Source organism: Myxine glutinosa, unplaced genomic scaffold, assembly GCF_964187855.1.
Source record: "Myxine glutinosa unplaced genomic scaffold, kmMyxGlut1.1 SCAFFOLD_1445, whole genome shotgun sequence".
Lineage (NCBI taxonomy): Eukaryota > Metazoa > Chordata > Myxini > Myxiniformes > Myxinidae > Myxine > Myxine glutinosa.
The window spans coordinates 43045-110981 of record NW_027617540.1 but is presented as its reverse complement, the minus strand read 5'-3'; the positions used below and the strand labels follow the sequence as shown (position 1 = coordinate 110981).

At 46.5% G+C, this 67937-nt stretch overlaps 1 protein-coding gene across 2 annotated transcripts; it reads right to left on the bottom strand.

Moving 5' to 3' along the window:
• Positions 1-19595: 19595 nt before the first annotated feature.
• Positions 19596-61434, bottom strand: LOC144889179 (uncharacterized). 2 transcript variants are annotated; one of them, XR_013621634.1, is made up of 4 exons: positions 61418-61434; positions 59308-59407; positions 22497-22640; positions 19596-20463 (listed from the first exon to the last, which is right to left on the bottom strand). XR_013621634.1 is itself a non-coding variant. In XM_078769150.1 (4 exons), exons 1-4 carry the CDS (start codon positions 59820-59822, stop codon positions 20438-20440), a joined length of 303 nt encoding a protein of 100 aa, XP_078625276.1. In that variant the 5' UTR covers positions 59823-59849; the 3' UTR covers positions 19596-20437. The 2 variants fall into 2 exon arrangements, 1 of the variants encoding a protein (XP_078625276.1); XM_078769150.1 differs by lacking the exon at positions 61418-61434 and adding an exon at positions 59790-59849.
• Between the last annotated feature and the right edge of the window lie 6503 nt (positions 61435-67937).

Genomic DNA, 67937 nt, shown 5'->3' with positions numbered 1-67937 from the left:
GGGTAGTTTAGGAGGGAGGGGCAAGGGGGGAGATTTGAAAGGGATGGGTGATGGGGAAGATTTGGAGGGGAGGGGTTATGGGGAAGATTTGGAGGAGAGGGGTGAGATTTGATTTTAGAAAGTGTACGATTAATGGGAAACGAACATTTATTGCAAAATGAGTTTCTTGGTTGCACACCCTCGCTTGGACTTTCTACCTCTGCCATCGAAGGTGGATGGAGGTCTGTATCTGTTTGTGAACAGGATATCTCAAAAGTTTGTGGCCAGATTCGGACAAAAAATTGTGGACAGGTTGAGTGTGTGATGAAGTCGAATCGATTCGATTTTGGTGAAGATACGAATCCGGATACGAGAATTTTTGAAAATTTTAAGTGATTCTTCACCATTGAGTGATTGGACCAAAAGATATGCAGCATCATATTTCAAAAAGGTGTGGATGATTTATGACAAAACTTGGTGGATGAGTTTGGTAAGTGACAAGAACAAGCCGATTAGCTTTGAGTTCAGGTCCAGGTCTAGATCCGACCTGTCAGTGGATACAAAACGTAAACTGTTCAGCCTGGCAGGGGTATGCGCTCTACCGAGTGCCGGTCTAGTTTTACATGCGACCTGCTGCCATGTTCGAATCTGGGTGAACATTTCCAAACAGCAAACTGACCAAAGCCCTCACCATGCATGCCCAGAGATAATAAAAGGTGTTGTAGCTGAGAGAAGGCAAGGGCAGGCAACAATCATATCACCTGAGAAATAAAACTTGATCAAAATCCAGATATGACTTTACAATACCAGCGACAGTCCAACTACCTACATCTCCAAACACCAAAAACTGTCCAACTACCTACATCTCCAAACACCAAATCACAAAAACTGTCCAACTACCTGCACTCCAAGCAGCATCCCACAGAGACTGTGCAACTACACACACCTCCAAGCAGCATCCCACAAAAACTGTCCAACTACCTACATCTCCAAACACCAAATCACAAAAACTGTCCAACTACCTGCACTCCAAGCAGCATCCCACAGAGACTGTGCAACTACACACACCTCCAAGCAGCATCCCACAAAAACTGTCCAACTACCTACACCTCCAAGCAGCATCCCACAGAGACTGTGCAACTACCTACACCTCCAAGCAGCATCCCACAGAGACTGTGCAACTACCTACACCTCCAAGCAGCATCCCACAGAGACTGTGCAACTACACACACCTCCAAGCAGCGTACCACAGACACTGTGAAACTACCTACACATACAAGCAGCATACCACAGCGACTGTACAACTACCTACACATACAAGCAGCATAACACAGAGACTGTACAACTACACACACCTCCAAGCAGCATCCCACAGACACTGTGAAACTACCTACACATACAAGCAGCATACCACAGCGACTGAGCAACTACCTACACATACAAGCAGCATACCAAAGCGAATGTGCAACTACCTACACCAACAAGCAGCATATCACAGCGACTGTCCAACTACATACACCTACAAGCAGCATCCCACAGGGACTGCAACTACCTACACCTACAAGCAGCATACCAGAGACTGTGCAACTACCTACACCTACAAGCAGTATACCACAGACACTGTGCAACTACCTACACCTACAAGCAGCATACCACAGGGACTGTGCAACTATGTACACCTACAAGCAGCATACCACAGCGACTGTGCAACTACCTACACCTACAAGCAGCATACCACAGCGACTGTGCAACTATGTACACCTCCAAGCAGAATACCACAGAGACTGTGCAACTACCTTCACCTACAAGCAGCATACCACAGAGACTGTGCAACTACCTACACCAACAAGCAGCATACCACAGCGACACTGCAACTACCTACACATACAAGCAGCATACCACAGCGAATGTGCAACTACCTACACATACAAGCAGCATACCACAGCGCCTGTGCAACTACCTTCACATACAAGCAGCATACCACAGCGAATGTGCAACTACCTACACCAACAAGCAGCATGCCACAGCGACTGTCCAACTACATACACATACAAGCAGCATCCCACAGAGACTGTGCAACTACGTACACCTACAAGCAGTATACCACAGCGACTGTGCAACTATGTACACCTACAAGCAGCATACCACAGAGACTGTGCAGTGTGCAACTACCTACACCTTCCAGCAGCATACCACAGAGACTGTGCAACTACCTACACCTACAAGCAGCATCCCACAGAGACTGTGCAACTACGTACACCTACAAGCAGCATACCACAGCGACTGTGCAACAACCTACACATACAAGGAGCATACCACAGCGACTGTGCAACTACCTACACCAACAAGCAGCATACCACAGCGACACTACAACTACCTACACATACAAGCAGCATACCACAGCGAATGTGCAACTACCTACACATACAAGCAGCATACCACAGCGACTGTGCAACTACCTACACATACAAGCAGAATACCACAGCGAATGTGCAACTACCTACACCAACAAGCAGCATGCCACAGCGACTGTCCAACTACATACACATACAAGCAGCATACCACAGCGACTGTGCAACTACGTACACCAACAAGCAGCATACCACAGCGACTGTGCAACTACCTACACCTACAAGCAGCATCCCACAGACTGTGCAACTACCTACACCTACAAGCAGCATACCACAGCGACTGTGCAACTACCTACACCTACAAGCAGCATACCACAGCGACTGTGCAACTATGTACACTGACAAGCAGCATACCACAGAGACTGTCCAACTACCTCCACCTCCAAGCAGCATACCACAGAGACTGTCCAACTAGATACAAGAACAAGCAGCGTACCACAGAGACTGTGCAACTGCCGAAACCAACAAGCAGCGCACCACAGAGACTGTGCAACTACCTGCACCTACAAGCAGCGTACCACAGAGACTGTGCAACTACCTGCACCTACAAGCAGTGTACCACAGAGACTGTGCAACTGCCGAAACCAACAAGCAGCGCACCACAGAGACTGTGCAACTACCTGCACCTACAAGCAGCATACCACAGAGACTGTGCAACTACCTGCACCTACAAGCAGCATACCACAGCGACTGTGCAGCTACCTACACCTACAAGCAGCATACCACAGCGACTGTGCAACTATGTACACCGACAAGCAGCATACCACAGAGACTGTCCAACTACCTCCACCTCCAAGCAGCATACCACAGAGACTGTCCAACTAGATACAACAACAAGCAGCGTACGACAGAGACTGTGCAACTGCCGAAACCAACAAGCAGCGTACCACAGAGACTGTCCAACTACCTGCACCTACAAGCAGCATACCACAGAGACTGTGCAACTGCCGAAACCAACAAGCAGCGCACCACAGAGACTGTGCAACTACCTGCACCTACAAGCAGCGTACCACAGAGACTGTGCAACTACCTGCACCTACAAGCAGTGTACCACAGAGACTGTGCAACTGCCGAAACCAACAAGCAGCGCACCACAGAGACTGTGCAACTACCTGCACCTACAAGCAGCATACCACAGCGACTGTGCAACTACCTACACCTACAAGCAGCATACCACAGCGACTGTGCAACTATGTACACCGACAAGCAGCATACCACAGAGACTGTCCAACTACCTCCACCTCCAAGCAGCATACCACAGAGACTGTCCAACTAGATACAACAACAAGCAGCGTACGACAGAGACTGTGCAACTGCCGAAACCAACAAGCAGCGCACCACAGAGACTGTGCAACTACCTACACCAACAAGCAACGTACCACAGAGACTGTGCAACTGCCGACACCAACAAGCAGCGTACCACAGAGACTGTCCAACTACCTGCACCTACAAGCAGCGTACCACAGAGAATGTGCAACTGCCGAAACCAACAAGCAGCGCACCACAGAGACTGTGCAACCACATGCACCTACAAGCAGCGTACCACAGAGACTGTGCAACTACCTGCACCTACAAGCAGCGCACCACAGAGACTGTGCAACTACCTGCACCTACAAGCAGAATACCACAGCGACTGTGCAACTACCTACACCTACAACCAGCATACCACAGCGACTGTGCAGCTATGTACACCGACAAGCAGCATACCACAGACACTGTCCAACTACCTCCACCTTCAAGCAGCATACTACAGAGACTGTCCAACTAGATACAACAACAAGCAGCGTACGACAGAGACTGTGCAACTGCCGAAACCAACAAGCAGCGCACCACAGAGACTGTGCAACTACCTACACCAACAAGCAACGTACCACAGAGACTGTGCAACTGCCGAAACCAACAAGCAGCGTACCACAGAGACTGTCCAACTACCTGCACCTACAAGCAGCGTACCACAGAGACTGTGCAACTGCCGAAACCAACAAGCAGCGCACCACAGAGACTGTGCAACTACCTGCACCTACAAGCAGCGTACCACAGAGACTGTGCAACTACCTGCACCTACAAGCAGCGCACCACAGAGACTGTCCAACTACCTGCACCTACAAGCAGCGTACCACAGAGACTGTGCAACTGCCGAAACCAACAAGCAGCGCACCACAGAGACTGTGCAACTACCTGCACCTACAAGCAGCGTACCACAGAGACTGTGCAACTACCTGCACCTACAAGCAGCATCCCACAGAGACTATGCAACTACCTACACCTACAAGCAGTATACCACAGAGACTGTGCAACTACCTACACCTACAAGCAGCATACCACAGCGACTGTGCAACTATGTACACCTACAAGCAGCATACCACAGGACTGTGCAACTACCTTCACCTACAAGCAGCATACCACAGAGACTGTGCAACGACCTACACCTACAAGCAGCACACCACTGCGACTGTGCAACTATGTTCACCAACAAGCAGCGTACCACAGAGACTGTGCAACTACCTACACCTACAAGCAGTATACCACAGCGACTGTGCAACTATGTACACCTACAAGCAGCATACCACAGACTGTGCAGTGTGCAACTACCTACACCTTCCAGCAGCATACCACAGAGACTGTGCAACTACCTACACCTACAAGCAGCATCCCACAGAGACTGTGCAACTACGTACACCGACAAGCAGCATACCACAGCGACTGTGCAACAACCTACACATACAAGGAGCATACCACAGCGACTGTGAAACTACCTACACCAACAAGCAGCATACCACAGCGACACTACAACTACCTACACATACAAGCAGCATACCACAGCGAATGTGCAACTACCTACACATACAAGCAGCATACCACAGCGACTGTGCAACTACCTACACATACAAGCAGAATACCACAGCGAATGTGCAACTACCTACACCAACAAGCAGCATGCCACAGCGACTGTCCAACTACATACACATACAAGCAGCATACCACAGCGACTGTGCAACTACGTACACCAACAAGCAGCATACCACAGCGACTGTGCAACTACCTACACCTACAAGCAGCATCCCACAGACTGTGCAACTACCTACACCTACAAGCAGCATACCACAGAGACTGTGCAACTACCTACACCTACAAGCAGCATACCACAGCGACTGTGCAACTACCTACACCTACAAGCAGCATACCACAGCGACTGTGCAACTATGTACACTGACAAGCAGCATACCACAGAGACTGTCCAACTACCTCCACCTCCAAGCAGCATACCACAGAGACTGTCCAACTAGATACAACAACAAGCAGCGTACCACAGAGACTGTGCAACTGCCGAAACCAACAAGCAGCGCACCACAGAGACTGTGCAACTACCTGCACCTACAAGCAGTGTACCACAGCGACTGTGCAACTACCTACACCTACAAGCAGCATACCACAGCGACTGTGCAACTATGTACACCGACAAGCAGCATACCACAGAGACTGTCCAACTACCTCCACCTCCAAGCAGCATACCACAGAGACTGTCCAACGAGATACAACAACAAGCAGCGTACCACAGAGACTGTCCAACTACCTGCACCTACAAGCAGCGTACCACAGAGACTGTGCAACTGCCGAAACCAACAAGCAGCGCACCACAGAGCCTGTGCAACTACCTGCACCTACAAGCAGCGTACCACAGAGACTGTGCAACTACCTGCACCTACAAGCAGTGTACCACAGAGACTGTGCAACTGCCGAAACCAACAAGCAGCGCACCACAGAGACTGTGCAACTACCTGCACCTACAAGCAGCATACCACAGCGACTGTGCAACTACCTACACCTACAAGCAGCATACCACAGCGACTGTGCAACTATGTACACCGACAAGCAGCATACCACAGAGACTGTCCAACTACCTCCACCTCCAAGCAGCATACCACAGAGACTGTCCAACTAGATACAACAACAAGCAGCGTACGACAGAGACTGTGCAACTGCCGAAACCAACAAGCAGCGCACCACAGAGACTGTGCAACTACCTACACCAACAAGCAACGTACCACAGAGACTGTGCAACTGCCGACACCAACAAGCAGCGTACCACAGAGACTGTCCAACTACCTGCACCTACAAGCAGCGTACCACAGAGACTGTGCAACTGCCGAAACCAACAAGCAGCGCACCACAGAGACTGTGCAACTACCTGCACCTACAAGCAGCGTACCACAGAGACTGTGCAACTACCTGCACCTACAAGCAGCGCACCACAGAGACTGTGCAACTACCTGCACCTACAAGCAGCATACCACAGCGACTGTGCAGCTATGTACACCGACAAGCAGCATACCACAGACACTGTCCAACTACCTCCACCTTCAAGCAGCATACCACAGAGACTGTCCAACTAGATACAACAACAAGCAGCGTACGACAGAGACTGTGCAACTGCCGAAACCAACAAGCAGCGCACCACAGAGACTGTGCAACTACCTACACCAACAAGCAACGTACCACAGAGACTGTGCAACTGCCGAAACCAACAAGCAGCGTACCACAGAGACTGTCCAACTACCTGCACCTACAAGCAGCGTACCACAGAGACTGTGCAACTGCCGAAACCAACAAGCAGCGCACCACAGAGACTGTGCAACTACCTGCACCTACAAGCAGCGTACCACAGAGACTGTGCAACTACCTGCACCTACAAGCAGCGCACCACAGAGACTGTCCAACTACCTGCACCTACAAGCAGCGTACCACAGAGACTGTGCAACTACCTTCACCTACAAGCAGCATACCACAGAGACTGTGCAACTGCCGAAACCAACAAGCAGCGCACCACAGAGACTGTGCAACTACCTACACCTACAAGCAGCGTACCACAGAGACTGTGCAACTACCTGCACCTACAAGCAGCATCCCACAGAGACTATGCAACTACCTACACCTACAAGCAGTATACCACAGAGACTGTGCAACTACCTCCACCTACAAGCAGCATACCACACAGACTGTGCAACTACCTACACCTACAAGCAGCATACCACAGCGACTGTGCAACTATGTACACCTACAAGCAGCATACCACAGGACTGTGCAACTACCTTCACCTACAAGCAGCATACCACAGAGACTGTGCAACGACCTACACCTACAAGCAGCACACCACAGCGACTGTGCAACTATGTTCACCGACAAGCAGCATCCAACAGAGACTGTGCAACTACCTACACCTACAAGCAGCATACCACAGAGACTGTGCAACTACCTACACCTACAAGCAGTATACCACAGCGACTGTGCAACTATGTACACCTACAAGCAGCATACGACAAAGACTGTCCCACTACCTCCACCTACAAGCAGCACACCACAGCGACTGTGCAACTATGTTCACCGACAAGCAGCATCCAACAGAGACTGTGCAACTACCTACACCTTCAAGCAGCATACCACAGAGACTGTGCAACTACCTACACCTACAAGCAGCATACCACAGAGACTGTGCAACTACCTACACCTACAAGCAGCATACGACAAAGACTGTCCCACTACCTCCACCTACAAGCAGCATAACGCAGAGACTGTGCAACGACCAACACCGACAAGCAGCATCCCACAGAGACTGTGCAACTACCGAAACCAACAAACAGCATACCACAGCGACTGTGCAACTACCTACACCTACAAGCAGAATACCACAGAGACTGTGCAACGACCTACACCTACAAGCAGCACAACACAGCGACTGTGCAACTACCTACACCTACAAGCAGCATACCACAGAGACTGTGCAACTACCTACACATACAAGCAGCATACCACAAAGAATGTCCAACTACCTACACCAACAAGCAGCATACCACAGAGACTGTGCAACTACCTACACATACAAGCAGCATACCACAGAGACTGTGCAACTACCTACACCTACAAGCAGCGTACCACAGAGACTGTGCAACTGCCGAAACCAACAAGCAGCGCACCACAGAGACTGTGCAACTACCTACACCAACAAGCAGCGTACCACAGCGACTGTGCAACTGCCGAAACCAACAAGCAGCGTACCACAGAGACTGTCCAACTACCTGCACCTACAAGCAGCGTACCACAGAGACTGTGCAACTACCTGCACCTTCAACTTACAGTTGCAGTGTGCCCGAGGACGACGAGTGACGAGTGACGAGTGACGAGCCGGAGGGTGGTTGTTCTTCTTCTTCTTCCTCTGGGGGTCAACTTCCTGGATCTGGAACGGGAAGTGATATTTTTTTCTTTTATTCTTTCCTTTACCCTGTGGATGGTCCATCGATTTTATATATAATTATAAACCGAAGGGTTTTATATATATATATATATAAGTCCTTAAGGGTCAACGAGATTATTTAAATATCTTTCAAAAAAACAACAACATTTCATTTTACGGTCGGTTGAATGTGACGTCACGACAAGGAACGGTGGACGATTTCAAATGCATTAATTAGCTTTTCAGTGATTAATTATTGATTAATTGGTTTAGATTCAAAAGGGTGGAGGCCCGGGTGCCCGGGGCGTCCGTCCGGACGTCTTTGGCTTGAAGGCTCATTTTCCGCGGCGCAACACCTGCGGGGGCCCAGGATCGAGGGTTCGAACCTTTAGCAGTTTGCTTGCAGCTCTCGATCTCATCGTTGATACGTCATCGTGGCCCGCCTTAGCCCGGTGCACCACGACGCCTCCACCGATTGGAGCTCACTTGGAACATGCATTTAACCCCCATGTGATTGATCTAGTTACGTCACCGGCTGGAGCAAGGTTACGTCACCGGCTGGAGCAAGGCGATTCTGCTGCTGGTCTCGCTTGGGGGACCAATGGGTCGCTACAATATTAATATTAATATCGAGCAACACATTTATGCCAATAAATCATCAGCTATTGGAGTTGGACTAAAATCGTAAATACATAAATTGCTGGACAATAATATTAATAATATTCCTTGAACAACAACAACATGTTGTCTGTTCTGATGGTATATTGTCATTACAATATTACATCCTTGTAGTTGCGTACATGTTACTGTTAGATATATGAGAGGTGCGCCGAGTCACAAGTAGAACACATTTGTATTGACTATTGAGTATTGTCTAAACACTCGGTATTATATTACTAATTATTATTATTCTTATTACATGGAAGCGTAAGATTTATTATGCAGGCAGGCATGCATAAACTTTTACAAATAACACTGCATGTGATGAAATGAAAGTGAGCCTCCTTGTTGAAATATATACATAATTGGTTTTTGTCCAATAAAAAGGTGAAAAACACTGTACGGTATATTTATTTCTTGCCTCCGATCCTAAATGCATTGTACAGTCACGTGAAAGAGTAAGTAGGGGAAGGCGGGGCAAGTTGAGCATCGGGGTAAGTTGAAGTGAGGCACCACCTCCCAGCCATTTATGAATGAGTCAGACTTTGTGGTGGCGCCATCTATAGTATAGATGCCCCATTGCATAAGTCCACGTTGTGCCATATTGTTTTCTAAATTGAAATTGAAACGGAAACCAGTGTTGCAGAGGGAAAAATCCAATTTTCAGCCATAAAAGTAAAAAGGTGTAAAACAGGTAAGTTCACGTTTCTTCCATATGCAGCATGGAGATAATATGGATATCAGATGACAATTATTGTTAGTCCAGGTATGTGTCTCCATTCTTGTCGTAGACTTTAATACGATGGATGCATAGAAGATGTGTGTATGTGGAGACATCTCAGAAAGTTCAGACTGGGGTAAGTTGAGCCAGACCCTACGGGGCAAATCGAGCCATGGCTCAACTTGCCAACTCATGTTGGTGGAGATAATAATAATTAGCATTTATAATGCGCTTTTCCCCAAAGGCTCAAAGCGCTTACAGAATACCATATTATTACCGTACCCCGGTCATTGGATACATTGCGAGCCTGCACCACACTGGGTGTACCATCTCCACACCCCAGTATGCCAGGAGCTTGCAGCCCTATCTGAAAATCGCAAACGGAAGCCATCAGCCAAGAAATCAAAGAGATGCTTGTTCAAAGCTAATGGGAAAAAGACATGTCCCCCAAGATCAAACACCCCTAGTTCCAGTGAGACAGATGGTGATTCAGAAGTTGAGTATGATGACGAATCAGATGTGGACAGTGAATAGGATATCATTGAAGGTGACTTTGTAGTTGTCAAATGTGCTGGCAAATCAAGATTTGTGCATTACATTGCTCGGGTTGATGTACTGAATGGAGAGGAATTTCAGTTTGAAGGTGTCTTCCTGCAGAAAGTTGCTGGAAAAGTTGGATCTGACAACCCAGTGTTTGTTCCAAACCCAAAGGATGAAGCAGGATTTGAACTGCAAGACATCGTGCGTAAGCTGCCACAGCCTAAGTGCGTTGGCAGTTCTGCCCGTTGTTCTGGACAGCTTGTGTTCAATTATTGTGACTTGTCAGTTTGGCAGCTTAATTGACTTGATTTCTGACATGTTTTACTTTTAGTTGCAGATCCAAATGATGAAGCTGGCATTGATGAGCAAGATATTGTGCCTTAATTGCCACAGTCTGACTGTTGGCCTTTCTGGGTGTATTTGGGACACTTTTCTTTTATTGTGACTTGAAACTGTGACAGGTGGATCGAGTTGACTTTTCTTACCACAGTTGACAATCTTGTTTTTCTATGAGAGTGACTCAATTTGTTCGTAACTGATTACTATAACCATGAACACAAGGTAATCATTTCGTTCAGTGTTGTAGAATTTTACAACATTAAATATTTTTTTCTGGCAAAACAATGCTTTTCTACTTTAGTTATCTTTATTTGGGGCAATGATCAACTTACCCCTATGTGGTACAACTTACCCCAGAGGTTGGATCAACTTACCCCTCAGGCGGGCAAGTTGAGCCATTTTGCCTCCGTTTTTTCAAAATGTCACAGTGACTTTCAGTGTGGGGATAGAAAGTAAGAACCAGCTACAAAATGTTTCCCAAGGATTAAATTAGAAGGCAAGATACTCATTTGTGCAAGATCATCAGTAAGTTCAGTCCTAACATTCCAAGAACAAAAACTGGCTCAACTTGCCCCGCCTTCCCCTACACCCCATGTGAAGTTTTGACTTTTTCAACGTATTTCAACGTAATAATAATAATAATAATAATAACTAGCCGAAACCCGTGGAACATCCACGGAAGGGAGGATGTGGTGTATGGATAGAGTGTACCATTATGGATGGCATAGGGGATTTGCTTGTCCGAGTAAGAGTTAGGAAGAAAGATGAGAATGAAGAGTGCGTATATGAACAACGTATTTATTGCAAGCTAATTAAATGACAACGCTACGATATACTTTTGAAAATATCACGTACCGTCTCGAAGTCAATGGCATCCTTTTATCTCTTCGTATACAACTCTGATTTCTACCTTATCGTGAACAGGGTAAAGCCTACTTTGATAATCATGAACGGTGGCAGATGCAGGAGTTGGTGAAACGAAAGGGAGGGGGAGGGGGGGGGGCTGATCATGACCGACCCTACGCCAATATGACTCAGCCAGCTGATTCAGAGACAACGCAGGAATTGCAAAGTTACCATCATATTGAGTCAACTTACACACTGGTCTTTGAGGAACAATAAACTGCTCTATTCAAGGTGCTTAAGTTAATCCTTCAAATCATTTAAAAACAACCCAACGTTGACGAAGCATGGCATACGAGGCCCGTTCAAAAAGTTCACGGAACGACGTACTCTCAAAGGTCTGAGGCCAAAATGTTTGTTTTTTCCCCCCCTTACACAACGGAAACAACAACTGGATAGGTAGGGCCGAGGCCTACGCCTACGTTTCGTCACTCGGCGAAGTACACTTTGTTTTAAGCTTTCAGAAGCTGAAGCCTTGGTATTTATTGCTTTATATGATACTGATGGGCTGCTGATCAGTTTCACTTCGTTGTAATCACAGTATATGGAAGACATTATGGTAAACCCACCTGATGAGGTTAGCGTACAGCGCGATCGACGACACCGGCACAAATGGCGGAATGCATGATCAGGATTGTCCAATCAGCGGACGGCTTGTTGCGCCTTCACCCAGCAGACGCCAATACGATGGAGTCGTAAGATGGCGTCGTATCGGCCGTTAATCGGATGCTTTTGGGCCCCAACGTCGGCTAATTCAGATTTTTCGAGTATGGCTGTAGGTGATAAACAAAGAGCGCGGTTCGTAGATCGTAAATCCATTAGTGCCGGGGCATTGGGTCACTGGGTGCGGCGTAAAAGGGATAACAAAGTCGAGTCCTTACGGTATTATTATATAGATAATAATAATAATAATAATAATAATAATAATAATAATGCATTTATTTTATATAGCGCTTTTCAGGAAGCCCAAAGACGCTTTGACAGAGTGTAAAACATAAAAACAATTGCAAAAAAGACAAGAATCAACAGGGAAATATTCAAAGCAAAAAGGAGGGAGAAGGACAACAGATAGTCAGGGGTTAAATGCTGTGGGTTAAATGTTGAATGCAGTGTTGAACAGGTGGGTCTTGAGTGATGTTTTGAATGTGGTGAGTGAGGAGGAGGAGGACGAGTCTCTGATGGTGTGAGGTAGTGAGTTCCAGAGGGTGGGAGCAGCGATGGAGAAGGCCCTGTCCCCCCAGGATCTGAATTTGGTCCGGATGGGGGTGGGAGTGTGTCTGGAGAGGAGGTCAGCCAGGTAGGATGGGGATGGGGCCAGGTCATGGAGGGCTTTGTAGGTCAAGAGGAGGATTTTGTACTGGATTCTCTGGGAGATGGGGAGCCATCGGGGGGGGTGATGTGGTCACGGGTCCGGGAATGGGTGAGTAGACGGGCAGCGGAGTTCTGAATGTATTGGAGTTTATTGGTGATTGTTGAGGGTGAACCATAGAGGAGGCTATTGCAGTAGTCCAGACGGGAGGTGATGAAGGCGTGGATGAGGGTTTCTGCAGCCGTGGAGGAGAGGGATGGACGGAGACGGGCGATGTTTTTCAGGTGAAAGAAGGCTGTCTTTGTGATCTGTTTAGTGTATTTGTCGAAGGAGAGGGATTGGTCAAAGATTATGCCAAGATTCCGGATGTGAGGGGACGTGGATACTGGGATACCGTCGATGTTGAGGGCAAAGTTATGGGTGGATTTTATGAGCGTTTTTGGGCCAATGATGATTATTTCAGATTTATCATAGTTAAGTTTGAGGAAGTTGATTTGAAGCCAGGATTTTATTTCAGTGATGCAATTTGTCAGGATAGAGTGGGTGGCGGTGCAGATGGACTTGGTGGAGATGAAAAGCTGGATGTCATCGGCGTAGCAGTGGAATTGGAGACCATGACGGCGGATTAAGTGACCGAGGGGGGACAGGTAAAGGATGAAGAGGAGGGGGCCAAGGACTGAACCTTGGGGGACACCTTGGGGGAGGGGAGCAGTGGGGGATTTGCAGTTATTGATGGAGATGAACTGGCGTCTGTCAGAGAGGTATGATTTAATCCAAGAGAGGGCAGTGCCGGTAACGTTAAAGGTGGTTTCAAGTCGGGTGAGGAGGATGGTGTGATCGATAGTGTCAAAGGCGGCGCGGCGCTCAGGTCGAGGAGGATGAGAATGTTGAGGTTGCCAGCGTCAGAGGAGAGGAGAAGGTCGTTGGTGATTTTGAGGAGAGCAGTTTCCAGTACTGTGGTTGGAGCGGAATCCGGATTGGAATGTTTCATACAGGTCATTGGCAGAGAGGTGATGTTTGAGTTGAGTGGCTACAGCGTGTTCCAAAACTTTCGACACAAAGGGTAGGTTGGAGATGGGTCTGAAGTTGTTTAGGGTGTCAGGGTTTAGTCCAGGTTTTTTCAGAATGGGGGTAACAGCAGCAATTTTGAGGGATGGTGGGACGATGCCTGTAGACAGGGAGGAGTTTATTGTTGCAATGATAAGTGGAGAGAGAGAGAGCACAAAGGGAGGCCTTGACAAAGCTGGAGGGGATGGGGTCAAGAGTGCAGGTGGCAGTTTTCATTCCTATGAGGAGTTCAGAGAGGTCAGTAGGGGAGACTGGGGAGAATTGAGACAGGGGATGGCAGGATAAGGGGGGGCAGGTGCGGCGGTGGTCAAGCTGTTGTAGATGTTTTCAATTTTGCGTTGGAAGAATGAAAGGAAGGAGATGCAGTTGTCTACTGTGAATGACTGGGTGGCGGTGTTCAGGGGGCTGAGGAGTTTATTTATTGTAGAGAAGAGTGCTTTTGGCTTTCCGGAGCCAGAGTGGATAAGTTGAGAGTAGTAGGCGGAGCGGGCGCGGGAGAGGGCATCTTTATAGTGTTGTAGGTGGTCCTTGTAGGCTTGGGAGTGAACTGTGAGACCTGTTTTATTGCTGAGTCTTTCAAGTTGGTGAGCACGAGTTTTCATCAGGCGGAGTTCAGGGGTAAACCAGGGAACAGAATGGGTGAAATAAACGGTTTTGGTTTTTATAGGCGCAAGTTGGTCAAGGCAGGAGAGAGTGCGGTTGTAGTAGTCAGTGAGGTCAGAAGGGGTGTCAACGAAGGAGGTCAACGAAGGGAGAAGTGGACATTTTTTCAGAGAGGGTGGATGACAATGAGGTAGGTGAAAGAGCGTTTAGCTTACGGAAGTTGATCGTGCGATAATGCCTTGGTGCTGGGGTGGGAACGTTGACGGTCATAGTGATGGCTAAGTGGTCAGAGAGGGTGAGGTCGGAGCCAGAGAGATGGTGCAAAATCAATCCAGTAGAGCAGACAAGGTCCGAAATGTGACCACGGTTATGGGTAGGAAAGTTGACATGTTGAGTGAGGTTAAAGCAGGTGAGTAAATCAGTGAAGTCAGTGGAGTCCATGTGGATATTGAAATCACCAAGGACGACGACGATTGAGGGGGAGAGGGAACATAGCTGGGTCAGAAAGTAGGAGAAGTCAGACAGGAATGATGGGTGTGGTTTGGGAGGGCGGTAGACAACAGCCATGACTGACTGTGCGTGACCAGAGAGTTTAGATACAGCTATTTGATCTTCATTTCAACAATATTGATATTTAAAGATGATATAATAAAACAAATATCATGAAATATTTACATTTTGTAGTCCATTGTATATTTTAAATAAACATAAATGCAAATTTCGCATGTGGAAAAAGTAAGTACACCCCTACATTTATTACTACTTCAAATACCTAAAATTAGAATCAGGTGCACCAGCTGAGGTGCAAATGATTAGAACATCGTATCTTGGAGGAACCTGTCTTATTTAAATCTGACATTTCGTTTGGTTTGCTCTTTGTTGTTGAAGTGTGCGGCGTCACCATGCCAAGATCAAAAGAGCTGTCTGCGGCCTTCAGAAAGAAGGTTATAGATGCCTACGAGTCTGGGAAGGGATTTAAAAAGATCTCCAAACAATTTGAAACGAATCATTCGACTGTCCGGAAGATCATCTACAGGTGGAGAAGATTCCAAACAACTGCCAACTTGTTCGGGCCATGCCGCCCCGGCAAGTTCAGCCCGAGAGCAGACCGCAAGATGCTGAAATAAGCTTCCGAGCACCCCAGAATGTCATCACGGGACCTACAGGTAGCTCTCGTCACCGTCGATGTCAAAGTGCACGAGTCCACCACTAGAAAGAGTCAGTCATTAGAGTTAGACTGTCCGCCCCATCCTTCCCTTTCTCCAAGCTATTCTGAAATCTCTGACACACCTTCAACGGCTCTCCCTACCTCTTGCACATCTTACCCGACCCCTCGTCCCCCCTGTTCTGTATCCGATGGTCCCCCTTCCTCTTCATTAACGAACGGTATGGACCTCAAACATCTGGGGCCTTCGTTCAAACTTGACCGATCTCTCCATACAGGTTGCTTCTGACAAAGCAGACGTGATCTGCTTAACAGAAACTTTCCTCCTTCATGATGTCTCTGATTCCTTGGTATCTCTCCCAGGTTACTCCCTCCTCCGGTATGATAGACCTGAGCCTCGTCCTGGAGGCGGGGTTGCTGTCTTTATCAAAAACTCTCTTCCTCAGTCGCCCTGCACTGCAATGCACTGCACTGCACTCTCTCCACCTCACCCCCTGGAATACCTGTGGCTACGGCTTCCCCTTCGCTCCCACCTCTTGTTCATATGTGTGTTGTACCGTCCACCAAACGGTGATGACTCCATCTACATGTCGCTGTCTGATAATATGGACCCACTTCTATGCACTCATCCCAAGTCTCTCTTCCTCATATGTGGTGATTTAAATTGTCACCATGCCAGTTGGCTGGGTGTGGGTACCTCTCTCACCAGCCATGGCTCCTCAGCAAAGGACTTCTGCGACTCACTGGGACTGACACAATCTGTCAATTTCCCCACCCGGATCTCAGTCAACGGAGCATCTTCTCTTCTGGACTTGGTTATGACTAACTTACCTGAAAATGTCTGCTGCTCTTCTTCTGCTCCAATCGGCTCTTCTGATCATGTGCTTGTTAAAGTGGACATCTCTCTGACCATTCTCAGGGAGCTCTGCTCAGCGTCGACGAGTCTGGCATTTCACTCAGGCCAACTGGCACGGTCTTCAAGCAGCCATCAATCATCTGGACTGGTCTCCCATCTCTACCACCTCTGACAGCAACTGACATCATCCTGGGAATTCTTCCAAAGTAAATTGCTCTCTCTCTCTCTCTCTCATGCACAGATTTATGCCATGTCGTCTTCAGTTGTCGTACGCTTCCTCCCGTCCATGGTGCAGCACGGAATGTTGCGGTGAGGCTGTTGCCCAGAAACAACTTGCCTTCGTCTCCTGGAAAGCAAATCCAACGGAAGGAAATGTCATTTCCTTTCACAAAGCCCGAAACAAGTGTGTGTCCACCCTCAGGAGAGCCAGGAAACAATATCTCTCCGTTCTCAATACCGAACTGTCTTGTCTGTCTCCCTCTTCCGAATCCTGGTGGCGTCTGGTCAAATCTGTTTCTGGTGTTTGTTCCCCCTCCATCCCCCCCCTCAGCTCAAACGGCTACACGGCTGCCTCCGCACGTGAAAAAGCTGAATGCCTCAACTCTGTGTTTGCCTCTAAATCTTGTGCGCCACACCCATCCCTCTCTGTACCCAGTCGTACCCAGGTGCTCCGTGTCCTTTCCGCCCGACGAGGTGGAAAAGTTTCTGTCAACCCTCGACTCCGATTCTGCAACTGGACCTGACGGCATCAGCCCACGGGTCCGAAAATGCTGTTCTTCCGCTCCTTCACTCCCTCTCTCTGTTCTCTTCACCCTCTCTTTTGCTCAAGGTCAACTGCCATCTGCTTGGAAATCAGCCAACATCACCGCTTTGCACAAAAACAGATCCTAGCGACTACAGACCAATCAGCCTTCTCCCAATTATTATCAGCAAAGTCCTGGAATGCATCATTGCTTCGGATATGAAATGTTTCCTCTTCTCCAATGGCTTGATCTCTGGTCATCAATTTGCTTCCAGACCAGGTCACTCCACTCTGGACATGCTGCTTCTGCTGTCTCAACAATGAATGGAGGGAGGGAGGGGTCCTCAATGCCAAACGGGAAATCAGAGGCGTCTCCCTCGACATACGACGTGCCTTCGATACGGTCTGGCACGCCGCTCCGCTCACCAAACTCTCCTCCTTTGGTATCCATAGAAATATCCGCGCATGGCTGGCGCATGGACTTCCTCTCTAGTCGTAGTGAGCGTGTGGCCCTGAATGGCTTTCTCTCACCTCCTCTTCCTGTTCAGGCTGGAGTTCCCCAAAGCAGTGTTCTGGGCCCTGTGCTTTTTCTGGTCTTCATCAATGATCTCTCTGACTCTTTGCTGACGACTGCACTCTGTTGTGCCGCTCCATTGCTCATCCCTCAGATCGGCAGTCTGCAGCCTCCTCGCTCTCTGCAGACCTGGACAAAATCACAGACTGGGCAAACAAGTGGAACGTGTCTTTCAATCCGAAACAAATCTCACACTCTTACGATGTCTCTCCAAAAAGACCGACTGGACAACCCTCCCATCCACTTTCTGAATATTCCTCTCCAAGAAGTTCTGTCACTCAAGCTTTTGGGTTGGGTCTCACTATGTGCCATGATCTTTCCTGGAAAAAAAGCACATTTCCAAGCCGGCCTCCAAAGCCAGTCGCCGACTGGGCATCCTCCGTCGTGCGAAGTCCTTCCTTGGCACACCTGAGCTCCTCGCCACATACGAGGCTTTCGTCCGCAGCTCAATGGAGTATTGCTCTCCCCTCTGGGCCGGTGCTCCTGCCTCACACCTAGCTCATCTTCACGCTGTTGAAACCAAAGCGTTCAGAATCATTGGAATCTCCCGCGATGACGCCATCTCCGAGGGCCTTTCACTTACTCACCGCAGGCAGGTTGGTGGTCTTTCCGTCTTCTACCGACTCATCTCCGGCGTAGCCCGCCCCCTCACCCCCCAGCCCTGTCTGTGCTCTGTCCCCCAAATATTCCTACAGGTCGCACAAGATCTGCCTGCAACCCTCTTGTGGTTAAACTGCCAAAATCAAGACTCTCCGCTCACCTTCACTCCTTCATTCTTCTTTTGTCCCGCCTCTGGAACAAACTCCCTCACTCTCTTCAATCGCACTCCTCCCTCCAGGTCTTTAAAACAGCTGTTCGCCACCATCTCTTATCTTCCCCAATCCAAAACCTTGATCTTTTCTACCCCCGCTAATTTCACCCCAAATCCACTTTTTTGAAATACCAACTTCTTTGCTGAAAGTCCTTGGTGTCCTTGCATTTTATACCGATCCTGCCTCCCCCCAAGCCCTCTCCCTCCCACACATCTCCCGATGTCCCTGCTCTCAAATGTTGTGTTTGTGTGCTTCCTCCCCTTCTCTCCCCATCTTGTGTACCGGTCCCCTTTTTATATACTTTGTTTGATAAATGTTAGCTCTTTCACGAGCCTCGATTCTGTATATAAAAAAACAAAACAAACAAAAAAAAGTCTTCTTCTTCTTCTTCAAATAAAATGACCACACTCTACATTAACCCTCTTAATTGCGTTAATTCCGCCAAGACCCTTCAGGCCACCAATACCCCAAAAGACCCCGAAGGCCCAAAACATCCCGAAGACCCAAAGCACCCCGAAATGGTCAAAGATGCCGACCCCTCCGATACGACGTGCGGTGAAGCGCGCGGGGCGCGCCGAGTCACGCACGCTGGACGCTAGTATATATAAATAAATCAAGCACCCTTCCTTCGCCAATATATCCACACTTTTGAGTACAACATTAAATTTAAAAAAAACTCAAAAGTATTTTTACATTTTTTGATTTATTTCACGTTCAATTGCACATTCATCCAATAACCTGAAACACTACTTTTCCTTTTGCCATTTTATATGTGGAGGCATTCTCGAATAAATTCTAATTTATTGATCATTCGATCATTCATTCGTTCATTCATGTAAAGCTCTTCACAAAATGCAAACACCACATATAGAAAATACCTGGGGTGATATCCATATCCATGTCACATGTCACATGTCACATTCATTGCGTCACTGAGAACGTTATTATACGAGTAAAAACAAAAACTGATCATTCTCTGCACAAATGATTTCTTTTTTCATGAATAATCTTTGCTCTCTCTCATTGGGAAATGTTAAAGGTACAATTATTTTGTTTGCAATGACTGCAGCTTTAAAACTATTTCACAAGGCTGTAACAAATGACCCTTCGTCAATGGAGCGACCATATTGGGGAAGACGGAACACTATGGGGGGAGCACAAGAAAAATGGACACGGGCGGGCGGGCGGAATGCCCATTGCCCAAGCATTTATAACTTTGAAGGTAACGGAGCGAAAAGGTAACAGTTCGGTTAATGCCTTTTTTCCTCGATTCTTCTTGAAGACGAAAATGTTTTGAACAACCGCTGTTCAAGAATCACACGTCAAGCAACAATCATAACATCGACGTTCGACGTATTCATGATGTATAAAACCGCTGAATGAGGTGGATTTCATTTTTCCATTTCCATCGGTGGATGAGCATGAACACCAGGCAAGGTGGTGCCAGGACATCACCGGTCCTGGCACTGCCAAAACGAATCAATCACCCCGAAGGTAATCGAGATCAGGCCTCCATTCAAGCTACTTCACCACAGCACTGTTCTTGCCCAACCTGAAAGGAAGACAAGGACGACAACAATATTTCAGGGAATGTTGCATCATTTATCCTGAAATATCATTTGGCAACATTCAGAAAATGACTACCGACCGCCAACAAAAGATGCCCTGACATTTGACATCATGCGAGCTACCTATCGAGCCCTGATCTGGACACATGCAGGACAGGCATATCCTGACCTTCCTCCACCAGAGGAATGTGGATAGCACATCGATGGCGCGAAGTTAGTACCAAAGCTAATGAGCCTCGTACCTGTACCAGATGCCTGCCGCGAGTTAATAAGCTGTGGATGCCAGAGAAGTTGTGCATCGTCAAGATGCTCGTGTAAAAGCATGTCCGTCTCCATGCATTGGTGCATGTAAATGCGGACCAAGATGCACAAAGCCGGCAAACTCTCTGGCTGGTGATGAGACATCTGATTCAGAAGCAGATGATTCGACTAACCGATGGACTTTCAGATGCATTGTAATTACCGTATGGTGGACATTTAAGTGAATTGTGAACATGATAGACATTAAAATGGATAGTTACCAAGATGGACATTCAAGTGAACTTTTATTTTGCTCGACATCTCAGTTAAATCATGAACATGATGGGCATTCAACTGAATAGAAAATATGATGGACATTCAAGTGAATTCTGATTTTGTTGGACAAACATTTAGTATTATGAAACACATTTGTATCTCCAAATGAAACATTTATGGTGTATTTTTGTGTTTGTGTGTATTATTCCACAGGTGGCCAAAATAATCTAAGGCATCTTTAATTCAGGTCTCTTTAGTCTTGATAATGTGCAATGCAGTCGCGAAAATCATGATATTTATCTCGATGTTATACCTGAAGTAATTGCCAATATCACATCGACTGTATCCAAACTTATGTTGTATGCATATTGCATATACCATGAAGAAAATAAGGGGGTACACTTCGGTTTTGCGGTATTAAACTCAGAAATATTAATATCAGATATATTTGTGTGGTATCATTATTTTGCACAGTGTACTGGGAAACTTTTAGAGTACACATTAAACCAATACCTTCGTTATTCTCTGTGTTATGAAGACAATTTATGATGTATCAAAATGTAAGACAAAATATACATTTCACCATTTTTACAGATTTCTTGACCCAGAGGTAACCGCAGATGTCACCGACAGCTGGGTTGCAGCTTCCATATTGTATGGAAGTACTCTGATCATTTTGACACCTCACACGACCCTCTATGTCCATTATTGGCAGAGTGATGTGTGATTTTAAGAATTCAAGAAAACGCGTTTGGACCCTGACACCGGCAGACATTAATCGCATTGTCGTAAACCCCCGCACACCGCGACAACTTGACAACCCTCCTAATGTGGTCCAAATGGGTGCACTTAATGAAATTATTGGGGATGTCGGTTTACACAAGGTGGGGGTGGGTGCAACGAAGTTTTAAAATATGGCCTATGGCCGCCATACGAACAACATTCACCCTAAATATTGGCCACGCGTGGGCGTGGCCTGTGCACGACCACATATACATGTCATGTAGGCCTACTCCCACAAGGGAGTGGCGCAGTTTAGGCTTGTCTGCGATTATTGGAGCCATTACCATTGCCTTCATCCATCATAATAAGAATGGAAATATTGTTCGAGTTTTTGGCCAATGCGCGTTATGCTGTCCCGAGGGCGGAATATTGACCTCGGCCGTTCGGCCCTCGGGACAACGTAGCTGCGTATTGGCCTGAAACCCAAGCAATATTATAATCTGACTATAATCCACCGACACCCACATTGCCAAGGTCACAATCACTGACATTTGTTTCGTGACATTCAAAGCACTATTAATATACCTACATGCCAACAAACCCAATAATAATATTGTATTGCAGAGTGTGCCTCGAAGTGCCAGGAAATGGCATCTAAGAGTTATTTTTTCAGGTCACTTTAATTTACCATAATTATTGTAGCTAATCTGAGCCACTGCCTAATCTGAGCCATAGTGCCGTGTCTGCATTCCTTAAAATTGTGACAAAGAACACTCACCACAAGCACTTGACCGCCTGGATGCTCCCCCGCAGCGTTGCATCTTCTCGGCAGATTGGTCGGCACGTCCACTTGTGTCAGCTGGCTGCAGAAACGGTGACGGGACAAAGTCGGGATGGGTTGGATTGTTCACCTCTTCTTCCCCTGTAGAAAGGACAATCAATTATTGTCAAATCAAACGTATGCAATCGATACGTTTACGATATTTTTGAACCATAATCATTGGGCAAACGCCGACCACTCCTATTGGGCTAGCCTTCAGCCTGAACCCGGACCCGAACCCCCCATCCCCGGTGACTTTCAACGTGGCACCGTCAAAGGATGCCACCTTTGCAACAAGTCAGTTCGTCAAATTTATGCCCGGTCGCAGCTGCCCACGGAGTGAAAAATACAATCTGGAGAGCCGATGAAGCCTCTCTTTTGAAACAGCCGGAAGTAATGAGACGGCCATGTTGGAGGGCCGATTGTTTGGACCAAGGGCACATTTGGAAGTGGGATGATGAAGTTGGAAAGAGGATTGACGAGAAGAGGAAGAAGTTCAAGGAGTGGCAGAAGGCAAAGGGTACGGGAGCAGAAACAGCAGAGCATGAAAGTTATAAGGCAGCCAGGAAGGCTGCAAAGAAAGAGGTAGCAAAGGCGCAGGAGGCATGTAGGAAAATGTTCGGAGAACGCTTGGATTCGGAAGAGGGTCAGAAAGCAGTATTCAGGATTGCAAAGCAGATGGCGAAAGAGAGGTGTGATGTGATGGGGGTGAGTTGCTTGAAGGATGAAGTGGGACAAATCGTTGTCGACCCAGATGGAAATAAAGGAAGATGGAAAAGATATATGGAAATGCTGTTGAATACAGAGAATGAATGGGATGGCAACATAGAGAGTAACCCAGTTTTAGGACCGGCAGAGAAGATAACTGAGAAGGAAGTTGAGGAAGCGATAAAAGCAATGAAGGGTAGAAAAGCCGGAGGGCCGACGGGAGTTGTGGGAGATATGTTGAAGGCAGCAGGAAGTTGGGGTGTGAAGAGAATGACAGAGATCTGTAATCTGGTGGTGAAAGAAGGCTGCATTCCAGTGGATTGGGAACTGAGTACCTTCGTCCCTCTATACAAGGGGAAAGGTGACCCTCTGGAGTGTGGCTCGTACCGAGCGAAAAAGTTATTGGAGCATGGAATGAAGGTATTGGAAAGGGTGTTGTAGAGGAGGATAAGGAAGAAAGTGAAGATCGACGAAATGCAGTTTGGATTCATGCCAGGAAGAGGAACGACAGACGCGCTTTTCATTGTGAGGCAGTTGCAGGAGAAGTACATGGAGAAGAGGAAGAAGTTGTTTCTTGGGTTTGTTGATCTGGAGAAAGCATTCGATCGGGTTCCACGCAAAGTATTGACATGGGCATTGAGGATGTTAGGAGTGGAGGAATGGTTGATCAGAGTAGTGATGGCAATGTACAAAAGAGCCGCACAGCTGTAAGGACGAAGGACGGGAACAGTGGTGAGTTTGAGGTGAAGGTGGGAGTGCATCAGGGGTCGGTACTAAGTCCACTACTATTTGTAGCTGTGATGGAGGTGCTGGCTCAGAACGTAAAGGAGGGTTTACCATGGGAGTTGTTGTATGCAGATGATCTGGTGTTGATTGCGGAAAGTATGGATGGACTGAAGGAAAAGATGAACACGTGGAAGGAATGTATGGAGACAAAAGGTCTGAAGGTGAATATCGGAAAGACGAAGGTGATGGCAAGTGGTAAAGCATGTGGTGAGGTGGAAAGAACTGGGAAGTGGCCCTGTGCTGTGTGTAGGAAGGGTGTCGGAGTGAACTCCATTCAATGTACAATGTGCGCTGAGTGGGTTCATCAAAAATGTAGTGGTCTGAGAGGGTCATTAACCAGTGTGGCAGCTACATTCAAATGTAAGGTGTGCACAGAGGGAGCTGCAGATGGAGGAAATGTTGAGTTGGATCTTGGAGACGGCGTGAAGCTGGAAGGTGTGAAAACATTTTGCTACCTCGGAGACATGCTGAATGGAGAAGGTGGGTCAGACTCGGCAACGGTTGCTCGAGTGAGATGTGCATGGAAGAAGTTTCGGGAACTGAGTGGCGTGCTGATGATGAGGGGAGTGTCGTTGAAGCTGAAGGGAAAGGTGTATGCTGCATGTGTGAGAAGTGTTGTGATTTATGGGAGCGAGACATGGGTAATGAACGTCGAGCAGCAACGAAGGTTGGAAAGGGTGGAAATGCGAATGGTTCGACGGATGTGCGGAGTATCGGTGAGAGAGAGGAAGACAAATGATGAATTGCGAAAGATGATGGTGTCGCGGAAGTGGAGGGTGAGACTCAAGACGCCAATGGTCGGAAACAGGTTTTACAAAAGGTCACAACTTTATTAACTGGTTATTCACTTGATTCCATTTACCAAATAATACCGCATTATTCAATGGCTGAGATTAACTCTTTTCCATGGTCCTTTTCGTTCGGCTGATGTTCCTCCGCCATGGTCCCGTTCGTCAGAGCTCCTCGCAGCAAGTCCTCTCGACTCCAGCCGCAGCTCCCGCTTATATGGACCAACTCGACTTAATCCTCTGTCCGCTGAACTCGTAATCTCCTCTCCGCCGACGTCACCGGTCGCCTTCCTGGCGCCAGCTAGCCCCCCCCCCCCTGCTGTGAGTTCCTTTTATCAAACAATAGGGGGGTGCTCCAGCCTGGGGCTGTGACCAGGTGTTTCAAGAGACCATCATGTTCGTGCACATTCCTAACTCATTTACAAACCCGTCCCCCACAGAGTTTGCATGTAAAATGCATCTGCTTTGTTACTAGGTCAACCAATAAGTTACCAGTGCCAATTAATAAGTTACACTGAATTACACTTCCACAATTCCCTCATCTTTTTGTTTTTGTTTATATTAACCATTAATCTAAACATCAATATAAGTAAACAATCAATCACTACAAGTAAACATCATTACAAGTATAAGTAAATAATCATAACTTTGGTAATCAAATTCCCTTAGGCATACACCGTCATCCTGCAAGAATCACAAAACATTTCGTTGGTCATTGACTCCTTCCATATTGTTCAATCTATTGCATTTGCATCACAAATATATTTTCAAAACAACACTTCACCATCACCAAGATACAACAATTTCACTTCATTTTCAAGTTTTGTAAAGCATCTGCACCATCTGGCAAAAACGTTTGCCTCCACACAAATGTTGACTTTGTTTGAAAGGAAGGGCTGATCACTTGTGTTTGAATCCAGGTATGAAACATTTTCTCCTAATGTCTTCATAGCTCCTGCACTACTTCGTGTAGGATTTCGCTGTTGTGGTAACATTGCGGAGTCATAGACTGACCCTGCTCTCCTTGTAGCATTCTTGCCACTTTTTGCTGTAAACCATAGTAATTCCTGAACAAGGCCTTCACCCAGTTGTAGTTGACTTGCCTCCTCCCTTATTGTGAGTGGGCAGCAAGTATTGGTGTGACATTGATTGGCCAGCAAGATGTGGAACAGGGATGCCGGATGCATCCACAATGATGTTGGGACCATGGTGTTCAGGTCATTCATGGTCCTTACCAGGAGCAATCCAGCAGAATCGTGCACAGCTGTTGTGACAAGGGCACAGCCGTTTTTTGCAGCTCCATGCTGGTTCCCCGGACGTTGGTGAAGTAATAACATATGTCCCCGCATTTCACAGAGGTTGCAGGTAAAATGTCGTTGTCCTGCAACTTCTGATGTGGTGAATGTTCGAAGTCTTCGAACAAGAGTAAGTGATCGCCTTTCTTTCATATGTTGCAGTGTGATCCAGGCAAATGGTCACATAAATTTCCTTGGTGAAGGTAAGCATTCATCTCCAAGTTACACGGGAGAATGTCTTCATCATTCTTTGAGAAAGAGGGTGTATGCCACGATTAACTTCATTTTTTAGCCACAAATTTTCTTTCTTTCTTCTTCCCAATTCCGTTAGCAATCCCTCCAAAATGTGATCTCGTCTTATCCTTATGCTCAGTCATATCTGAATCTGCTTTCCGCACACACTGAATCAGATAGGGTACATCTTACCATGAAATCAGCATAATCATGTATATCTTCCGACAGTTTCACATTCAACAATTTGTTGTTTTTCCTTAACACAAAAAGTTATATTCATTTATATGCGTCACACAAATAATATTCAATCAGGTATGTATTTTATTACTAAACTAAGAATAGCATTGTATATGATTACAATCACACACGGGAATACCTAATTCCCAACAACAATTTTCCCAAACCAACAAATTAAGCATAATGTATTATTACCATAATTCCTCTCCACTTTTTCTTTTCCCTCTTTTTTTTTTTTTTTTTCTCCTAACAGTGTGTCACTCGTGGTGATATGAGTTCATTGATATTGTAATTGACACAACTCATAACATTGTCGTTATGCCATTATCTTAATTCTACTGTATTCATTTGCAACATCACTTGATTTAGTCTTTTAATCTCAGTATTTATGTCGCCATAAAAGTCTTCCTTTTCTGGTTCCACATTTCTTTCCTCATTTGTCACTTCATGCGTTATCATCGTGTTGTTGGTTACCTTATTCAAACACACCGTCACTAAGGCTTTCAAGCAAGCCACCACTAAAACAATTGCCAATATAACTACTAAACCAACAAACAAGTCTGCTACTCCTTGTATATTCATATCTATGACATAGTTATATGTCGATGACATTTAACATTATATACCAAACTAACAAGCTTCCTAAAAGGTAAATAAAGAAAATCCCTTAATATGTAACATAATCAGATTATTTGTCTTACCCTGATCCCCCTATCTCCCGGGGTTGAACTCAATCCCCTGATCATGAGTGTAGTTGTGATACATTTTTTCACTCATGCTGTATTAATATCAGCAGGTAATTGTATGTCATGTAGGCAAATAAATGTCACTATTCCAAGTAGGAATATCACATGTTGAAAATGTAATGTTTATCAATGCAAGGGGTGTTAAAATGTAATTCAAATGACTGTAAATCATGACTATCATTTTTCTACCACTGAATGTTCTGCTGGGCTGCTAGGTGCAGCCTCATTTTCTGTGGGATCGTCCACCTTAGCCCCATGTGCTTGCTTGCAATGAGAGGCATGAATCCAACTTTCTATTTTGGGTCCATATTTGTTTCTATTCTTATCAATCTCCTATGGTTTATCAATTCGTTCCAAGATACCGCAACCAAAGGTTTTAACCAAAGCTCTACCAAACTATTTCCAATTTGAACAAAAATGCCAGTGAAACAATGATTCGAAGGATTAACTTCAAGGGGTCAATAAATTTATTCTATAGCCAGATCTAATTTTCCCATCCAATAGTTTGCCTTGCCACATGTCATATTATAACACCTTAATAAACCTTCGAAAAAATGTTTCCCATCTCAACAAATTTCCTTTTTTACAAATAGCCATGTGTAACTTACGTATTTAACTACAATTTCCTCTCAATTTGTTTGGCCTAACTGGCCGCAAAAGTGGCTGCCAGCATGCAGTACCGTTTTTATCTACCAAGGAAGTGTTCCACACAAGACCTCTACCAAAATGTTGTTTGTAAAAACAAATCTGGGATTTCTGATTACATGGATGCACACTCTCAGGACATTTTCAGGCTGCTGTTAACAATCCACTACGATGACTTAATTCCTTTACCCACAATCAAATAATTAGTACAAATTGAGGATATTATCCCTATCACATTCTTTTATAGATTCATTATGTTGGATCTAATTTTTTCCAATAATTTTCCACTGCTGTAAGGCGGAACAATAGCTCTCATAAGTCTTAGTAATATCGTACTTAATTTGCCCAGCAGAGAATAATTTATTTACTATCCTTTCTCATCTGTTAACCAGTGACTTTGTTTGAACTCCAGAACTGAAAAACCCACAATAGTTCAAACCAGCAAAATTTTCTTTACTCTTTTCCCATATCATCTATGCCTAAAACACATCCATACATACAGCACAATTTATATGCTGATAAAATTCAAGTTTATATATATAAAATCCATGAGCAGAGTATTCTGGGAAGTCAGTGTAAGACCTCTCCCAAATTTGGATGATTTTGTACTTCCTCAATTCCTTTTATGAAGCTCATATCCATAAATAGATGTTATTCTCATATACATTCTATCAAAAATGGAATCCCAAAATTACTCACAATTTTACTATTAATTAATGGCTGCTCATAACCCAGCACATCAAAAAAAATTTTTTTTATATTCCATTTCCCTTGACAAAAGAGATAATGTTCATAATCAAATTATATTTCTATTTTATTTTACGGATTCTCTGGATATTCAATCCCATCCACATATCCCAATCCCATCCACATATAACTATCCATTTCCAGACAGGCACACTGTCGGTGTCAACAATCTTGTAAGATTGATACACAAAAACACACACACACATGCATTTTGCATATTTGTTTGCGTTGGAACCATTATTTACAGATCAGATGGGTGTCAATTTTATTTCAATTTCATAAAATTTGTCAATCAAATTCAAAATGCTTATAGACAAATAAACCAAAAGTCCATTCTTAGAAAACCCTTATGATGTCAAATTGAAATTACCCTTTCTGCCTTCACAATAATCTATCCAAATTTTGACTACACACCCATTTGCATGTCAGTCGACCATTGACCTATCAATCGTGCGGAACAATAGTCCGAAATTCCCACCTGATCATCATGTGACTCTTGTTACTTGGTTTGCCAACAATTGCAACGCAATTGTTCCAAACTTTGTAAATTTAAAATTGCTGTGCCCAAAATAGAAGATCCAATTTTGGCATTTGATCAATTAATTATTAATTTGTTAACAAGCAAAAAGAAAAATGAATCATTCTTGCTCTGAAAACTTTTCAGACACAAGAATCATTGACAGTTGTTCATGTTTGTCCAGTAATCGAATCTGTTGAGGCCAATCATCATTTGGGATTTGCAGCAATGAAGGCCTAATCATTGTCTGAGGTACCGGTAAGCACTGGTACCCTTGATCTTGGTTTGCCCCATGACCTTGTCTTCCTGTTGACATACGGACATCTTCTTCTCCAATGTCCCATCTTTCCACACTCGAAACACCGGTTTCTGTCGTTGTCTGATCTGTGCGCCTGTGCACTTGTATTGCTGGGCTGCATCTCTACATCCCTGAGTTGCCACTGCAATCTCTCGTTATCTCCTGAAACACGAAAAAATTCTCTGTACCGTCCTTTTGGGGGAGACAACTGGAAATCAGATGGGACAACTGTGACTTTCATTCCTAATTTCGAGGGCAGTTGTGCATTTGTCTCCTCCACTGTATCCTGTATCCTTTTTATTTTAAGTTCTAGTTCCGTTATCCGTTCTTGCTGTTCCCGTTGTCTGGATTCACCATCCCAAAGATGGAATGCAAGCCAGTCTACCGTTAGATTCTGTCTCTTCCTGGCTTTCAATCTTTGTTCCAATCTTTCCAATCGACTTCGCTCAAATGTACCATCTCTTGGAAACTCCTCATCATGTCCCTTTGTCCACAAATACCAATTCTCGACCTGCCTTATAGCTTCGGCACCATAACGGTCGTACATATGATGTGTACAAGTACCTTTTTGTGGAATCTCTGGTTGTCCTTGTGTGTTCTTGCAGGCTCCATTTCCCATTCTGCCTTTTATCAAAGTAGCGTTGGATGTGTTGTAGCTTGTTCCAGGTTCCTCTAAAGCTTCACTCGTACCTCCAGGAAGGATCTCTCCACCTGTTCACACGGTGATTTCCAGAGAATCTCCCTCAGCTGTGGCTTTTGCACAATCCAATCTCACAGATCAGTATTTGCAGATGAGCCGGAGGGTCAGTATGAAGTGGGTGAATCCTCAGGTGTCCGCTCTGTTTGACGGGGAAATCACACAATGGTAACCGCACATATATATCTGTATATAAACTCACCACCTTGCTCAATTTTCCCAGGTTGTCTCCACATTGATAATATCTCGCAAAGATATCAAAGCTTCTTTTTTTGAGACCGCATTTTCATCAATCAAACAATCAATATATTCAATTCAATTTATTCAGTTCAATTTATGCAATTAAATTCAATCAAATAATATTCAATCAATTAACAATTCAATCAATTATTCAATTTCAATTAATTCATCAATATTCATCAATAAATCAAATTAATCATTTTGAATGACTCCTTGCATAAGCCCTTTCCCCAATGATGTCAGGACAGGTCCATCCATTGACTGAGATCGAATTTCATCGGTCGTCACCTCGGATTCGTACCTCATGTCAATTGATGAATCGCCGTCCTGTCCTAGGGTCATATCTGACATATTTTCCCATTTTGCCTGGTCTCCACAAATTTTTCTTTGCAACCACTAAAGGCAACTCATCCTTCATTCGTGAGACAGCCAAAATGGATGCCAGATATTAAAGTTCTTTGGGAAAAATATCTCATCATTTTCCTTTTAATAGTACCCAAAATCTCTTGGCAATATAAATTTCGTAAAACTCCTGAAATGGGACTGTCAAATTCCTTCAATCATGCTAAATTTTGAAACTCCATCGCTTGTAATACCCAATTTATCCCATAGGGCTTGAAAGTTCTTTCCCAAGTTCATGCAATCATTCTGCATTTGAACCCTATGATATCATTCATAATAATCATCATGATTTTATAGTCATGGTCCTATCATAATCATCTATTTAAACGAACATTTCCTTTATCACCACAGCTATGTGGTATAATCAACAATAGAATAAAACTGTACATAGCAACAGGCTACCTCATGGCCACTTAGTATACCTATTGACAAAAAGTCATAACAATATCGAATAATCATTGAACAATTCAAAAATCGCTTCCACTGCTCTAGCCGCAGCATCCGTGATATTTGTTTGCTCATTCCCTATTCCTGATTCGTCATCAAGGATCTCCATCATCACACAGCGTACTTAATTCCGCATTTTAATGAGAATTCAACAGGAATTTACGACTCAAAGGAAAAAGAACGAGCAGACCTTTTGCAGGATGATCGTTACAAAATCGTTACATATATTAAAGTATTTCTAATGTCGACAAATCATATCTTAATTCTTGCAAGATTTGGTTCTTTGAATAAATCACAGCACCGGGAGAACCAGCTCCAAAAATGGATCTTTGTGTTTATTCAGCACCCTAGTAATTGGTTCTTTGTGTACTAATTACACAGCACCCAGGCCCCGCTCATATGGATCTTTGTGCAGCGCTACACAGCACCTGAGCAAAAGGGGTTTCATCTACATTTTCCCTATCTGGTGTACCATCCGTGATATTTGTCTGCTCATTCACTATTCCTGATTCGTCATCAAGGATCTCCATCATCACACAGCGTACTTAATTCCGCTTTTTAATGAGAGTTCAACAGGAATTTACGACTCAAAGGAAAAGAACGAGCAGACCTTTTGCAGGACGATAACTGGAATTAGTCGTGAAAATATATCCAAAATACTCAAAATAGACACCCACAAAAATAAACAACAAACCCAAACAAACCCAAGGTCGACCATATTACACAATAAATTACATCATTTCAGCATCGTATTGATTGCTGAAATATTCCAGGGTTTATACACACCTCAAAAGAGGTATGCGTGGTGTTGCCCCCTCCCACGTTTATTCCAGGGTTTATACACACCTTAAAAGAGGTATGCGTGGTGTTGCCCCCTCCCACTTTTAATTCCTCATTAAATCGTTTCCATTTAAAAAACATCGCCTTTACTGCTCCAGTCGCAGCATTTGTCACTTTGTTTGCTCATCCGCATGACCAAAACGAAATAAAGGGAGCTCAACCATTACACTGCGCTTTTAATGGCGCATGCCATAGAAACTCAACGCAATTTCGACTCGGCCAGCAAACGAGCAAATTGTGCAGGATGTTAACTGGAATTAGTCGTGAAAAATATATCCAAATTCACAAAAATACACACCCACACAAATAAACAACATTTATTCCGTTTAACAGAACAAACATTTCCTCTATCATGACATGCATGTCTTCAAAATTATATGCCCAAGAGAAAAAGTAAAATTAATTAAAACTGCGGGCAGTGATGATCCGGGGACCATACCGCTCCATCCTGATTGGACGAGTGCGTGCTAGAGTCGTTAACAACGACAGTCCAGATCCGATTGTTCAAAATTTCAACTCAATCGATCGAAAAATGAACGCAGGGATGCATTTTAAAGGTGCAGTGGCACTAACTGAGTTGCCACGAATATGGCCACGAAATTGCCAATATGGCCATCACAAAATATTTTCCTTAATCAATTGGCTCATAGCATAACCAATCTGCAAGTATTTCATCCGAAGATGTATCTCTCAGGAATTTTAATTAAATAAGTCATTTATAAATCAACGAGTTAATTTATTAAATGATTAATCAATAAATCAATATTTTCCTTGACAGCCACATCCCTTGGTCAGTGTCATGTCCAAATATCAGCTTCCTTACTCATTACTGTAATGATTACTGTAATTACTGTAATTACCGGAACTGAAATTACTGTAATTACCTCAGGTAATTACTGTAATGTAATTACTGTAATGTAATAAGAAATGTAATTAATTAAATAAGTACGGGTTCCAACAACAAGTTCCAACAACAAGTTCCAACAAGTTCCAACAGCAAGTTCCAACAGCAAGTTCCAACAACAAGTTCCAACAACAAGTTCCAACAAGTTCCAACAAGTGCCAACAGCAAGTTCCAACAACAAGTTCCAACAACAAGTTCCAACAAGTTCCAACAGCAAGTTCCAACAAGTTCCAACAACAAGTTCCAACAACAAGTTCCAACAACAAGTTCCAACAGCAAGTTCCAACAACAAGTTCCAACAACAAGTTCCAACAGCAAGTTCCAACAACAAGTTCCAACAAGTTCCAACAACAAGTTCCAACAACAAGTTCCAACAACAAGTTCCAACAACAAGTTCCAACAAGTTCCAACAGCAAGTTCCAACAGCAAGTTCCAACAGCAAGTTCCAACAACAAGTTCCAACAACAAGTTCCAACAAGTGCCAACAGCAAGTTCCAACAACAAGTTCCAACAACAAGTTCCAACAAGTTCCAACAGCAAGTTCCAACAGCAAGTTCCAACAACAAGTTCCAACAACAAGTTCCAACAGCAAGTTCCAACAAGTTCCAACAACAAGTTCCAACAAGTTCCAACAGCAAGTTCCAACAGCAAGTTCCAACAACAAGTTCCAACAAGTTCCAACAGCAAGTTCCAACAGCAAGTTCCAACAACAAGTTCCAACAACAAGTTCCAACAGCAAGTTCCAACAACAAGTTCCAACAACAAGTTCCAACAAGTTCCAACAACAAGTTCCAACAGCAAGTTCCAACAACAAGTTCCAACAGAAAGTTCCAACAGCAAGTTCCAACAACAAGTTCCAACAACAAGTTCCAACAGCAAGTTCCAACAACAAGTTCCAACAAGTTCCAACAACAAGTTCCAACAGCAAGTTCCAACAACAAGTTCCAACAACAAGTTCCAACAACAAGTTCCAACAAGTTCCAACAGCAAGTTCCAACAGCAAGTTCCAACAGCAAGTTCCAACAACAAGTTCCAACAACAAGTTCCAACAAGTGCCAACAGCAAGTTCCAACAACAAGTTCCAACAACAAGTTCCAACAAGTTCCAACAGCAAGTTCCAACAGCAAGTTCCAACAACAAGTTCCAACAACAAGTTCCAACAGCAAGTTCCAACAAGTTCCAACAACAAGTTCCAACAAGTTCCAACAGCAAGTTCCAACAGCAAGTTCCAACAACAAGTTCCAACAAGTTCCAACAGCAAGTTCCAACAACAAGTTCCAACAACAAGTTCCAACAACAAGTTCCAACAGCAAGTTCCAACAACAAGTTCCAACAACAAGTTCCAACAAGTTCCAACAACAAGTTCCAACAGCAAGTTCCAACAACAAGTTCCAACAGAAAGTTCCAACAGCAAGTTGCAACAACAAGTTCCAACAGCAAGTTCCAACAAGTTCCAACAGCAAGTTCCAACAATTACTTTCATTTGCTATAGCAGCCCTTGTATGGGCTAAATGTAAAAAAGTATTAATCCCGTGCAATCCATCGGATTCTAAAGGTGTGTCTTTATCCTTCATCAAACTTCTCTTCTGCTTTTGTCGTTCCGCATGATCATATATCTGTGTATCATTTGCTGGTGTTGCGTTTTGTTCCCTCATTACCCCAAAATAATCCATACAACACAGAGTCCCCACTACCAGAGAACCCATTCCTTGGATAAATATCACCATTTTCAAGGAGTATCTGAAGTAGAAGTCTCTGGTTTCCCTTGATTGGTCGGCTTGTCTTGATACGGTGTTTCCCTTTGTCCCACCTGTATCCATCTGTAAAACATGTGTCTGACTATCATCTTTATCTCTGTTTGTCTCTATGTCTCTCTTTCTTTCTTTTTCTGTCTATCTCTCTCTGTCTGTCTCTCTTTCTCACTTTGTCTCACTCTGTCTATCTCTTTTTGTCTGTCTCTCTCTATGTGTCTGACTATCATCTTTATCTCTGTTTGTCTCTATGTCTCTCTTTCTTTCTTTTTCTGTCTCTCTCTGTCTGTCTCTCTTTCTCACTTTGTCTCACTCTGTCTATCTCTTTTTGTCTGTCTCTCTCTATGTGTCTGACTCTGACTATCATCTTTATCTCTGTTTGTCTCTATGTCTCTCTTTCTTTCTTTTTCTGTCTATCTCTCTCTGTCTGTCTCTCTTTCTCACTTTGTCTCACTCTGTCTATCTCTTTTTGTCTGTCTCTCTCTATGTGTCTGACTCTGACTATCATCTTTATCTCTGTTTGTCTCTATGTCTCTCTTTCTTTCTTTTTCTGTCTATCTCTCTCTGTCTGTCTCTCTTTCTCACTTTGTCTCACTCTGTCTATCTCTTTTTGTCTGTCTCTCTCTATGTGTCTGACTATCATCTTTATCTCTGTTTGTCTCTATGTCTCTCTTTCTTTCTTTTTCTGTCTATCTCTCTCTGTCTGTCTCTCTTTCTCACTTTGTCTCACTCTGTCTATCTCTTTTTGTCTGTCTCTCTCTATGTGTCTGACTATCATCTTTATCTCTGTTTGTCTCTATGTCTCTCTTTCTTTCTTTTTCTGTCTATCTCTCTCTGTCTGTCTCTCTTTCTCACTTTGTCTCTTTGGTCCATTCGCAAAGCCAAAACGAACGACCACAGAACCCTCGCCATTAATATCTATTGTAAGCGTGCCAAATCAATAAGTATCAATTTTTTCTATGAGCCTCGACCAGAGAGTGGTTGCTACTCACAAAACACTCGTCGCTAGCTGTTCCATTGTCTGCCGATTCCCATTCTGCTGTTTTTGTCTCATAATCAAGATAAATTTGGAACAGCCCTTAAACTAACACCAAGCAGATCAATTTTTATATTTAAATATAAAATCATTTTCTCATTAATTCATAATCATAAAATCATTTAATCCGTGTCACCCATGCTATTTATCGAGCAAATTTCGTCCAAAAAAAACACAACAGCACTGGTTCCGTGTCACCCATGCTATTTATCTAGCAAATTTCGTCAAAAAAAAACAACAAGTTTTAGTTATGGCGGGAAAACTGAAAAAAAATTCTCTATTTAAAACGGGTGTACACGATTGTACACGTGTACGGACCTTACCGAACCTTACCGACCCGGCAAACAAATCGCTTCATGGTGCACTTCATGAGCCGACTTGCCCGCAGACCAGAGTAAGGCTCTTAACACCCAGCGTATACCGTACGCATATGCAAGCACACGAATAATAGAATCATTTAAACCGTTCCATCCGTGACTTTTACCTTGGACGGTCGTGACAAAAATACTTTTACACTCCTTGGATTACCTACGGAATGCAAGTCCCACACACCAAATCCTCCATCTTCAGAATTCATATTTCATAATGGACAGATCCCCAAGACGTCATGCTTACATGCTCACCTTGGCGACGTCCACTCGAAATTTCAGCGGTGCCTCCATATTGTCGCGGAAGTGGAGGGTGAGACTCAAGACGCCAATGGTCGGAAACAGGTTTTACAAAAGGTCACAACTTTATTAACTGGTTATTCACTTGATTCCATTTACCAAATAATACCGCATTATTCAATGGCTGAGATTAACTCTTTTCCATGGTCCTTTTCGTTCGGCTGATGTTCCTCCGCCATGGTCCCGTTCGTCAGAGCTCCTCGCAGCAAGTCCTCTCGACTCCAGCCGCAGCTCCCGCTTATATGGACCAACTCGACTTAATCCTCTGTCCGCTGAACTCGTAATCTCCTCTCCGCCGACGTCACCGGTCGCCTTCCTGGCGCCAGCTAGCCCCCCCCTGCTGTGAGTTCCTTTTATCAAACAATAGGGGGGTGCTCCAGCCTGGGGCTGTGACCAGGTGTTTCAAGAGACCATCATGTTCGTGCACATTCCTAACTCATTTACAAACCCGTCCCCCACAGAGTTTGCATGTAAAATGCATCTGCTTTGTTACTAGGTCAACCAATAAGTTACCAGTGCCAATTAATAAGTTACACTGAATTACACTTCCACAATGGGAATAGAGCCTGTGATTGATGCTGTGAAGAGGAACAGGTTGAGATGGTTTGGTCATGTGTTGAGGAAGGATGAAAGTGACTGGTTGAGAAGAGTGATGGAAATGAATGTAGAAGGAAGCAGAGGACGGGGAAGACCGAGAAAGACTTGGCTAAAGATGGTGGAAGAAGAAATGCGGGCAAGGGGGTTAACAAGGAGAGATGCAGAAAATAGGGCAAAATGGAGAAGATTGTCATGGGGACTGCAAGGCTAACCCCCGCTCTAGCAGGGAAAATGGCCTTTAAAATGCATGTTGTTGACACGACCATGAAGAAGATTTTGCCTTGATAGGACAAATTCTAACTTCACTTGGTGGGGAAAGTTAACCTGAAGTTTCCAACTGAGCATAAATCTCTTTATATTCCTCATCACATCCTCATGGCAAAGATGGATCGCAACGATTTAAATGTCAGACAAGGAAGATTGGATGTGGGATTTCAACTGTGTACCAACACTCACTGACCTACTCCTTTTCAAACGCTGCTCCTGGAATCTTTGATTTATACAAAAAAGTACTGCAAGACAAGACAGCCGATTTAAGAGTGATAAAAATTAGCAAATCAGGAGGACCTGAGGAGATATGAGTGAAGTATGGACCTGCCTCGGTGAACATGGGGTTCAGGTCCTGAATAAACTATTTAACTGTGTTTTGATGAGAGGAAATCCAAAGGGAATGGAGGCAAAGCATTCTGGGAAAAACATTTCATAGTCCAGTTGCCAGATGCATATATTTTAGATAATTTAAGTTATTTAAGATAATATAATTTAAGTTAGATAATTTAAGTCCAACAACATGAAGTTGTGCACATAAAATGTTTTTAAATGGTTTCTGGTGATTTAAGGTCTCCTGAATCAGAAACTGCATCACAATACTCTGTCATCATGAAAGATGTTTTATATATATTGTTGCGGATATGAGGACTGTATTTTTTTTTGATTGTGTGCTTTATCATTATTATTATTATTGTTATTCTGCGCCTCCTGCCTCCGCCGGAGCTGTGTAAAGGTCAAAAGGGCGTCCCATAACTAGTCCACAAGCATACACGTCAGCCAATAATAGAATACCCCTGTTCGATAGTTATATCTTATTCTGTAGCGGTTACCGCTGGATGCACACATTCGCCTTGCACCGGCCAGAACACGGCCAGACGCGCCTCTCCCGGGCATGCCCGGACTCACTGTTCCCGGGCACGCCCGAACCTCCCGGGCACGCCCGGTCTCGTCTTTCCCGGGCATGCCCGCTCTCGCCTTTCCAGGGCTCGCCCAGAGCGTCCGGGCATGCCCGCTATCGCCTTTCCAGGACTCGCCCAGAGCGTCCGGGCATGCCCGCTATCGCCTTTCCAGGGCTCGCCCAGAGCGTCCGGGCATGCCCGCTATCGCCTTTCCAGGGCTCGCCCAGAGCGTCCGGGCATGCCCGCTATCGCCTTTCCAGTGCTCGTCCAGAGCGCCCGGGCACGCCCAGCCTCGACTTGCCAGGCCGCAGCCAAACACGCCCGGGCAGGTCCAGACTCACCTTTCCAAGGCTCGCCCTTGATACCCGGGCATGCCCGGTATAGCTTTTGCCGGGTAAACTTCCCGACATACAACAACAACACAACATGCATTTTAAAGGCCATTTTCCCTGCTAGAGCGGGGGTTAGCCTTGCGGTCCCCATGACAATCTTCTCCATTTTGCCCTATTTTCTGCATCTCTCCTTGTTAACCCCCTTGCCCGCATTTCTTCTTCCACCATCTTTAGCCAAGTCTTTCTCAGTCTTCCCCGTCTTCTACTTCCTTCTACATTCATTTCCATCACTCTTCTCAACCAGTCACTTTCATCCTTCCTCAACACATGACCAAACCATCTCAACCTGTTCCTCTTCACAGCATCAATCACAGGCTCTATTCCCATCATCTTTCGCAATTTATCATTTGTCTTCCTCTCTCTCAACGATACTCCGCACATCCGTCGAACCATTCGCATTTCCACCCTTTCCAACCTTCGTTGCTGCTCTACGTTCATTACCCATGTCTCGCTCCCATAAATCATAACACTTCTCACACATGCAGCATACACCTTTCCCTTCAGCTTCAACGACACTCCCCTCATCATCAGCACGCCACTCAATTCCCGAAACTTCTTCCATGCACATCTCACTCGAGCAACCGTTGCCGAGTCTGATCCACCTTCTCCATTCAGCATGTCTCCGAGGTAGCAAAATGTTTTCACACCTTCCAGCTTCACGCCATCTCCAAGATCCAACTCAACATTTCCTCCATCTGCAGCTCCCTCTGTGCACACCTTACATTTGAATGTAGCTGCCACACTGGTTAATGACCCTCTCAGACCACTACATTTTTGATGAACCCACTCAGCGCACATTGTACACTGAATGGAGTTCACTCCGACACCCTTCCTACACACAGCACAGGGCCACTTCCCAGTTCTTTCCACCTCACCACATGCTTTACCACTTGCCATCACCTTCGTCTTTCCGATATTCACCTTCAGACCTTTTGTCTCCATACATTCCTTCCACGTGTTCATCTTTTCCTTCAGTCCATCCATACTTTCCGCAATCAACACCAGATCATCTGCATACAACAACTCCCACGGTAAACCCTCCTTTATGTTCTGAGCCAGCACCTCCATCACAGCTACAAATAGTAGTGGACTTAGTACCGACCCCTGATGCACTCCCACCTTCACCTCAAACTCACCACTGTTCCCGTCCTTCGTCCTTACAGCTGTGCGTGCTCTTTTGTACATTGCCATCACTACTCTGATCAACCATTCCTCCACTCCTAACTTCCTCAATGCCCATGTCAATACTTTGCGTGGAACCCGATCGAATGCTTTCTCCAGATCAACAAACCCAAGAAACAACTTCTTCCTCTTCTCCATGTACTTCTCCTGCAACTGCCTCACAATGAAAAGCGCGTCTGTCGTTCCTCTTCCTGGCATAAATCCAAACTGCATTTCGTCGATCTTCACTTTCTTCCTTATCCTCCTCTACAACACCCTTTCCAATACCTTCATTCCATGCTCCAATAACTTTATCGCTCGGTACGAGCCACACTCCAGAGGGTCACATTTCCCCTTGTATAGAGGGACGAGGGTACTCAGTTCCCAATCCACTGGAATGCGGCCTTCTTTCACCACCAGATTACAGATCTCTGTCATTCTCTTCACACCCCAACTTCCTGCTGCCTTCAACATATCTCCCACAACTCCCGTCGGCCCTCCCGCTTTTCTACCCTTCATTGCTTTTATCGCTTCCTCAACTTCCTTCTCAGTTATCTTCTCTGCCGGTCCTAAAACTGGGTTACTCTCTATGTTGCCATCCCATTCATTCTCTGTATTCAACAGCATTTCCATATATCTTTTCCATCTTCCTTTAATTCCATCTGGGTCGACAACGATTTGTCCCACTTCATCCTTCAAGCAGCTCACCCCCATCACATCACACCTCTCTTTCGCTATCTGCTTTGCAATCCTGAATACCGCTCTCTGACCCTCTTCCGAATCCAAGCGTTCTCCGAACATTTTCCTACATGCCTCCTGCGCCTTTGCTACCTCTTTCTTTGCAGCCTTCCTGGCTGCCTTATAACTTTCATGCTCAGCTGTTTCTGCTCCCGTACCCTTCGCCTTCTGCCACTCCTTGAACTTCTTCCTCTTCTTGTCAATCGTCTTTCCAACTTCATCATCCCACCACCATGTTTCCGAGTGCCTTGGTGGTCCTTTTGTCCATCCACATACCTCACCAACGGCTCCCAACAGACTAGCTTTCATTGACATCCAACCACTTTCAAGCTCAACCACATCATCCTCGACCCTACTCAGCCTCTCTTTTAATGCCTCCCTTACTGTCACCTCTTTCAACCTCCACACCTTCATTCTCGGTTGGTACTTCACCCGCCGAGCTCTCCTCGCACCTTTCACCCTTACGTCGCAGACAACCAAGTGGTGCTGTGAAACAGCCTCCTCCCCCGGGATCACCTTTGTGTCTCGGAGGTGCCCCCTATCTCGCCTACGCACCATCAGGTAGTCAACGGTTGTCGTCGACCCACCTGACGTGTATGTAACAAGCTTATTATCCTCTTTCTGGAACTGAGTATTACAAATCAACAAATCAGCTCCATCAGCAAACTCCAAAATCCTCCGTAACCCCCATGAACTCCTTCAAAACCATCCATACTCCTTCCCACATGTCCATTTAGGTCTCCTCCTACCACAACAACTTCCTCATCTTTCACGTTTTCCATCAGCTTCTCTATCGCACACCAGAACATGTCCTTCTCTTCATCGCTCCGACCAACCTGCGGAGCATATCCCGAGATGACGTTCACCAAGAGCTTTCCAATCATCATTTTCACCATCATCAACCTATCACTCACTCTAGTCACACTCACCACACTGTCTACAAACTCCTCAGAAAACAGGACACCAACACCATTCATGCCCTCCAGGCACCCTTGCCACACAAACTTGTATTTCTGTCCCTGCCTACCCTTCACCATTCTCACACCACTTCCCTTCCATCTCGTCTCTTGCACACAACATATGTCCACTCTTCTTCTGACCAATACTTCCACCACTTCTCCTGATCTCCCTGTCATTGTCCCTACATTCCATGTCCCAAACCTCAGAAACCGATCTCCACTTCGGGCTGTACCCTGCCCACATGTAGTTGTAATTGTCATGGTTCTCTTTTTGAGGCAATGTTTTTTTTTTTTTATGGCCGGATGCCTTTCCCGACGCCAACCCACTTAGTCGCCTCCTACGACACGCAGGGATACGGCGTACCTATTCTTATCCAGGGTACACACTGGGAAACGTTTAAAACATGGAAATCCTGGGGGGGGGGGGGGGGGGATCACCGCTGCGGTTTAAACATATTTAAAGAAATATTTCAACAAAACCATGAAAACAATCTGGGAAAAGTCTCTAAGTGAGAACGTGGATTTGAGAAAGCAGGAGCAGAGGTGAAAGAACAAACGAGAATATAGGGGGCGGGGCACAAGTCGAGACGAGGAGGCCGCACGAGACACCAGGCCGCACGAGGCGCGGACAAAGAAACGACTAATTACACACAAATTTGCAACAACTACAAAACCAAAACCAAATAGAAACACACAATAACACATACACAACAAAATACGCAGCGGAAATTTGACAAAGAAACGAACGGGAAAACACTCAAACTTTGATGCCGTGGAGAGATCAAAGCAAGCCCCGTCGCTCGAGGGACCGGAAGCGGATTTGGGAACTTCACGATTGGGAACAAACTTCCCGACATAAATGTGTATATATATTGCTGCCCGATAAACGGGCTTTTGAGAGTACCCGAGTGTGATACATTTATTAAACCTACTCGGACGAATTTCCATCTTTGGTCGCGTCAATTCTTTCAACTCGCGTTGGAGCACAGCTCCTTCAATTCTGTGTTTTAGGGTAAGGCTGTGTCTCCCATTAATAGAAATACTCCATTGCACCAGTGAAAGAGATAGATTCCCTTCATTCCCACTCCCAAAACTTCCATTCCCATTGCCAATTACCTCCCTTCCAATTGCCAACTGCATTTTGGGCGGTTTTCCCTTCATCCGCCATTGACCACGAGGCAGGGTTGGGGAAGAAAGGCGTGCCTCCACCTCGTCATAGAGGGGAGGAGTGAGCCAGCCCCACTCGACCAACCATGAACAAGGGGTTTGGCTTGAGAGGGCGGAGAGAGAACGTTTGGGGGAGGTTCGCAAAGGTTGAGGGGCGGGGCCTATATAACCCACGGCGGGGCGTTTCCGAAAAGAGATGCGCTTTGAGTAGAGTCGAGGAGGGAGGAGATCAGAAGACAGGAAGGCCTTGAGTTGGACTAAGCAAGAGAGGAAGTTGTTGGACTGGGTGGGACTAAGAAAGAGAGAGAAAGAGTCCTGAAGCTTGTGAGGGAAGGAGAGAGAACCCGTCACACCAACCCTCCACCAAGCTCCGCGTTGGCTCCACCAAGCGTTCACCTCCACCAAGGCTCCACCAAGCTCCGCGTTGGCTCCACCAAGCGTTCACCTCCACCAAGGCTCCACCAAGTTCCGTGTTGGCTCCACCAAGCGTTCACCTCCACCAAGGCTCCACCAAGCTCTGTGTTGGCTCCACCAAGCGTTCACCTCCACCAAGGCTCCACCAAGCTCCGCGTTGGCTCCACCAAGCGTTCACCTCCACCAAGGCTCCACCAAGCTCCGCGTTGGCTCCACCAAGCGTTCACCTCCAGCCATCCACCTCCTGCCATTCCTGTCATTCCCCGCGTGAGTCTGTCTTTTGTTTGTTCTGTCCTGGGTTAATTAAGACTGTAGGTAAGCTAGTATTTGCACTGTGTCACCTGCGTCTTATGTGTTGTAAATAAACGTGACTGCTTTCTTTTTGCTTGTGTGTATAATAAATCCTGTTATTCCTCCGTACTCTGTTTTCTTCTCTCTTCCTCTTTACATTCGGTCGCTTTAGAGGTTTCCCGATTGAATACCTGTGGCGCGATCTGGTCAACGTTCAGGAAGTCGGGCCAATCGGGGATCCTGCAACGGTCGCGGTTGACCATCCGCTCGGCCCAAAGTAACATCTTGTCCGCGACCCGTAACAATATATATATATATATATTTTAAAAATACCGGGATCGAGTCTTAAGACGTCTCCTTTTTCAGGAGTAGAGGAAATGAAGTTTGGCACCATTCCACCCACAACTTATACTCCTTTATTAACAATCTTCGTGCGAAATAAGTTGTATAAGCACAAAGTAGAAAAATAATAGCTTCGCAATAAATTTAATTTCTGTCGACAGAGGTCAAAAGGTCATCTAAATTGGCAGAAGCCCAACATTGTGTTAAAAAAAATTTGTTTTGGTAAAATTCTTGAAAAGTTTATTTTGAAAATAATGTTACGTTTGTGGGGGGAGGGTGGGCAGTAGGCAATACCTTAGCCCAGGTAGATTTGCATAGATAGTGTGCTCTGATTGTCATGAAGAAGAAGAAGCCCCATGTATCATAAGTAGGGATCCGGTAGACCGTATGTCGTGCAAGAGCGTATTTTCGTTCCCATCACGAGGGGTGGGGTTATGTTAATTGGTGAAGGACTATGGGTAATTAATCCCTTGTATGTAATGGCCTCTGTTATTTTCCTCTGTTTCTTATGACACCAGCAACACACACAGATAGCCAGGCAATCACGCATTTATAACACTAAATAAAAACCAACTGGAAGCAGGACATTGAAAACTACCACTGATACCACCGACCTGGTGAGCACACAGGCACAGGAGGTCCGGGAGGCGACGCCCTGAAGAGCAGTGATTGGTCCGGGATTGATTGGCGCAAGGACTGCTAAGATGGGATTAGTGATTGGTGGAGTAGGCACGGATGAAGTCAGAGCATTGAGTTTAAAATAACGCTCTCCCCGACATTTTTTCCTCTTTGCTGTCCCTCTAGAAGACAAAAGACGTTGTTCCGACATTTTCTGCCCCTTACACCCGGGAGATCATAGCGAACGGTGGCATTTTTGCTCTCTTGCGTTGGGCATTGGTGCTGTGCAGTCAGCATTTCATATCCGTAACTTTGGGTTTTGACGATCGTGAGGAAAGGCGGTCGTGGCTTGTGGACTCTGGCACGCTTGGCCGTGGCTTTGTGATGGCTGAGGGCCATGCCGAGTGAACCGGAGAGGCGGCGGTGCTGTGTGGAGCAGAGACGAGTGAACGGGCGCGGCCTGCTCGCTGCGCACTCGACAGCTAGAGGGGTGAACTGTGCACGGAGGCCTGGTTCCTGCTCGCGTGCTGCACGACAAAGCGTGCTGTTCCCGCCAAGGACGCGGGGGTTTGGACGATTCCTAACGAGGTTTAAGAGCAGATCGGAGCTATGTGCCCACTAAACAAACACACATTTTTTACTTTCGTTCTTTTATATTTCCCTATGTGTGTATTTGAGTCTGTCTGGGGACGTCCCATTTAGGATATTAGTTTAACGTGAATTTTTTTGTTGCTGGCATTTATTTTCAATAAACCTGTATATTTTGAACATTTTAATTGTGTGTCGGTTTGAGTTAATTGTTGCAGGTTCAAAGACTGCTGGTGGACCCCGACTTCCCCCCCCTCTCCCCCCCAGCCCCACCACCCACTCTTCCCCCGTGCGTATAATGAAGGTGCGCCATAGGTTTGAACGCCTTGGAGTTAAAGCTCGTTTGGTCATCTGTGTCGCCCTGCGGTGTTCACGACAGGGCAGACACGACAATAACATTACCCCGTACCCCTCCATCTACCAAATGGTACACCTGGACACTCACCTTTCTGAGAAACCTCAGAGGAGATTTCCAGGAATGCCTCATTCTGAGATGTGGGAAAACCCCCAAAATATTCCACATTGAAAAGAAAGGAATCCTGATCAAGTTGCTGTTGATGTAAGAGAATAACTATTTTTACTCCGATAAATGTATTTTGATTATTGTTCTTTGAACAAATACAGGTTTGTAACATTTATCCCACAAATCGATCAACTTGTCCTATTTAAGGACGCTCAAATTAATTCTTGTGGAGCCCTGCTTGTTATTGAACGTACGAGGAAGATAATCAATTCAGTTCTTGTGAGATGTTATTGGGGAATATTGGATCAAGAGTGGACATGGGGTGCAAATTATTGTCAATAACTAAGTAAATAACGTCAATTGTGGTTATACACCTGTTATGGGAATTTCCCATTGATTTCAATGAAAGTTAAATACATGTGTTGACAAATATTGCAAAACAAATCAATGTAACTTATCAATGAAATATTTTACATGCATTGGGTCTTGACCCGCTCCATCCTCGGTGAAAGTACTTTCGTCTAAGATTGCACTTGTAAATGATTCGGTCAAATCGTGAAGAATTTTCTTTCTTTGTTACCTCCGCCACCAAAGGTGGATGGGGGTTATGTTTTTACCCCTGTTTGTTTGTTTGTGAACACGATATCTCAAAAAGTTGTGGACGGATTCGGACAAAATTTGGCAGTGAGGTAGTGTATGTGACAAAGACGAAATGATTAGATTTTGGTAAAGATCCGGATTCGGCTACGAGAATGTTTTACGTGATCCTTCATCATTGAGAGATAGGGTCAGAAACGGTACATAGCAGGATATCTCAAAAAGTTATGGACGGATTTTGACGAAACAGATTGCACAGGTTGTGTGTGTGACAAGGAAGAATCGATTCAATTTTGCTGAAGATCCGGATCCGACGAGTCACATTTTTTAAAGTGATTCGTCACCAATGGGAGATTGGGCCAAAAACGATTTTGTTTCACAAACGATTTGCCAAAAACGACAAAAACGATTAATGGGAAAAACGATACAGCAGGAAATCTCCAAAAGTTGTGGACGGATGATTTTGATTAAATGTGATTCTGTATTGTGATTTTCTGGTCTACTCTGGGATACAAAACGTAAACTATCCACCTGGCAGAGGTATGCTCTATACTGAGTGCCGTTCTCGTGAATTCAGTCTGCATTTGATGGGCCAGCGTACTCCTGACCACTTGCGCACAAGACGGAAAGCGAAGCGGGTTCCTTTAGTGGATCCGACCGTCATGTTTGAATAGAGTTTGGACGTTTGGGCGATTTGGTAGGTCTCGACCGGCGATTGTAGGACCGAAAGATCCATGAGGGTGAGAGTGGATCACGTGCAGGGTCGTGTTCTCTAAATTGCTGGATTCCTTTCTTGAAGTTTTACTCTTTGGTCCAGCATGAATTTTATGGGTTCTTGAGGTTCCCGTCAGTGGTTGGGGTGAGCACAACGACCAAGGTCAGTGGATATGTTGAGGGCAAGGGGTATTGCTCTCATGGTGGTGGATCGTGGCACTGGGGGCCATCTCTTCCCTTCCCTTGGCTGGTGATCTCATGTGACTTCACACATCTGCAGAGTTCCCTCCGGGTCATACTCCTCCTTACATCCTGTGAGATGGGGTAGGGGTTGAGCAGAGGCAGCCTCACTGAACCTTCTCGGGTGAGCCAGCTAAGGGAAGGGTGCATTTTCGCGATGCCCGCCCACCAACGTTGAGCTGTGATCCAGGGTCGTGTGGTCCATCGTATACTTTTCATCAACCATTTTGGATAAACACATTTCTATCCGTTCAAAAACATACAGAACGAGAAAGAGCAATTAATGGTTGCACACCCTCGCTTGGACTTTCTACCTCTGCCATCGAAGGTGGATGGAGGTCTGTATTTTTTTTTTTTTTTTTTGTTTGTTTGTTTGCAAGATCGAGGCTCGTGAAAGAGCGAACATTAATCACACAGAAAGACAAACCGACACACAAACATATAACATCGGGAGCGGTAGACAAGATGGGGAGAGAGGGGGAAGGACACAATCACAACATTTGAGAGCAGGGACCGAGAGACATGGAGACATCGAGAGATCTGAGAGAGGGCGAGGGCTTTGGGGGAGGGCATGGGAAGGGGGAGGGGGGGTGGGAGAGGTATAAAACATATGGACACGGCCAGGACTTCCAGGAAAGAAGTTGGAATTTCAAACAAGGTGGATCTGGGGTGAATTAGCGGGGGTAGAAAAGATCAAGGTTTTGGATGGGGGAAGATAAGAGATGGTGGTGAACAGCTGTTTTAAAGACCTGGAGGGAGGAGTGGGATTGAAGGGAGTGAGGGAGTTTGTTCCAGAGGCGGGAGAAAAGAGGAATGAAAGAGTGAAGGTGAGCAGAGAGCCGAGATTTCGGCAGTTTAACCATCAGAGGGTTGCTGGCAGATCTTGTGCGACCTGTAGGAATATTTGGAGGACAGAGCACAGAGAGAGCTGGGGGTGCAAGGCCGGAGAGGAGTCGGTAGAAGACAGAAAGACCACCTACCTGCTTGCGGTGAGTGAGTGAAAGGCCCTCAGAGATAGCTTCATCGCGGGAGATTCCAATAATTCTGAAAGCTTTGGTTTCAACAGCGTGAAGCCGAGCTAGGTGTGAGGCAAGAGCACCGGCCCGGCCCATAGGGGAGAACAGTATTCCATTGAGCTGCGGATGAAAGCCTTGTATGTGGTGAGGAGCTCAGGTGTGCCGAGGAAGGACTTCGCACGACGGAGGATGCCCAGTCGGCGACTGGCTTTGGAGGCCAGCTTGGAAATGTGGTTTTCCCAAGAAAGATCATGGCAGATAGTGAGACCCAAAAGCTTGAGCGACAGAACTTCTTGGAGAGGATTGTTGAGAAAGTAGATGGGAGGGTTGTCCAGTCGATCTTTTCGGAGAGACATAGTAAGAGTGTGGGATTTGTCAGGATTGAAAGACATGTTCCACTTGTTTGACCAGTCTGTGATTTTGTCCAAGTCTTCAGAGAGTGAGGAGGCTGCAGACTGCCGATCTGAGGGAAGAGCAATGGAGCGGCAGAGAGTGGAGTCATCAGCAAAAAGATAGAGAGGATTTTCAAGTGAGTCAGAGAGATCATTGATGAAGACCAGAAAAAGCACAGGGCCCAGAACACTGCCTTGGGGCACTCCAGCCTGAACAGGAAGAGGAGATGAGAGAACCCCATTCAGGGCCACACGTTGACGATGACTAGAGAGGAAGTCAGCCAGCCATACGTGGAGATTTCCATGGATACCAAAGGAGGAGAGTTTGGTGAGCAGAGCGGGGTGCCAGACCGTATCGAAGGCACGTGATATGTCGAGGGAGACAGCTCTAATTTCCTGTTTGGCATTGAGGACCTCCATCCATTGTTGAGACAGCAGAAGCAGCATGTCCAGAGTAGCGTGACCTGGTCTGAAACCAAATTGATGCTCAGAGATCAAGCCATTGGAGAAGAGGAAAGATTTCATATCCGAAGCAATGATGGATTCCATGACTTTGCTGATAATTGGGAGAAGGCTGATTGGTCTGTCGTTGCTAGGATCTGTTTTTGCACCTTTTTTGTGCAAAGCGGTGATGTTGGCCGATTTCCAAGCAGATGGCAGTTGACCTTGAGCAAAAGAGAGGGTGAAGAGAACAGAGAGAGGGTGAGATAGAGCGGCAGAGCAGGATTTTAGGACCCGTGGGCTGATGCCGTCGGGTCCAGTTGCAGAATCAGAGTCGAGGGTTGACAAACTTTTCCACCTTGTCAGGAGGAAAGGACACGGAGTCCAGGAGCAGCTGGGTACGACTGGGTATGGTGGGTACAGAGAGGGATGGGTTTGGGACACAAGATTTAGAGGCAAACACAGAGTTGAGGCATTCAGCTTTTTCACGTGCGGAGTCAGCTGTGTAGCCGTTTGAGGTAAGGGAGGGGATGGAGGAGGAACAAACACCAGAAACGGATTTGACCAGACACCACCAGGTTTTGGAAGAGGGAGACAGATAAGAGAGTTCGGTCTTGAGAACGGAGAGATATTGTTTCCTGGCTCTCATGAGGGTGGACACACACTTGTTTCGGGCTTTGTGAAAGGAAATGAGATTTCCTTCCGTTGGATTTGCTTTCCAGGAGACGAAGGCAAGTTGTTTCTGGGCAACAGCCTCACCACAAGATTCCGTGTACCATGGACGGGAGGAAGGGTATGACAACTGAAGACGAGATGGGATAAATCTGTGCATGAGGGAGAGCAATTTACTTTGGAAGAATTCCCAGGATGAGTTGATGTCAGAGGTGGTAGAGATGGGAGACCAGTCCAGATGATTGATGGCTGCTTGAAGACCGTGCCAGTTGGCCTGAGTGAAATGCCAGACTCGTCGACGCTGAGCAGGCTCCCCGAGAATGGTCAGAGAGATGTCCACTTTAACAAGGACATGATCAGATGATCCGATTGGTGCAGAAGAGGAGCAGCAGACATTTTCAGGGAAGTTAGTCAGTACCAAGTCGAGAAGAGAAGACGCTCCGTTGACTGAGATCCGGGTCGGGAAATTGACAGATTGTGTCAGTCCCAGTGAGTCGCAGACGTCCTTTGCTGAGGAGCCATGGCTGGTGAGGGAGGTACCCACACCCAGCCAACTGGAATGACGACAGTTGAAATCACCACATATGAGGAAGAGAGAGTTGGGATGAGTAGATAGAAGTTGGTCCATATTATCAGACAGCGAGATGTAGATGGAGTCATCACTGTTTGGTGGACGGTACAACACACATATGAACAAGAGGTGGGAGCAAAGGGGAAGCCGTAGCCAGAGGTATTCCTGGGGGTGAGGTGGAGAGAGTACAGTGCAGGGCGAGTGAGGACGAGAGTTTTTGATAAAGATAGCAACCCCACCTCCAGGACGAGGCTCAGGTCTATCATACCGGAGGAGGGAGTAACCCGGGAGAGATACTAAGGAATCAGAGACATCATGAAGGAGGAAAGTTTCTGTTAAGCAGATCATGTCTGGTTTGACAGAAGCAACCTGTATGGAGAGATCAGTTAAGTTTGAACGAAGACCCCGGATGTTTGAGGTCCATACCGTTAATGAAGAGGAAGGGGGAGCATCGGATACAGAACAGGGGGGAGGAGGGGCAGGGTAAGATGTGGAAGAGGTGGAAGAGGTAGGGAGAGCTGTTGAAGGTGTGTCAGAGATTTCAGAATAGCTCGGAGAAAGAGAAGGATGGGGCGGACAAAAGGTTTGATGGTGATTGGGTGAGGCACAATGAGGTGTTATTTGAGGAGGGGGAAGAGCGAGGCAGAAGGTTGGGGGAGATGGAGGTGAGAGTTGGAAGGGGGAAGAATTGGGGAGGACGCTTTGAGGAGGGGGAGTGAGAGGGCGGAAATTGAGAAGAAATGAGGGTGGGGAGATTTGAAGGGGAGGGGCGAGGGGGGAGTTTGGGAGGGAAGGGACAAGGGGAGGGATTTGAAAGGGATGGGATATGGGGGAGATTTGGAGGGGAGGGGTGAGGGAGGAGTCTAGGAGGGGAGGGGTGAGGGGGTAGTTTAGGAGGGAGGGGCAAGGGGGGAGATTTGAAAGGGATGGGTGATGGGGAAGATTTGGAGGGGAGGGGTTATGGGGAAGATTTGGAGGAGAGGGGTGAGATTTGATTTTAGAAAGTGTACGATTAATGGGAAACGAACATTTATTGCAAAATGAGTTTCTTGGTTGCACACCCTCGCTTGGACTTTCTACCTCTGCCATCGAAGGTGGATGGAGGTCTGTATCTGTTTGTGAACAGGATATCTCAAAAGTTTGTGGCCAGATTCGGACAAAAAATTGTGGACAGGTTGAGTGTGTGATGAAGTCGAATCGATTCGATTTTGGTGAAGATACGAATCCGGATACGAGAATTTTTGAAAATTTTAAGTGATTCTTCACCATTGAGTGATTGGACCAAAAGATATGCAGCATCATATTTCAAAAAGGTGTGGATGATTTATGACAAAACTTGGTGGATGAGTTTGGTAAGTGACAAGAACAAGCCGATTAGCTTTGAGTTCAGGTCCAGGTCTAGATCCGACCTGTCAGTGGATACAAAACGTAAACTGTTCAGCCTGGCAGGGGTATGCGCTCTACCGAGTGCCGGTCTAGTTTTACATGCGACCTGCTGCCATGTTCGAATCTGGGTGAACATTTCCAAACAGCAAACTGACCAAAGCCCTCACCATGCATGCCCAGAGATAATAAAAGGTGTTGTAGCTGAGAGAAGGCAAGGGCAGGCAACAATCATATCACCTGAGAAATAAAACTTGATCAAAATCCAGATATGACTTTACAATACCAGCGACAGTCCAACTACCTACATCTCCAAACACCAAAAACTGTCCAACTACCTACATCTCCAAACACCAAATCACAAAAACTGTCCAACTACCTGCACTCCAAGCAGCATCCCACAGAGACTGTGCAACTACACACACCTCCAAGCAGCATCCCACAAAAACTGTCCAACTACCTACATCTCCAAACACCAAATCACAAAAACTGTCCAACTACCTGCACTCCAAGCAGCATCCCACAGAGACTGTGCAACTACACACACCTCCAAGCAGCATCCCACAAAAACTGTCCAACTACCTACACCTCCAAGCAGCATCCCACAGAGACTGTGCAACTACCTACACCTCCAAGCAGCATCCCACAGAGACTGTGCAACTACCTACACCTCCAAGCAGCATCCCACAGAGACTGTGCAACTACACACACCTCCAAGCAGCGTACCACAGACACTGTGAAACTACCTACACATACAAGCAGCATACCACAGCGACTGTACAACTACCTACACATACAAGCAGCATAACACAGAGACTGTACAACTACACACACCTCCAAGCAGCATCCCACAGACACTGTGAAACTACCTACACATACAAGCAGCATACCACAGCGACTGAGCAACTACCTACACATACAAGCAGCATACCAAAGCGACTGTCCAACTACATACACCTACAAGCAGCATCCCACAGGGACTGCAACTACCTACACCTACAAGCAGCATACCAGAGACTGTGCAACTACCTACACCTACAAGCAGTATACCACAGACACTGTGCAACTACCTACACCTACAAGCAGCATACCACAGGGACTGTGCAACTATGTACACCTACAAGCAGCATACCACAGCGACTGTGCAACTACCTACACCTACAAGCAGCATACCACAGCGACTGTGCAACTATGTACACCTCCAAGCAGAATACCACAGAGACTGTGCAACTACCTTCACCTACAAGCAGCATACCACAGAGACTGTGCAACTACCTACACCAACAAGCAGCATACCACAGCGACACTGCAACTACCTACACATACAAGCAGCATACCACAGCGAATGTGCAACTACCTACACATACAAGCAGCATACCACAGCGCCTGTGCAACTACCTTCACATACAAGCAGCATACCACAGCGAATGTGCAACTACCTACACCAACAAGCAGCATGCCACAGCGACTGTCCAACTACATACACATACAAGCAGCATCCCACAGAGACTGTGCAACTACGTACACCTACAAGCAGTATACCACAGCGACTGTGCAACTATGTACACCTACAAGCAGCATACCACAGAGACTGTGCAGTGTGCAACTACCTACACCTTCCAGCAGCATACCACAGAGACTGTGCAACTACCTACACCTACAAGCAGCATCCCACAGAGACTGTGCAACTACGTACACCTACAAGCAGCATACCACAGCGACTGTGCAACAACCTACACATACAAGGAGCATACCACAGCGACTGTGCAACTACCTACACCAACAAGCAGCATACCACAGCGACACTACAACTACCTACACATACAAGCAGCATACCACAGCGAATGTGCAACTACCTACACATACAAGCAGCATACCACAGCGACTGTGCAACTACCTACACATACAAGCAGAATACCACAGCGAATGTGCAACTACCTACACCAACAAGCAGCATGCCACAGCGACTGTCCAACTACATACACATACAAGCAGCATACCACAGCGACTGTGCAACTACGTACACCAACAAGCAGCATACCACAGCGACTGTGCAACTACCTACACCTACAAGCAGCATCCCACAGACTGTGCAACTACCTACACCTACAAGCAGCATACCACAGCGACTGTGCAACTACCTACACCTACAAGCAGCATACCACAGCGACTGTGCAACTATGTACACTGACAAGCAGCATACCACAGAGACTGTCCAACTACCTCCACCTCCAAGCAGCATACCACAGAGACTGTCCAACTAGATACAAGAACAAGCAGCGTACCACAGAGACTGTGCAACTGCCGAAACCAACAAGCAGCGCACCACAGAGACTGTGCAACTACCTGCACCTACAAGCAGCGTACCACAGAGACTGTGCAACTACCTGCACCTACAAGCAGTGTACCACAGAGACTGTGCAACTGCCGAAACCAACAAGCAGCGCACCACAGAGACTGTGCAACTACCTGCACCTACAAGCAGCATACCACAGAGACTGTGCAACTACCTGCACCTACAAGCAGCATACCACAGCGACTGTGCAGCTACCTACACCTACAAGCAGCATACCACAGCGACTGTGCAACTATGTACACCGACAAGCAGCATACCACAGAGACTGTCCAACTACCTCCACCTCCAAGCAGCATACCACAGAGACTGTCCAACTAGATACAACAACAAGCAGCGTATGACAGAGACTGTGCAACTGCCGAAACCAACAAGCAGCGTACCACAGAGACTGTCCAACTACCTGCACCTACAAGCAGCATACCACAGAGACTGTGCAACTGCCGAAACCAACAAGCAGCGCACCACAGAGACTGTGCAACTACCTGCACCTACAAGCAGCGTACCACAGAGACTGTGCAACTACCTGCACCTACAAGCAGTGTACCACAGAGACTGTGCAACTGCCGAAACCAACAAGCAGCGCACCACAGAGACTGTGCAGCTACCTACACCTACAAGCAGCATACCACAGCGACTGTGCAACTATGTACACCGACAAGCAGCATACCACAGAGACTGTCCAACTACCTCCACCTCCAAGCAGCATACCACAGAGACTGTCCAACTAGATACAACAACAAGCAGCGTACGACAGAGACTGTGCAACTGCCGAAACCAACAAGCAGCGCACCACAGAGACTGTGCAACTACCTACACCAACAAGCAACGTACCACAGAGACTGTGCAACTGCCGAAACCAACAAGCAGCGTACCACAGAGACTGTCCAACTACCTGCACCTACAAGCAGCGTACCACAGAGAATGTGCAACTGCCGAAACCAACAAGCAGCGCACCACAGAGACTGTGCAACCACATGCACCTACAAGCAGCGTACCACAGAGACTGTGCAACTACCTGCACCTACAAGCAGCGCACCACAGAGACTGTGCAACTACCTGCACCTACAAGCAGAATACCACAGCGACTGTGCAACTACCTACACCTACAACCAGCATACCACAGCGACTGTGCAGCTATGTACACCGACAAGCAGCATACCACAGACACTGTCCAACTACCTCCACCTTCAAGCAGCATACTACAGAGACTGTCCAACTAGATACAACAACAAGCAGCGTACGACAGAGACTGTGCAACTGCCGAAACCAACAAGCAGCGCACCACAGAGACTGTGCAACTACCTACACCAACAAGCAACGTACCACAGAGACTGTGCAACTGCCGAAACCAACAAGCAGCGTACCACAGAGACTGTCCAACTACCTGCACCTACAAGCAGCGTACCACAGAGACTGTGCAACTGCCGAAACCAACAAGCAGCGCACCACAGAGACTGTGCAACTACCTGCACCTACAAGCAGCGCACCACAGAGACTGTCCAACTACCTGCACCTACAAGCAGCGTACCACAGAGACTGTGCAACTGCCGAAACCAACAAGCAGCGCACCACAGAGACTGTGCAACTACCTGCACCTACAAGCAGCGTACCACAGAGACTGTGCAACTACCTGCACCTACAAGCAGCATCCCACAGAGACTATGCAACTACCTACACCTACAAGCAGTATACCACAGAGACTGTGCAACTACCTACACCTACAAGCAGCATACCACAGCGACTGTGCAACTATGTACACCTACAAGCAGCATACCACAGGACTGTGCAACTACCTTCACCTACAAGCAGCATACCACAGAGACTGTGCAACGACCTACACCTACAAGCAGCACACCACTGCGACTGTGCAACTATGTTCACCAACAAGCAGCGTACCACAGAGACTGTGCAACTACCTACACCTACAAGCAGTATACCACAGCGACTGTGCAACTATGTACACCTACAAGCAGCATACCACAGACTGTGCAGTGTGCAACTACCTACACCTTCCAGCAGCATACCACAGAGACTGTGCAACTACCTACACCTACAAGCAGCATCCCACAGAGACTGTGCAACTACGTACACCGACAAGCAGCATACCACAGCGACTGTGCAACAACCTACACATACAAGGAGCATACCACAGCGACTGTGCAACTACCTACACCAACAAGCAGCATACCACAGCGACACTACAACTACCTACACATACAAGCAGCATACCACAGCGAATGTGCAACTACCTACACATACAAGCAGCATACCACAGCGACTGTGCAACTACCTACACATACAAGCAGAATACCACAGCGAATGTGCAACTACCTACACCAACAAGCAGCATGCCACAGCGACTGTCCAACTACATACACATACAAGCAGCATACCACAGCGACTGTGCAACTACGTACACCAACAAGCAGCATACCACAGCGACTGTGCAACTACCTACACCTACAAGCAGCATCCCACAGACTGTGCAACTACCTACACCTACAAGCAGCATACCACAGAGACTGTGCAACTACCTACACCTACAAGCAGCATACCACAGCGACTGTGCAACTACCTACACCTACAAGCAGCATACCACAGCGACTGTGCAACTATGTACACTGACAAGCAGCATACCACAGAGACTGTCCAACTACCTCCACCTCCAAGCAGCATACCACAGAGACTGTCCAACTAGATACAACAACAAGCAGCGTACCACAGAGACTGTGCAACTGCCGAAACCAACAAGCAGCGCACCACAGAGACTGTGCAACTACCTGCACCTACAAGCAGTGTACCACAGCGACTGTGCAACTACCTACACCTACAAGCAGCATACCACAGCGACTGTGCAACTATGTACACCGACAAGCAGCATACCACAGAGACTGTCCAACTACCTCCACCTCCAAGCAGCATACCACAGAGACTGTCCAACTAGATACAACAACAAGCAGCGTACCACAGAGACTGTCCAACTACCTGCACCTACAAGCAGCGTACCACAGAGACTGTGCAACTGCCGAAACCAACAAGCAGCGCACCACAGTGACTGTGCAACTACCTGCACCTACAAGCAGCGTACCACAGAGACTGTGCAACTACCTGCACCTACAAGCAGTGTACCACAGAGACTGTGCAACTGCCGAAACCAACAAGCAGCGCACCACAGAGACTGTGCAACTACCTGCACCTACAAGCAGCATACCACAGCGACTGTGCAACTACCTACACCTACAAGCAGCATACCACAGCGACTGTGCAACTATGTACACCGACAAGCAGCATACCACAGAGACTGTCCAACTACCTCCACCTCCAAGCAGCATACCACAGAGACTGTCCAACTAGATACAACAACAAGCAGCGTACGACAGAGACTGTGCAACTGCCGAAACCAACAAGCAGCGCACCACAGAGACTGTGCAACTACCTACACCAACAAGCAACGTACCACAGAGACTGTGCAAGTGCCGACACCAACAAGCAGCGTACCACAGAGACTGTCCAACTACCTGCACCTACAAGCAGCGTACCACAGAGACTGTGCAACTGCCGAAACCAACAAGCAGCGCACCACAGAGACTGTGCAACTACCTGCACCTACAAGCAGCGTACCACAGAGACTGTGCAACTACCTGCACCTACAAGCAGCGCACCACAGAGACTGTGCAACTACCTGCACCTACAAGCAGCATACCACAGCGACTGTGCAACTACCTACACCTACAACCAGCATACCACAGCGACTGTGCAGCTATGTACACCGACAAGCAGCATACCACAGACACTGTCCAACTACCTCCACCTTCAAGCAGCATACCACAGAGACTGTCCAACTAGATACAACAACAAGCAGCGTACGACAGAGACTGTGCAACTGCCGAAACCAACAAGCAGCGCACCACAGAGACTGTGCAACTACCTACACCAACAAGCAACGTACCACAGAGACTGTGCAACTGCCGAAACCAACAAGCAGCGTACCACAGAGACTGTCCAACTACCTGCACCTACAAGCAGCGTACCACAGAGACTGTGCAACTGCCGAAACCAACAAGCAGCGCACCACAGAGACTGTGCAACTACCTGCACCTACAAGCAGCGTACCACAGAGACTGTGCAACTACCTGCACCTACAAGCAGCGCACCACAGAGACTGTCCAACTACCTGCACCTACAAGCAGCGTACCACAGAGACTGTGCAACTACCTTCACCTACAAGCAGCATACCACAGAGACTGTGCAACTGCCGAAACCAACAAGCAGCGCACCACAGAGACTGTGCAACTACCTACACCTACAAGCAGCGTACCACAGAGACTGTGCAACTACCTGCACCTACAAGCAGCATCCCACAGAGACTATGCAACTACCTACACCTACAAGCAGTATACCACAGAGACTGTGCAACTACCTCCACCTACAAGCAGCATACCACACAGACTGTGCAACTACCTACACCTACAAGCAGCATACCACAGCGACTGTGCAACTATGTACACCTACAAGCAGCATACCACAGGACTGTGCAACTACCTTCACCTACAAGCAGCATACCACAGAGACTGTGCAACGACCTACACCTACAAGCAGCACACCACAGCGACTGTGCAACTATGTTCACCGACAAGCAGCATCCAACAGAGACTGTGCAACTATGTACACCTACAAGCAGCATACGACAAAGACTGTCCCACTACCTCCACCTACAAGCAGCACACCACAGCGACTGTGCAACTATGTTCACCGACAAGCAGCATCCAACAGAGACTGTGCAACTACCTACACCTTCAAGCAGCATACCACAGAGACTGTGCAACTACCTACACCTACAAGCAGCATACCACAGAGACTGTGCAACTACCTACACCTACAAGCAGCATACGACAAAGACTGTCCCACTACCTCCACCTACAAGCAGCATAACGCAGAGACTGTGCAACGACCAACACCGACAAGCAGCATCCCACAGAGACTGTGCAACTACCGAAACCAACAAACAGCATACCACAGCGACTGTGCAACTACCTACACCTACAAGCAGAATACCACAGAGACTGTGCAACGACCTACACCTACAAGCAGCATAACACAGCGACTGTGCAACTACCTACACCTACAAGCAGCATACCACAGAGACTGTGCAACTACCTACACATACAAGCAGCATACCACAAAGAATGTCCAACTACCTACACCAACAAGCAGCATACCACAGAGACTGTGCAACTACCTACACATACAAGCAGCATACCACAGAGACTGTGCAACTACCTACACCTACAAGCAGCGTACCACAGAGACTGTGCAACTGCCGAAACCAACAAGCAGCGCACCACAGAGACTGTGCAACTACCTACACCAACAAGCAGCGTACCACAGCGACTGTGCAACTGCCGAAACCAACAAGCAGCGTACCACAGAGACTGTCCAACTACCTGCACCTACAAGCAGCGTACCACAGAGACTGTGCAACTACCTGCACCTACAACTTACAGTTGCAGTGTGCCCGAGGACGACGAGTGACGAGTGACGAGTGACGAGCCGGAGGGTGGTTGTTCTTCTTCTTCTTCCTCTGGGGGTCAACTTCCTGGATCTGGAACGGGAAGTGATATTTTTTTTCTTTTATTCTTTCCTTTACCCTGTGGATGGTCCATCGATTTTATATATAATTATAAACCGAAGGGTTTTATATATATATATATAAGTCCTTAAGGGTCAACGAGATTATTTAAATATCTTTCAAAAAAACAACAACATTTCATTTTACGGTCGGTTGAATGTGACGTCACGACAAGGAACGGTGGACGATTTCAAATGCATTAATTAGCTTTTCAGTGATTAATTATTGATTAATTGGTTTAGATTCAAAAGGGTGGAGGCCCGGGTGCCCGGGGCGTCCGTCCGGACGTCTTTGGCTTGAAGGCTCATTTTCCGCGGCGCAACACCTGCGGGGGCCCAGGATCGAGGGTTCGAACCTTTAGCAGTTTGCTTGCAGCTCTCGATCTCATCGTTGATACGTCATCGTGGCCCGCCTTAGCCCGGTGCACCACGACGCCTCCACCGATTGGAGCTCACTTGGAACATGCATTTAACCCCCATGTGATTGATCTAGTTACGTCACCGGCTGGAGCAAGGTTACGTCACCGGCTGGAGCAAGGCGATTCTGCTGCTGGTCTCGCTTGGGGGACCAATGGGTCGCTACAATATTAATATTAATATCGAGCAACACATTTATGCCAATAAATCATCAGCTATTGGAGTTGGACTAAAATCGTAAATACATAAATTGCTGGACAATAATATTAATAATATTCCTTGAACAACAACAACATGTTGTCTGTTCTGATGGTATATTGTCATTACAATATTACATCCTTGTAGTTGCGTACATGTTACTGTTAGATATATGAGAGGTGCGCCGAGTCACAAGTAGAACACATTTGTATTGACTATTGAGTATTGTCTAAACACTCGGTATTATATTACTAATTATTATTATTCTTATTACATGGAAGCGTAAGATTTATTATGCAGGCAGGCATGCATAAACTTTTACAAATAACACTGCATGTGATGAAATGAAAGTGAGAACCAGCTACAAAATGTTTCCCAAGGATTAAATTAGAAGGCAAGATACTCATTTGTGCAAGATCATCAGTAAGTTCAGTCCTAACATTCCAAGAACAAAAACTGGCTCAACTTGCCCCGCCTTCCCCTACACCCCATGTGAAGTTTTGACTTTTTCAACGTATTTCAACGTAATAATAATAATAATAATAATAACTAGCCGAAACCCGTGGAACATCCACGGAAGGGAGGATGTGGTGTATGGATAGAGTGTACCATTATGGATGGCATAGGGGATTTGCTTGTCCGAGTAAGAGTTAGGAAGAAAGATGAGAATGAAGAGTGCGTATATGAACAACGTATTTATTGCAAGCTAATTAAATGACAACGCTACGATATACTTTTGAAAATATCACGTACCGTCTCGAAGTCAATGGCATCCTTTTATCTCTTCGTATACAACTCTGATTTCTACCTTATCGTGAACAGGGTAAAGCCTACTTTGATAATCATGAACGGTGGCAGATGCAGGAGTTGGTGAAACGAAAGGGAGGGGGAGGGGGGGGGCTGATCATGACCTACCCTACGCCAATATGACTCAGCCAGCTGATTCAGAGACAACGCAGGAATTGCAAAGTTACCATCATATTGAGTCAACTTACACACTGGTCTTTGAGGAACAATAAACTGCTCTATTCAAGGTGCTTAAGTTAATCCTTCAAATCATTTAAAAACAACCCAACGTTGACGAAGCATGGCATACGAGGCCCGTTCAAAAAGTTCACGGAACGACGTACTCTCAAAGGTCTGAGGCCAAAATGTTTGTTTTTTCCCCCCCTTACACAACGGAAACAACAACTGGATAGGTAGGGCCGAGGCCTACGCCTACGTTTCGTCACTCGGCGAAATACACTTTGTTTTAAGCTTTCAGAAGCTGAAGCCTTGGTATTTATTGCTTTATATGATACTGATGGGCTGCTGATCAGTTTCACTTCGTTGTAATCACAGTATATGGAAGACATTATGGTAAACCCACCTGATGAGGTTAGCGTACAGCGCGATCGACGACACCGGCACAAATGGCGGAATGCATGATCAGGATTGTCCACTCAGTGGACGGCTTGCTGTCGCCTTCGACTGTCCAATCAGCGGACGGCTTGTTGCGCCTTCACCCAGCAGACGCCAATACGATGGAGTCGTAAGATGGCGTCGTATCGGCCGTTAATCGGATGCTTTTGGGCCCCAACGTCGGCTAATTCAGATTTTTCGAGTATGGCTGTAGGTGATAAACAAAGAGCGCGGTTCGTAGATCGTAAATCCATTAGTGCCGGGGCATTGGGTCACTGGGTGCGGCGTAAAAGGGATAACAAAGTCGAGTCCTTACGGTATTATTATATAGATAATAATAATAATAATAATAATAATAATAATAATAATGCATTTATTTTATATAGCGCTTTTCAGGAAGCCCAAAGACGCTTTGACAGAGTGTAAAACATAAAAACAATTGCAAAAAAGACAAGAATCAACAGGGAAATATTCAAAGCAAAAAGGAGGGAGAAGGACAACAGATAGTCAGGGGTTAAATGCTGTGGGTTAAATGTTGAATGCAGTGTTGAACAGGTGGGTCTTGAGTGATGTTTTGAATGTGGTGAGTGAGGAGGAGGAGGACGAGTCTCTGATGGTGTGAGGTAGTGAGTTCCAGAGGGTGGGAGCAGCGATGGAGAAGGCCCTGTCCCCCCAGGATCTGAATTTGGTCCGGATGGGGGTGGGAGTGTGTCTGGAGAGGAGGTCAGCCAGGTAGGATGGGGATGGGGCCAGGTCATGGAGGGCTTTGTAGGTCAAGAGGAGGATTTTGTACTGGATTCTCTGGGAGATGGGGAGCCATCGGGGGGGTGATGTGGTCACGGGTCCGGGAATGGGTGAGTAGACGGGCAGCGGAGTTCTGAATGTATTGGAGTTTATTGGTGATTGTTGAGGGTGAACCATAGAGGAGGCTATTGCAGTAGTCCAGACGGGAGGTGATGAAGGCGTGGATGAGGGTTTCTGCAGCCGTGGAGGAGAGGGATGGACGGAGACGGGCGATGTTTTTCAGGTGAAAGAAGGCTGTCTTTGTGATCTGTTTAGTGTATTTGTCGAAGGAGAGGGATTGGTCAAAGATTATGCCAAGATTCCGGATGTGAGGGGACGTGGATACTGGGATACCGTCGATGTTGAGGGCAAAGTTATGGGTGGATTTTATGAGCGTTTTTGGGCCAATGATGATTATTTCAGATTTATCATAGTTAAGTTTGAGGAAGTTGATTTGAAGCCAGGATTTTATTTCAGTGATGCAATTTGTCAGGATAGAGTGGGTGGCGGTGCAGATGGACTTGGTGGAGATGAAAAGCTGGATGTCATCGGCGTAGCAGTGGAATTGGAGACCATGACGGCGGATTAAGTGACCGAGGGGGGACAGGTAAAGGATGAAGAGGAGGGGGCCAAGGACTGAACCTTGGGGGACACCTTGGGGGAGGGGAGCAGTGGGGGATTTGCAGTTATTGATGGAGATGAACTGGCGTCTGTCAGAGAGGTATGATTTAATCCAAGAGAGGGCAGTGCCGGTAACGTTAAAGGTGGTTTCAAGTCGGGTGAGGAGGATGGTGTGATCGATAGTGTCAAAGGCGGCGCGGCGCTCAGGTCGAGGAGGATGAGAATGTTGAGGTTGCCAGCGTCAGAGGAGAGGAGAAGGTCGTTGGTGATTTTGAGGAGAGCAGTTTCCAGTACTGTGGTTGGAGCGGAATCCGGATTGGAATGTTTCATACAGGTCATTGGCAGAGAGGTGATGTTTGAGTTGAGTGGCTACAGCGTGTTCCAAAACTTTCGACACAAAGGGTAGGTTGGAGATGGGTCTGAAGTTGTTTAGGGTGTCAGGGTTTAGTCCAGGTTTTTTCAGAATGGGGGTAACAGCAGCAATTTTGAGGGATGGTGGGACGATGCCTGTAGACAGGGAGGAGTTTATTGTTGCAATGATAAGTGGAGAGAGAGAGAGCACAAAGGGAGGCCTTGACAAAGCTGGAGGGGATGGGGTCAAGAGTGCAGGTGGCAGTTTTCATTCCTATGAGGAGTTCAGAGAGGTCAGTAGGGGAGACTGGGGAGAATTGAGACAGGGGATGGCAGGATAAGGGGGGGCAGGTGCGGCGGTGGTCAAGCTGTTGTAGATGTTTTCAATTTTGCGTTGGAAGAATGAAAGGAAGGAGATGCAGTTGTCTACTGTGAATGACTGGGTGGCGGTGTTCAGGGGGCTGAGGAGTTTATTTATTGTAGAGAAGAGTGCTTTTGGCTTTCCGGAGCCAGAGTGGATAAGTTGAGAGTAGTAGGCGGAGCGGGCGCGGGAGAGGGCATCTTTATAGTGTTGTAGGTGGTCCTTGTAGGCTTGGGAGTGAACTGTGAGACCTGTTTTATTGCTGAGTCTTTCAAGTTGGTGAGCACGAGTTTTCATCAGGCGGAGTTCAGGGGTAAACCAGGGAACAGAATGGGTGAAATAAACGGTTTTGGTTTTTATAGGCGCAAGTTGGTCAAGGCAGGAGAGAGTGCGGTTGTAGTAGTCAGTGAGGTCAGAAGGGGTGTGGAGGTCAACGAAGGGAGAAGTGGACATTTTTTCAGAGAGGGTGGATGACAATGAGGTAGGTGAAAGAGCGTTTAGCTTACGGAAGTTGATCGTGCGATAATGCCTTGGTGCTGGGGTGGGAACGTTGACGGTCATAGTGATGGCTAAGTGGTCAGAGAGGGTGAGGTCGGAGCCAGAGAGATGGTGCAAAATCAATCCAGTAGAGCAGACAAGGTCCGAAATGTGACCACGGTTATGGGTAGGAAAGTTGACATGTTGAGTGAGGTTAAAGCAGGTGAGTAAATCAGTGAAGTCAGTGGAGTCCATGTGGATATTGAAATCACCAAGGACGACGACGATTGAGGGGGAGAGGGAACATAGCTGGGTCAGAAAGTAGGAGAAGTCAGACAGGAATGATGGGTGTGGTTTGGGAGGGCGGTAGACAACAGCCATGACTGACTGTGCGTGACCAGAGAGTTTAGATACAGCTATTTGATCTTCATTTCAACAATATTGATATTTAAAGATGATATAATAAAACAAATATCATGAAATATTTACATTTTGTAGTCCATTGTATATTTTAAATAAACATAAATGCAAATTTCGCATGTGGAAAAAGTAAGTACACCCCTACATTTATTACTACTTCAAATACCTAAAATTAGAATCAGGTGCACCAGCTGAGGTGCAAATGATTAGAACATCGTTGGAGAGGATCTTGGAGGAACCTGTCTTATTTAAATCTGACATTTCGTTTGGTTTGCTCTTTGTTGTTGAAGTGTGCGGCGTCACCATGCCAAGATCAAAAGAGCTGTCTGCGGCCTTCAGAAAGAAGGTTATAGATGCCTACGAGTCTGGGAAGGGATTTAAAAAGATCTCCAAACAATTTGAAACGAATCATTCGACTGTCCGGAAGATCATCTACAGGTGGAGAAGATTCCAAACAACTGCCAACTTGTTCGGGCCATGCCGCCCCGGCAAGTTCAGCCCGAGAGCAGACCGCAAGATGCTGAAATAAGCTTCCGAGCACCCCAGAATGTCATCACGGGACCTACAGGTAGCTCTCGTCACCGTCGATGTCAAAGTGCACGAGTCCACCACTAGAAAGAGTCAGTCATTAGAGTTAGACTGTCCGCCCCATCCTTCCCTTTCTCCAAGCTATTCTGAAATCTCTGACACACCTTCAACGGCTCTCCCTACCTCTTGCACATCTTACCCGACCCCTCGTCCCCCCTGTTCTGTATCCGATGGTCCCCCTTCCTCTTCATTAACGAACGGTATGGACCTCAAACATCTGGGGCCTTCGTTCAAACTTGACCGATCTCTCCATACAGGTTGCTTCTGACAAAGCAGACGTGATCTGCTTAACAGAAACTTTCCTCCTTCATGATGTCTCTGATTCCTTGGTATCTCTCCCAGGTTACTCCCTCCTCCGGTATGATAGACCTGAGCCTCGTCCTGGAGGCGGGGTTGCTGTCTTTATCAAAAACTCTCTTCCTCAGTCGCCCTGCACTGCAATGCACTGCACTGCACTCTCTCCACCTCACCCCCTGGAATACCTGTGGCTACGGCTTCCCCTTCGCTCCCACCTCTTGTTCATATGTGTGTTGTACCGTCCACCAAACGGTGATGACTCCATCTACATGTCGCTGTCTGATAATATGGACCCACTTCTATGCACTCATCCCAAGTCTCTCTTCCTCATATGTGGTGATTTAAATTGTCACCATGCCAGTTGGCTGGGTGTGGGTACCTCTCTCACCAGCCATGGCTCCTCAGCAAAGGACTTCTGCGACTCACTGGGACTGACACAATCTGTCAATTTCCCCACCCGGATCTCAGTCAACGGAGCATCTTCTCTTCTGGACTTGGTTATGACTAACTTACCTGAAAATGTCTGCTGCTCTTCTTCTGCTCCAATCGGCTCTTCTGATCATGTGCTTGTTAAAGTGGACATCTCTCTGACCATTCTCAGGGAGCTCTGCTCAGCGTCGACGAGTCTGGCATTTCACTCAGGCCAACTGGCACGGTCTTCAAGCAGCCATCAATCATCTGGACTGGTCTCCCATCTCTACCACCTCTGACAGCAACTGACATCATCCTGGGAATTCTTCCAAAGTAAATTGCTCTCTCTCTCTCTCTCTCATGCACAGATTTATGCCATGTCGTCTTCAGTTGTCGTACGCTTCCTCCCGTCCATGGTGCAGCACGGAATGTTGCGGTGAGGCTGTTGCCCAGAAACAACTTGCCTTCGTCTCCTGGAAAGCAAATCCAACGGAAGGAAATGTCATTTCCTTTCACAAAGCCCGAAACAAGTGTGTGTCCACCCTCAGGAGAGCCAGGAAACAATATCTCTCCGTTCTCAATACCGAACTGTCTTGTCTGTCTCCCTCTTCCGAATCCTGGTGGCGTCTGGTCAAATCTGTTTCTGGTGTTTGTTCCCCCTCCATCCCCCCCCTCAGCTCAAACGGCTACACGGCTGCCTCCGCACGTGAAAAAGCTGAATGCCTCAACTCTGTGTTTGCCTCTAAATCTTGTGCGCCACACCCATCCCTCTCTGTACCCAGTCGTACCCAGGTGCTCCGTGTCCTTTCCGCCCGACGAGGTGGAAAAGTTTCTGTCAACCCTCGACTCCGATTCTGCAACTGGACCTGACGGCATCAGCCCACGGGTCCGAAAATGCTGTTCTTCCGCTCCTTCACTCCCTCTCTCTGTTCTCTTCACCCTCTCTTTTGCTCAAGGTCAACTGCCATCTGCTTGGAAATCAGCCAACATCACCGCTTTGCACAAAAACAGATCCTAGCGACTACAGACCAATCAGCCTTCTCCCAATTATTATCAGCAAAGTCCTGGAATGCATCATTGCTTCGGATATGAAATGTTTCCTCTTCTCCAATGGCTTGATCTCTGGTCATCAATTTGCTTCCAGACCAGGTCACTCCACTCTGGACATGCTGCTTCTGCTGTCTCAACAATGGATGGAGGGAGGGAGGGGTCCTCAATGCCAAACGGGAAATCAGAGGCGTCTCCCTCGACATACGACGTGCCTTCGATACGGTCTGGCACGCCGCTCCGCTCACCAAACTCTCCTCCTTTGGTATCCATAGAAATATCCGCGCATGGCTGGCGCATGGACTTCCTCTCTAGTCGTAGTGAGCGTGTGGCCCTGAATGGCTTTCTCTCACCTCCTCTTCCTGTTCAGGCTGGAGTTCCCCAAAGCAGTGTTCTGGGCCCTGTGCTTTTTCTGGTCTTCATCAATGATCTCTCTGACTCTTTGCTGACGACTGCACTCTGTTGTGCCGCTCCATTGCTCATCCCTCAGATCGGCAGTCTGCAGCCTCCTCGCTCTCTGCAGACCTGGACAAAATCACAGACTGGGCAAACAAGTGGAACGTGTCTTTCAATCCGAAACAAATCTCACACTCTTACGATGTCTCTCCGAAAAGACCGACTGGACAACCCTCCCATCCACTTTCTGAATATTCCTCTCCAAGAAGTTCTGTCACTCAAGCTTTTGGGTTGGGTCTCACTATGTGCCATGATCTTTCCTGGAAAAAAAGCACATTTCCAAGCCGGCCTCCAAAGCCAGTCGCCGACTGGGCATCCTCCGTCGTGCGAAGTCCTTCCTTGGCACACCTGAGCTCCTCGCCACATACGAGGCTTTCGTCCGCAGCTCAATGGAGTATTGCTCTCCCCTCTGGGCCGGTGCTCCTGCCTCACACCTAGCTCATCTTCACGCTGTTGAAACCAAAGCGTTCAGAATCATTGGAATCTCCCGCGATGACGCCATCTCCGAGGGCCTTTCACTTACTCACCGCAGGCAGGTTGGTGGTCTTTCCGTCTTCTACCGACTCATCTCCGGCGTAGCCCGCCCCCTCACCCCCCAGCCCTGTCTGTGCTCTGTCCCCCAAATATTCCTACAGGTCGCACAAGATCTGCCTGCAACCCTCTTGTGGTTAAACTG

Excerpts from the sequence above, each read along its gene's own strand:
- LOC144889179 (XM_078769150.1), bottom strand. The coding sequence starts at position 59,822 with ATGAGATCGAGAGCTGCAAGCAAACTGCTAAAG. Across the intron at positions 59,408-59,789 it reads CTGCAAGCAAACTGCTAAAG|ATCCAGGAAGTTGACCCCCA; the intron begins GTTCGAACCCTC and ends TTCCCGTTCCAG. Across the intron at positions 22,641-59,307 it reads TCCTCGGGCACACTGCAACT|GGGAAGAAGAGGTGAACAAT; the intron begins GTAAGTTGTAGG and ends TCCTTTCTACAG.